The 72,089-nt window shown below is 35.0% G+C and overlaps 1 protein-coding gene and 1 pseudogene across 6 annotated transcripts; both read left to right on the plus strand.

Annotated features, from left to right (window-relative positions):
• The first annotated feature begins 5,566 nt into the window (after positions 1–5,566).
• On the plus strand, positions 5,567–23,137 carry LOC125661069 (uncharacterized; annotated as a pseudogene).
• Positions 23,138–27,865: 4,728 nt separating this feature from the next.
• On the plus strand, positions 27,866–60,529 carry LOC125661060 (uncharacterized). Of its 6 annotated transcripts, XR_008798263.1 has the most exons (4): positions 28,367–28,416; positions 30,239–30,388; positions 40,661–40,770; positions 41,136–41,676. XR_008798263.1 is itself a non-coding variant. In XM_056148152.1 (3 exons), exon 3 carries the CDS (start codon positions 57,659–57,661, stop codon positions 59,480–59,482), a length of 1,824 nt encoding a protein of 607 aa, XP_056004127.1. In that variant the 5' UTR covers positions 27,866–27,884; positions 28,381–28,416; the 3' UTR covers positions 59,483–59,667. The 6 variants fall into 6 exon arrangements, 2 of the variants coding, with proteins under 2 accessions (XP_056004127.1, XP_056004126.1); XM_056148152.1 differs by lacking the exons at positions 30,239–30,388; positions 40,661–40,770; positions 41,136–41,676 and adding exons at positions 27,866–27,884; positions 57,659–59,667 and having other exon boundaries at positions 28,381–28,416; XM_056148151.1 differs by lacking the exons at positions 40,661–40,770; positions 41,136–41,676 and adding an exon at positions 57,659–60,529 and having other exon boundaries at positions 28,359–28,416.
• Positions 60,530–72,089: the final 11,560 nt, after the last annotated feature.

The following is a 72,089-nucleotide window of genomic DNA, read 5'->3' on the forward strand; positions in this document are numbered from 1 at the left end:
TTTACACAACTTCTAGTATATGTTGTCGCACAATACGTTTGAAGTTTCTTCTAAACAGCAGTTTTATATAATGTTATAATGTTAGTTAATTAATTTTTTGTATTGCTTATAGGAGTTATGAGATTGATCACTGTTCGTTATCTTCACCTTGCATATAAAAAAACATAAACATGTACCCACCTTTTTTGAAAATATTTTTTCATTGTGTACCCCCCCTTTCTATTTACTATAAATCAATATGCAATTTGATTAATCTTTTTATTGAGTTTAAACATACATCTTTTCCCCTTTTTGTCCCATTTCAAAATTACCTTAGAGACCCAGTAAATCGGGATGAAGAAATGTTCAGCACCCCTTTCATTATTGTCCATACCTACGTAAAAAGATGGAGATTCAATCTGAATGTACGGCACACAAGAAACAAGATGATTATGTTACTTGTGATATGTTTATTGGTGTATATGTAATCATATGTATCTTCTTAATATCTCTATTATACGTTGATAATTACAGCCTACTGTATCTATGGTATGTCAAACGTAGCAATAGTTTATCTTTTTCTTTTGTATTCTGTAATTTTTCCTTTGTATTTTCCATTAGCTGTTTCATATGTGTTATGATATGTACATGTAACGCTTTTAAAGAAGGATTAAGTAGGCTGCCTAATCCTACTGTCATATACATAATGAAATGTGTTTAAATTAAAATCGCAGCATTTAATAATTACGTAAAGAGTGAAAATAGGAACATGAAAGAACATTTACTGGATCCAGCAATATATCTATATTTGGAATGGATTTGGTGAAGTTTTTCGAATCTAGTATAGGTGCGGTAACTCATATTTATCCATCCCATTGACGGGGGTAAACTGAAGCATGATTTGAGGAAGTTCTTGTTTTGAAAGGAAACTAGGAGAATGAATACATTGTAGGATTATCAAGTGTGGAATTAAGTAAGATGATCAAATGCCTAATTAATGTCAAGTTCCTTTACAATGCGGTTGTAATAATGAGCCTTACAAAACATAGGTATTGTTTTTACAAGCAACTTTTCTCATGTAACATGTCTACATTTTTCATATTTTCTGGTTTACTAAACACAGAAGGAGAGCTGGTATGTACCTTTGTTTTTAGATATATCTAATACGGTATCTTGATATTCCTTTCATACTTTAAATCCATTCTGACAGGGTATCAAGTTCTTCTTTTTCACATTTAGACATCGTCTGGCATACTCGTCGGCATTAATTTGTGATATATATAGACAAATTATTTGTGGACTACTGTGTATGTGTTATTGTGTTATCCGAGTGGTATCTGATATCCCTATGTTACTGTTGTTATGATTTCATCTGTATAGTTCTAGTAAAACGGTGAAATTAATAATGATCATTCACTATTTAGCAATACAGTGCAAACAGGTTAGCATTCTATCTTAAAACGTGAAAGATTTGAGAATATTTAACAGGCCAAAAATGCCACACATTCAGAATTATGTCAGGACTTTTATACATTCATCATATCAAAATTTAAATGTCTTATGATAAGAATAAGAATGTGATTTGAAGATGTACTCTTTTTTCCAGTATTTTACGGATTGCGTTGCTGAACGATGCTTTAGAGAAAAGAAAGTGAACTGTATGCAAATGATAAAATCTTTGTTTACTTAATATAATTCTCACTTCATCATTTCGCAAATTTTGTGATCGTTATAATGATCTAATATATGAATTCAAAGTATCACTGGGTCGAATACTGTCTGACATGTTTCATACCAATTGTTAAACCGTTCTTTACATATTGATTTTGACTACGGTTAACTCCGTTTACATGATCAGGATATAGGGCTCACGGCGGATGTAACCTTTCAAAATGGAATATTTACTCCTCTTAGGCACCTGACCCACCTCTGGTATATCCAGGGATCCGTCTTTGCCCTAATGTTAATTGCGTGGAGGTTAACACAGAAAATATGTACTTACCTAGTCCCCTTCGTGCTGGTTTGCACATAAGGCCATCGCCAGAGCTCCCCACTGCTGCCTGTCTTGGAACCAACGTTGGATCTGTCCCTATTCCATTCCAGTTCCTTCATTTCTCTTTCTGTTGTACAAAGCCATGTTACTCTTGGTCTTTCCCTCTGTTGCATCTCATTGCAACCCTGTTCGACGCTTCTTAAAGCATGACATATGCATCTCCTTTCCTTTACCACAAGGGAAATAGGCTGTGTGTTGGTTTGTCTATACACGTAGAGCTCTTCATTGCTGATGGTTCTTGGCCAGAAGATACACAAGATTTTTCTCAGTCATCTGGTCTGGAAAACGTGTATTCTGTTGGTAATGGTAGTGGTAAGCTTCCAAGATTCTCCACCATGAGATATCCCTCATGCATAGCTCTGATCTTTGGACGAAATTTGCTCCAATTTTAGCACTCTATTTTTCTTTTTAACTCTTACAAGTTTTTCGTCATTTCGAATTTCCAAAATTTCGGCTTGAACATCACTGAAGAGACATTAATTGTCAAAATGCGCATCTGGTGCATCAGAATTGGTACCGTATAAGTTTTACACATAGAGGGACTCCTATGCCGTTACTCTTGAAACAGAAAATGCGAGGCTAAACCGGGGAGAAAGCCAGCTTGCACATTTGTTTGTGTAAGTTCTCAGCGGAACCATTAGCCTTTTCCAATTGTTTTTTTTCTCGACTTGACGGAAAAGACCGATGTACCAATTGCACTGAAGATTGATGACACGATCTTTATCTATAGATTGGGTCATAACAAGGTAACGCGTCATTCTACTCATAGAAAAAAGGTTCAGCTTGAGCATTTACAAATATATGTTTATCAGTCAGTTTTGCTTCATAAAAATTGATAAGATAATGATTTTCTTTATGGTAGGTGAAAAACAGTTCCTTGTCGGATTTATATTATTGAATTAAGGTATGAAATTTGTGTGTTATTTCATAGACCAGGTTATGTCCATTATTGAAATTGAAGTTTAATGTCTAGCTCAATTACAAGTATGACGCTTAATTCTGAGGTTAAAGGTCAAACCTATATATCTTTCATACCCAGCAAGCCAACACAGCATTAGACCGTTAGCAATGAAACTAATAATGAAATATTGGTATGGTTTAAGATTAAGATATCAAACTGAAATCTGTAACGAGAAATCAGGTTTTTACTTAAATAAAAAAATATTTACAGCATGATTTAGATTACATATCATACAGTTATTGCAGAACAAAGGGTTCTCCATCAGCGTTTTTACTGTGCGGCTCCACCTAAACAGAGAACTGCAGTCTGGATGTATATCTTATAACTGTCCATTAACTATGCATCACATTCTTTTAGAACACAGTGAACTTACGCCATGCAGAATATACTTTTTGCTAATGTGCAATCAATGCAAGGAGTGTTTACTTATATTGAGAATCACTATATTATACATATTTACAAGAATGTGCTTTTGACAGAACAATGAATATACAACTGTTGACATACACGAAATGATGTGTTTTTATCTGTTTATATATTTTTGACGTTTATGTCCGTCGCATTGGCCCTTAAAGTGTGTCTCATGCCAAAGACAACAACCGCCTTGGCAAGCAAAAGACCTTTTCACTAATTCAAAGAAAGAGTAGGCTCACTGGGGGCTGTCAAGGACCTCAAACACTCACAACCCAACATATTTCAATTAGTTAACTGCCGTCAAATGGCTAAAATATTGCCAAAAAACGGGGTAAAACCGCAATCAATCAATCAATCAATCAACCGACTCAGTATAATTGTCCCCCGACACAGTAAACAGTAACAATGTGTGAGTCAGAACACGCGATACTGTAAAAAAAACTAAATGATAACGACACAGTGAGGTCCTTGTCGATCGTAATCTAGGACAACGAGAAAGAAGACAGAATTATTATTGTTTACTACACCAAAGTGTACTTGAGTACGATTGTGCTTAGATTAGGTACAATGGTTCATGTCTCAGAGTGGTGATATTACGTAACTGAGTACGCCTCACCCGATACTATACAAGGTGATTAAGTAGGTGTGAATGTGAAATATGGAAATAGATTGTCAATATTCACTTGGTATTATAATAATACAGTAAAGACCATGTTACTGATCGTCGAAAGAATCAAATGTAACCGTGTATTTCTTTTCAAAAATGAGTATGAAAATGATTATCATAGGCTAAGGAAAGACGTATAGGCCTGCGTTGATGGAAAACAATATGCCTCCATTTCAAGCCCTAAGAATTCGTTCACCGTTTGAATTTCACGAGGGCTGGTTAATGAAATACAAATGGCTATAACATGTGTCAGATAAAGAAACTTAATATATCAGAGAGTGAGCTCTGAGGAGGCATAAGAGGAGCTATTTTCATCTCGTGGCAGGCAATTTGTTCTGACATTTGTACAAATTACATTAAAATCAGTACAAGTATTACAAAGAGGACTTAGTGTTCTCGAGAAAATAAAGAACCAGTCGAGAAACAGATCGTCCTAAGCGAAGAAATTTTAAACTGTCCACAGAAGTACCAGATCCTGATACGAGTTCCCTTTTGAGGAAAAACATTTTTGTGGATAAACCCAAGACCAAGATACATTAATGTTTAATATTTGCACTTATTGAAATTTTTAATCTTTGTGTGGGTGTTTTATTTTTTCTGTAATAGTATATATTATATGTTAATGGTATAGTAAGTTTTTAAATCGAGGCAAGCTACTGACAAACAAGTTGATGGTACAGGGGTTTCAACAATCTCGATTGATGTCAGCATTTCGCAAATTCTATGGTCGTTATAACGATCTAGTTCTTCAATACAACCTATCATTGGGTCAAATGCTGTCTGACGTGTTTCATACCGATTGTTAGGCCGTTCTTGGCACACTGATTTTGACTACGGATAACTCCCTTTACCTGATCAGGATATAGGACTCACGGCGGGTGTGACCGGTCGACAGGGGAGGGGGAGGGGGTAATAAAAGTCCCAGATCTGTTCATGTGTATATGTGACTGAGCTCACCCTGGTGGAACAAACGTGGAACCATTCCTTCCTCCAATTATTTATGGAATATGCACGTATCAACCCAAAATCAGATTAAACTGTGTATCAGAAAGTTGTAATTCCGTCCCACGCGTAAGCAAATTTCATTTGCATCGTATGAAGATATATCACGAAGAATGAAACTTCACCTCGATGTATTGAAATTTGCTTGTTATCTCTATTTCTACATTCACCTTTCATGTAATGACAAATGATGGAACCTAGGGAATGTTGTTTTTAACTATGGGTTATATAGAATACCTCTAATTTTTCATTATTTGCTATTTAGAATATCTATATTTTTCACTATGAGTTATATAGAATATATTTGATTTGACCGAAGTATTCCTTACACTGATAAACACCGTGTTAGCTTACTGCAGATGAACTTGTTAATGCAATGGGTAAACAGGTCCCCATCCCTTCTGACTCCCCTTTCCTCTTTTGTTATTTCCTATATATTTTCCTCTTTTGCTTCTTTAATCTCACAAGAATTTGTAGTCTTTAGTAATAACGAACAGTGAAAAATCTCATATATGAAATGCAAAATTAACAGTTGCTCCGTACATACATCTGATCCCACCTCTGTTGTTTCTAGTGATCTGTAATTGTGTTTTCCATTCTTCATAGAATTCATGAGAGTAATTACTATTCATTATTTCCCCCTGATGCAAGTTTTATATAGGCAGGAACAAGTGCGCAATTCTTCCTCGTTGTGGTTAATGCTTTATGATACAGATGCATATGTTATCAGGGCTTCTCTAAATATACATTCCTTAATCTATTTCAGATGGCCCATTCCAAACTCATCACACCAAACATGGGTACACTCAAACACTTTCTAGAGTGCGACATTAAATTCTGCGAAAGGAATTGCCAATTTCACTGCAATCCTTGCCATCAGCAGATGTGTGAACAATGCAGAGACGAACATCTGAAGAATCCAGAATACAAGAGCCATGAAGTTGTCCCTTACCAACAACGCAAATGGCCTCTCCCTGTGAAAAAATGTAAGATACATCCCGCTAAAGATATAGACATGCTTTGTGAGGAATGTCGTCTTCCACTATGTTCAAAGTGTGCAACACAGAGAAATCACAAGGGGCATACCTTTATTGATTTGGAGACCGTCTATGAAGAAAACATGGCACTTTACCATAAGGAAGTCTTCATAATCCTTAAGGATTTCCTTCCCGTGTCACTAAAAATTAAGAAGGAAATAGAAAATGATGCCATACAAATAAAAATGACAATGGACAGCTTAAGAACAGAGATGAAGGCTGATGGAGAGTCTCTCAAAAGCATGGTGGACAAAGTGGTGTCAGAAAATATACAACAAGTGGACAACATAGAACTGTCATTGCGGGAAGAAGTAAACAGCCAAGGTACAACATTTCAGAAATATATTTCCTATCTCAATGACCTTGTCAAAGACTTTCATGGTCGTCTAGTCTCCTCAAAGCTCACAAACCTAATTCCCGAACTTTCTGAGAAGATCCAAGAAATTCAACCCATACCAGAAAGACAGAAATGTGTTACATCTGTTTACAAGTTTATTGCCGGTCAATACTGTAGAAATGATGTTGTGAAATTACTCGGAAAAATGGATGTACAAGAAACAAAGGCAGAAACACAACCAGAAAGAACACAATATGTTACACCCGTGTTCAATGCCGGTCGAAACTGTAAAAATGATGATGTGGAATTACCCAGGAGAAACAATGTACAAGGAACAAAGGCAGAGGCACTATCAGAAAGAATAAGATATGTCACCCCCATGATTGCTACCGGTCACTGCTGTAAAAATGATGTCGGGGAATTACGCGGAAAAATGAATGTACAAGAAACAAGGCCAGTGAAAGCAAAGTTCACAAGAGGACAACAGGAACCCTCACGTACGCAGAAGAAAGAGGATATACAAAAGAAATCTGATTTGAAACAAACATTGACTCTATCTTCCCCTGACAACAAACTTCTTAAGTTCAAAGCACCAGTTGATGGGCCAGTTTGCCATATATCGCTAAATAAACCAGTGACACTCTGGGTAAGTGATTATAAAGGTAACATTGTCGAAATAGATCTACAGGGAAATTCCTTACAGAAGACAAAAACCAGTGGTAGGTCGGGCTGCCACACAGTCACACATGATGGGAATCTAATCTTTACAAACGACAAAACTAGAGTCATCAGTATGATACTGGATAATAAAATCACAAAATTCATCAAAATTGGAGTCTGGGAACCAATAAGCATACACGCCTCGCGTATCAACGGGGAGATACTGGTGGGTATGGTGAAAAATGGAGAGGCTAAAGTCACGCGATACAGCAAGACAGGAGAAAAACTACAAAACATACAGATGGATAACAAAGGCCAGAAGCTGTATGATTGTCCATGGTATATCACAGAAAACGGCAATGGTGATGTCTGTACATCAGACATTGAAAAACAAGCAGTAGTGGTGGTGAATAAATCAGGAGAATACAACTTCTCCTACACAGGTCAGAGGTCTGGTTTTCTTCCCTATGGAATCTGTACTGATGCCCTTCGTCATATCCTGGTGTGTGATAACAACAGTAATACTGTTGATCTTCTTGATAAAGACGGCCAGTTTTTGTATTTCGTACTTACACAACAACAAGGAGTATACAGCCCCCGTAGTGTGTGTGTTGATGAGGAGAACAATCTTTATGTAGGACAATTCAACAACACGGTGACAGTGTACAGGAATCTCTAGTGATTCTTTGTTAGCAATACACCAACATTGTGAGAGTGTGTACGTAGCTCCAGTGATTTTTACTTAGTGAACATCATGGATATCTATATTATAGGAATAACAACACACCAACACAGTGACAATGTACAAATATCTCCAGTGATTTTTACTTAGTGAACATCATGGATATCTATATTATAGGAAAAACAACACACCAACACAGTGACAATGTACAAGTATCTCCAGTGATTTTTACTTAGTGAACATCATGGATATCTATATTAAAGGAACAACGACACAGTGACAGTGTACAAGTATCTCCAATGATTCTTACCTTGTGAACATCATGGGTATCTATACTATAGGAATAACAACACACCCACACAGTGACAGTGTACAAGTATCTCCAGTGATTCTTACTTTGTGAACATCATGGATATCTATATTATAGGAATACCAACACATCATCACAGTAGCAGTGTACAAGTATCTCCAGTGATTCTAACCTTGTGAACATCATGGATATCTATATTATATGAGTAACAACACACCCACACAGTGACAGTGTGCAATTATCTCCAGTGATTCTTACTTTGTGAACATCATGGATACCTATATTATAGGAAAAACAACACACCAACACAGTAACAGTGTACAAGTATCTCCAGTGATTCTTACTTTGGGAACATCATGTATCTTCAAAGATTATCACTTTATCACTTTATCTAGATATCTAATCTACCATTAAAACCTATCATCGAGTCAAATGTTGTCTGACATGTTTCATACGAATTATTAGACCATTTTATACACACTGATTTTGACTGCGAATTAATCCACTTACCTGCAATACTGACGATGAAGCTTCCTCCTCCTGGTCACATGATCCAGCCACTGGTGTTTCCAGCGGTCCGAGTTTGCCCTACTTTTCATTTTTCACTGTTTATTATCTTCACCTTTTGTTTATCAGAATAACAGCACGCCAATCCACCCTTGGGCAATATAAACTTTTCACAAGTGATTCTAATTTGATTTACAAACAATTGAAACAGAATGAAATTGAATCAACAGATTTATGTGATCATTTATAGAATATAATATTGCCCAACTATCTATGTTGTATTGCTTGTAGGAGTTATGAGATTTATCACTGTTCGTTATCTTCGGTTTTCATTATATAGAATTACAATGACCAAAAATGTAAACAATAATTGAGACAGTCAGTGTAAGTGTTGAAAGAAAGTATGAATAGTGTTTTAATGGCGATAGTGCCGGAAGAGGTGGCCATAACGGCACAAAGAATTACGTTTTATAAAGTTAGTATATCTTCAAACAGTAGATTAGGACCTTCAACAAACCGAGTAACCCTCAAACGTCACCAGGTATTGGTCTCCCATGCTATTTCTTCTTTTATTGTATATTTTTCTTTGACGTATTTAAGGAGATTCCAAGCTTTTTTGTCAAAAGTTGAAGTCTTTTGGGTCGAGGTAGAAATATTTGAGTGCATGACGTTCTTATATTTATACACATTTGCTCATCAAACAACTTCGGCCTATCCAATGTTTTGTTTGATTATAATACAATTATATGATTTTACATTAAAATACTGAAATGAAATTTATGAAGTTTGTAAGTCATCATTTACAACAAGGACGTAGATCGTACACGTCTGTGATGTTCATATGTCCGTGTTCACTTTATGTTAACAAGTGCGTCTTAAATGACCTATGATATTACAATGAAAATAGAATATCTCGCTGGAAAACGATTATGAATAACTCGGATCCAGTGTGCACTGTGGTGCTTATTATGCTCATAATTACGATTATAATGAAGTATCACCTATACTGAAGTCACGCTTACTGCAAGGTGATATTTATTCAATATGAGAGGAAAATAACGAATTGTTTAATTGGATATAATGGCGTTTTGCTAAAACGAACTCCTTTAACTGGGTCTGGGGATTTACTATACTCCCATTTTCATAATTGAAGATTCCTTGGTATTTTGTGACCCAGTGCACCAACTGGTCGCGGTAGCGCAGTAGTAGATCATTTGCTTTGCAATCGGAAGATCTTGAGTTCAAGCAACAGTCATATATGGTGCACTGCTGTGTATCCTACAGGAAGGGATCTCAAAGGAGACATGAGAAGAACCATTTTCATAATTGTCATCATTTTCATCAGATGACTGTCGATTTTCTGCTGACAGTTGTAGAATTACATTGAGGACTGTGAAGAAGACTTGGAGATCTCAAGAGAATAAAAAAACGTGTTAAGAAACAGATCGTCCTAAACAAAAAGAATTTCAACAGATGACCGAAGGGCCATATCATGATAAGAGTTCCCTTAGAAAAACTCAGCTAATTCAAAACATTTACATCAAACACCAACTAACCTAAAACAATTAACACAGTAGTAAGGGTCCTTTAACAAGCACCAAAATCGAAAGTTAACGGCTTTGATCTAATAACAAAGGTTCCGTACTACGATATGCATATTTACAAAAGGAACTCTGGTCATCACGACACTAATCACCACAGGTAGATGAAAATGTGAGGTTTTTCATTCAATGCAAGAGCTTCTTCTGTATGGTCATATTCAAATCGAGGCAGGCTACTGACAAATAATTTAATGGTGCAAGGGTTCCAACAGTATCGTTCAAAGTCAGCGTGTCGCAAATCCATGGTCGTTATAACGATCTAGTTTGCCAATTCAACCTATCATTGGGTCAAATATTGTCCGACGTGTCTCGTGCCGATTGTTATGCCGTTCTTGGCTTACTGATTTTGACTACGAATAACTCCGTTTACGTGATTAAGATATAGGGTTCATGGCGGGTGTGACCAGTGGACAAGGATTTTTATTCCTTCTAGACACCTGGTCCCACCTCTGGTATATCCAGGAGTTCGTGTCTGCCCATTTCTCTATTTTTTATTGCTTATAAGACTTAGGTGATTGATAAATGTTCGTTATCTTCACCTTACATATACAATGAAAATAGAATGCCTCGATCACATAAAACTATCACAATTATGAATAACTCATATCCTGCGATATGATTTTGCTTACTTGCTTATAACGATCACGTTTATAATGTAGTCACGCTTATAATGAAGTCACGATTATAAAGTAATCACGATTATAATAAAATCAAGCTGATAATGATTTCACACTTCTATTGAATTCCGGTTGACTGGCCACTAGCCAGGGTAGGGCCACAATAGAGGATACAAATTTTATAAATATATTGGGAGATCTTTAAAAATCTCCCCGCGGGTAGGTTAAGGATTCCTTTATAGAATATCACAGTGCACTTTATGCCTTTACTTCTCTGAACTACCAATATATGACATCATAATGGAAAATGACGTCAAATCACTGAAAAATTGAGCTATTATGACGGGGAGAGTGTCAAAATCTCTAGGCCTTATTTCAAACTGCCTATAAGTTGCCAGAACGCTATTGCAAAATTCACGTGTCTGAATTGTATTGTAATATCTTATATGTCCGAATATTTTAAAATAGTTTGTTTAATTACCCTTGATTGAAATTCAGCGTGTTTACACTGCTTTCGAAAAATATGCTTTTGAAATGTACTTCGTTTTATACCAGTGATAAGAGGTAGAATTTATGATGTGTTTATTAAAGAGTCTAGCGCAGGTAATTAATGAGGATTCATTTGAGATCTATTACGGAAATCGTAAGCGGAGTTTGTCTTCTACCCGAATATTGCTTGGTTAAAAGTGTGATGGCTTTGTTTGAATACAGATTACCCTCAAATGTGTAGGCAAATGTGTCGGTAAGTTGAACTCTTCATGAAATACGTGTATTTTGTACGCAAGTAATACTACCATTTTTCCCAAGCACATTTCAGATACACAAGGATACGGTGAGTTCATTTATCAAACAAAAAGTTTAAAATAATTTTTAAATTAGCTGAGCTGAAGCGATTTATGTGAAACACTTCAAAAATTATAAATGACCGTCACCTGATCAACGAAGTCATGTGATATCATAACAAATATGCTAATATATAGCCGAGAGAACCTTCTATATAAATTGTCTGTACTTAAGTATATAAATTACAAGTGAAAACCAAAATCCGACCTCGCAATCCAATGTATGTTTTGAACGCATTTCGAACTCCGGGAAGCCTTAACATAGCTGCACCTATCAAAAATCAATGGGCATGGAAAGTACAAATTTAAATGAAAGCTTCCTAACATAGTGTCAACTCAAATTTGTTACCATCATGGTTCCTGGGGTAGTATGGGACCAAAATAGGGGACCAAAATTTTACATACAAATATTTAGGGAAAATCTTTAAAAATCTTCCTCTATAGGGGATCCAAGTATTGCATACAGGTATATAGGGAAATTCTTTTAAAATCCTTTTGTCAAGAACCATTGGGCCAAATAATTTTACATTTACATGCAAATTTCCTGGCATACTGCAGAATCAAGTGTGTAAAAACCATGAGCCCCGGGGGTAGGTTTGGGCCATACTAGAGATCAAAGTTTTACATGCAAATATATAAGGAAAACTGTTAATGTGTCAAGGTAACTCAATTGAGCAATGTGGCCCATGGGCCTCTTGTTAACATATGCACGAATTTTTCTAAAATCCCCAAATTTGACCTTGTTTGGATCAAAGGTCATATGATGAGGAAGCAATATGACCCTTAACTGGAATCAGAGATTAAAGTCTCAAGAGAAAACAAACTTAATCTACACTCTTGAAGGAAGCAGATTCATTCAACAAATTGAATTATAGTTGCTTTTGCGAGAAAAAAATTTAACAAAATGTTACTATGGGTATAATTTCCGTTACAAACCTCTAAATTGCCATTATATAAATTGCCTCATTTAAAATCTACAATCAATTGATAAAAGGTTTAACAAAATAAAACCTGCACAGTAATTATTATAACAGTTTGACAGAAATTGTTCTTCTGTCTTGTGGGCTTTGATGACTTTGCTCCAATGTTTATAACATATACAACTTAATACTACAAAAGGACATGAACCATTATTACTTGAATTTACGCTACAAAAGAATATTCAATTATTACTTTAACGCTCTGTATCCCTGTGGTTTTAAAAATTGTCAATCCCTGAAACATTTCTATGTAAAATTTTCAACACGTATTCTAATTATACATGGTCATGTACAGAGTTATCTCATGTGCCTCCAACAGAAAAAAAAAATCCCAACACAGCAACAATATGTGTAAAACAGCAACACAGTATGTTCCGCACCGAACATGAACGAAACTAGGGTAACCATCGAAAAAGAATTCGTATTGTTTACTACATCAACGTTTACATGAATATGCTTGTGATTTGATAGCAAGAGACAGTGATATATGTTCAGAGTGGTGATATTACATAATTGAATACACCCCCCGATAATATACACGGTAATTAAGTAGATGTGAATGGAACTGTATTTGTCACTTAATCTTGAATTGCTGAAATAGATCGTCGATATTCACTCAGTAATATATTTATATATTACATGTCACTTTGTTCAAAACCATCGTCGGAAAAATCACATTTTACCGCGAGATTTCGTTTCAAAGATGAGAATGAAAATTATGATCTCTTGGGAGGGACTCATATCACCGCCTGAATTTTACGAGGGCTGGTTACGTTCAATCATGTTTTCCATTTATCATTATTGTGGTATCTATTTGTATTGACCTAACTTTTCCCATTATCTCAAACGAAAACCCCTTTTCTAAACAAAGAAAAAAATGAAATATATGTAACTAGAACATATACTCCTTTTAGGCACCTGATCTCACCTCTGATATATCCAGGGGTCCGTGTTTGCCTAATTCTCTATTTTGTATTGCTTATAAGAGTTATGAGATTGATCACTGTTCGTTATCTTCACCTTTCATCGATATATGAAATATCGCATGCCTATGACTGATCAAATGTCAACAGACGTGAGATTTTCTGCTTTGGTGGTTGTATAAGATTCAGTATAATAAAACAAAATTGTAGTTCTATGTCGCTCACTTAAAAACATGCATAGCACCTGATTTGAAGTGTGGATACCTGGTATAGATCTTATGTACACTCCCTACTCAATGACAAAACAAATACAGACGCAATGATTGACCCAAAACATGTGGTTCCCCGGTGATTCAAGAGGTATAAAATCTTTACTGAAGTCGGCGAATATCCCGTCAGATTAACGCATTTCTATTTGTGTCTTTTATCGAAATCCCATACCATCTGACATTTAGCCTAGTCTGACGGTTTATTTCACCCGACCTGGACTTTTACTTCCATTGACAGCCTTTGAAATTACTGGTCACGACATCACTTTTTATGTCACGTTATCTAACCCCAAAGGAAATATTTGTTCACAAACATTTAAACCTTAAAAGAATGTTCATCAATGCCACTATTAGGTATGTTTCTAAGCTGTTATGCGCACTGAATTTCCGGAAGCCAGGTTGACTTTCTTATCAGAGAATGTGATATTTCTTCCGCGAGATCAGACCTTTATGTAAAAGCGTTTTACAAAGATGTCGAGTGTCTAGTTCCTGAGGAGGAATGAATGTACATGAATTTCATCAGACAAAGCTGAATTATTTGTATTTTTGATTTACATCATTATAACATAATGATAAAATTAAGTAACATACCATGTTACAAAAAATCATGACGTCACAATTGAATGTAAAATATCGGTGTGATTTTAAAGTAACCTTGTAAAGGCGCCATTTTCAAACTTCAATATCTTTTCTATTATTACAGATATTTAGGTGCGTTTTTTTATTTTTTATCCCTATGTCATGTACCATCTAAATTGATAAAAACATGAAATTGTGAAAATTTTGCCACACAGTCGATTTCTATCTGACGAGGCTCAAATGTTGCATGTAGTTGAGGGAAACATTGACATATTTCACCCCTCGAGAAACCATTGTCATCCGAGGCGTAACTACATGCAATATTTATATAATATTATTGACATAAGTATTTGTCATACCCGGGCCATCATAAACACTGTCTGTCTTTTCTACTCTAGTCTTAATGAAGTCCCCAAGTACTACATATCTTGAACACATTAGCTAGGACTCTGAACTTCAATATGTCAGGAGAATCGACTGGACTGTTGACTGCCTGACGTTTGGAGGTATTGTAACATAACTCATGTGAATTCGAGAAAATCCAAAACTGTATTGAATTTCGAAACTTTCTTCTCATTTATATTTAACATACCGTAGTTAGCAAAATTTCACATTTTCCTACAATACTGTTATCATCATTCTTTACACATCATTCATTATTCATGCCTGTGTGTATTTGTTTGCCATTTAAATCTATATTTATCTAACGGACAAGGAAGTAAGTAAAACATCTCGGAAAGTCTCGTACTGCATTCCAAAATCTTCCAACAGAAAAAGAACATCAAATGTAGGCCAACCAAAGATAACGTATGTACCAATCATGTGTTGTTATTTGAATTCACACGCATTAATAATGAAAAGTGAATATTCCTTTAATTGAATATTTTCCTCATAATGTACAGATTTCAATTGCATTCAGTTGTGCTATGCAAATTCTGAAATGTTTTTAGTTTTATGTGCATCTTTTTATTGCTTAGATACACCAATGTTGCCTTCTTGTGTTGATCCCTATAAGATCGTTCTGCTTCTATATTCATTTTATGCTGGTATAAATGAGAGAGAAAAAATCATTTGTTAAAAAAGAAAGGTTTGAACTGCGATGACCATAGATAATCAGCTATTTATAGTTAAAAAATACTGTCATTTTAACAAGTTTTTATTTGTTTTCGCTATTGTTTTTTTCTACTATGTGTGATTTTCTGATGTTGATTTATACGTTTGTTTTTTGTATGTCTGATATATTTAAAACGTGGCAACATGCACATTTCCCCCACAGGGGCTAAGCCCGTTTTGGGCCCGAACTCTGTGATACCATAAATATAGAAAGGGGTCTAACTCTGACACAGATAAAAAACTAACCACTCGCTTCAAATGCCTAAAAAATCTTAAACTAGCTAAGCTATGCGTAGTTTGTCGTTTTCCTTGCATAGATTAATGTTTTAACTACTTGCATGCCAAATCTCAAGTCACTGGTTCTTAAAATAACAAAGATATACGTCATCGTTCTCTCGATTTCACTTGTTTATTTTCACTAGGACATTTACCGGTCCAGGTCACGGAGTCGTTTCTCGCCTATGACAGTAGCGAAATTCAGACTAGTATGGAAGATTTCGGACCTGTCAATTCAAATTTCACATCAATTATATGCTACTTACTTCCTCATATGTTAATAATGTTCTTCGTGTACACGTTACACGACTTATTTTTCCTCAGCAACATCAACTGTTGACAAGATCTGCCATTTTAATGAATACACTAAATACCCGAAATGTCTGCAACTTTAAAGAAGGGGAAAATGGGTGATAATAATCTAAATGAAATAGAATAAACAAAAACAAAAAATTAAAAAAGCCAAGAAATAATGTTCAATTTTCTTCTCTAAGTGCAATATCACAAGAATAATGTTTTGATCAGTTTTAAGGTATTTGAGATTTTAAGTCTATCGGGTATTTAGTGCGTTTATTAAAACGGCAGCTCTTGTCAACAGTTGATGCGGCTGAGGAAAAATGAGTCGTGTAACGTCTACACGAAGAACATTATTAAAATAAGAGGAAGTAAGTAGCATATAATTGATGTGAAATTTGAATTGACAGGTCCGAAATCTTCCATACTAGTCTGAATTTCGCTACTGTCATAGGCGAGAAACGACTCCGTGACCTGGACCGGTAAATGTCCTAGTGAAAATAAACAAGTGAAATCGAGAGAACGATGACGTATATCTTTGTTAGTTTAAGAACCAGTGACTTGAGATTTGGCATGCAAGTAGTTAAAAAATTAATCTATGCAGGGAAAACGACAAACTACGCATAGCTTAGCTAGTTTAAGATTTTTTAGGCATTTGAAGCGAGTGGTTAGTTTTTTATCTGTGTCAGAGTTAGACCCCTTTCTATATTTATGGTATCACAGAGTTCGGGCCCAAAACGGGCTTAGCCCCTGTGATTTCCCCCTATTAAGTTGATTAATTTTGATTAAATTTAAGCGGAAATTAATACAGTTTTTTTTTCACTTTGAACCATTAGCTTTGATAAGTCACACGGTGGAGCTAACTTAAACAACCTTCACGCAGTAAAGATCCATATCATTGGAGCATGTACAATGGTAAAATTGTTGAATCCCATGTAGGAATTTAATGGTTGGGAGTTTGAAAACCTAGCCGTGGGAACTGTCTAAAACTTCTCGTCTAACAAGATTTTATATCAACCGCATATGATGTAGGTATGCTGATTATGTTTTGATATGCATATATAACTATGGATATTGACTCGTGATGAATAACAAGGTTCAACGTTTATTTACCCGACACCGTGTACAGGTAATCATTTTGAGATCCAATTTCTGTAGCATTTTTTCATTTGTGTTTGTCATTCCTTTTACTGCAGATTATTTACAATACAAGCATATATCGTATAGCCATTCAGAATTGAGGATTGCATCCATCGTTGTTTAACTTGAAAGATCACTAAAATCCAACAGCCGTGAATGTGTATTAATATCTTTATTAATTGTTGATGGGTTGAACATATAAGTTTATCTGTGAGATCATTCGTGAAATTTACGTTTCGTTAAAATGTTTTCTCTCTGGAAAGAAAAAAGCATAATCAAGCGAAATTGGCTTTTAATTGAGACCAACTTGTATATTTTCCTAATGATATACATATATCAAGTCCATTTAGTCATTACATGCTCCAGCTTTAGATGGATTTCTTTATTGCTTAGATATACCAGCATTGCCTTCTGTTCTTGGTCCTTATAAAATCATCATGCTTCTATATACATTTGATGATGGTATAATTAAGAGAGAGAGAAATTCAGCTTTGAAAAATGAGACCATGAACTGCGATCCTTTATGGCGGCATATTACATAAAGCACAATAGCATTGAAAAGCATGTAGTCATGAAATGTTGCAGTTAAAATTCTCATGACTTTGACGTCTTTCACACCAATTGCTTGACTGTTCTTTACATATCATTATTATTATTATTATTTACAGTATTTATATAGCGCATTATATATATATATATAAAAAAAGATTACTCTAAGCGCTTTACATTAAAACAACAATAAACTACAATTAGAAATTGAACATATCTAAAACAGTGTAAAAAAAAAATATTCGTTTCATTAAAAGAATATGAATTCTAGCACTGGCTTACACAAAATTGTGATTAAACTACAGAAAATACATACAAAAAGGTTTCATAAAAAAGAATATTAATACTGTCACTGGAAATGGCTTACATAAAATCGTGATTAAACTACAGAAAATACATACAAAAAGGTTTCATAAAAAAGAATAATAATACTGTCACTGGAAATGGTTTACATAAAATCGTGATTAAACTACAGAAAATATATACAAAAAGGTTTCATAAAAAAGAATATTAATACTGTCACTGGAAATGGCTTACATAAAATCGTGATTAAACTACAGAAAATACATACAAAAAGGTTTCATAAAAAAATATATTAATACTGTCACTGGAAATGGCTTACATAAAATCGTGACAAGCTGATAACATACTGATGTTGTCTACGAAGAACTCCATTCACGTGATCAAGATAGAGAGCTCACGGGATGCTTACTCCCCTCGACACCTAATCCCACCTGTGGTATATCCAGGAGTCCGCAGATATATGATTGATTGTATCTTGCTTAACGTCTCGCTCGATAATTTTTCACTCATATGGAGACGTCACTAAGACCGGTCAAGGGCTTCAAATTTTGGCCTATGCTCAGAGCTTACGGCCATTGAGCAGTGAGAGTTCTTTAGCGTGCCACACCTACTGTGACACGTTTTAAGGTCATCTCCGAGGACCCGTGACATTCACACCTGATTCCGAGCGTTTGGTGATGGAACTCTCACTACCTATTTTAACGACTTAGGTTTCGAACACCGGCCTTCCGCATGCGGGGCGAACGCTCTAACAACCCGGCCACCGCGGCGGTGAGAGAAAATATATACGCAAGGTTAAAAAGGATGATGTGGGAAAAATAAGCTTCCATGAGATTGATCACTGTTTGTTATCTTCACCTTTCATGCACAAGTGCAAATGCAAGTTCTCATCGGTGTCAATCGAAATATTACTCGGCCTTTCCTGTCAAGTCGACCTTTCGTTATAGATCTGGATCTAATAGGGTAGCACGTGACCGTACTCTCGGAGAACATTTCAGCAGACACATGCAAAAGAACATGGAAACAACCATATTTCATAAACAATTGTCAAGAGAATTAAGATAATGTTATCTATGATTTGTGAACATAGAATGTAGTGTTCTTGATAGGAAGCATCAATTCCACGGAGTCTAATTTATATAAGATCTACTTTGGTTTGTGGTTTGATATTATTTATATTTAACGAGTTGTGCGTTCTCTATTCTTGAGCCATGGGAGATTCTTTATGTCACATGTTAACACCCCAGGTTATTCATTTACACAGCTATATCGTTGTGAATTTTGCTTCCTACCATTTTGGAAACAAATAACGTAAAATTTCCCTTTGTTTGTGACGTCACAAACGGCTTAGGAAAACATAGTGTGATAATTAGAATTTATGTAATAGGTAATATCCACTGCATAAAGGAGTAAACATATAATAAATGCATTTATACATAGCAACATAACGAAATATTCATCTCAGTAACTTTCGTTAAAGGAAAAGATATTCTGTTGTTCATATATTAAAATGGTCGTTATAACACTCTGGCTTTCCAATAAAACCTATCATTAGGTCAAATGCTGTCTGACGTGTTTCATACCGATTGTTAGGCCGTTCGTGGCACTCTGATTTTGATTACGGTTAACTCCTTTTACCTGATCAAGATATAGGGCTCACGGTGGATGTGACTGGTTGACAGGGGATGCTTACACCTCATAGGCACCTGATCCCACCTCTGGTGTGTCCAGGGATCCGTGTTTGCCAAACTATCTATTTTGTATTGCGTATGGAATTCATGAGATTGATCACTGTTCGTTATCTTCACCTTTCATACATTAATCTATTTCAGATGGCACATTCCAAACCCATGACACCAAACTTGGGAACACTCCAACATTTATTAGAGTGCGAAATTAGAGACTGTGAGAAAAAATGTCAATTTTATTGTAACGTTTGCCACCAGAAAATGTGTGAACAATGCAGAGACAGACATCTGAGAAGTCCAGAAAACACAAGCCATGATGTGGTCCTTTATGAGCAACGAAAATGGCATCTTCCTGTGGAGAAATGCAAGATCCACCCGACTAAAGATTTAGACATGCTTTGTGAGGAATGCCATCTTCCACTATGTTCTAAGTGTGCAACACAAAAAAACCATAGGGGCCATAACTTCAATGATCTGGAGATCGTCTATAAAGAAACCATGACACTTTACCATGAGGAGGTTTGCAAAATCCTTAATGATTCCCTTCCCAAATCACAAAAAGTACACAGAGAAATAAAAGGTGATGTCATACAAATAAAGATTTTCATGGACAGCTTAAGAACAGAAATGAAAGCTGGTGAAGAGTTCCTCAAAAACATGGTGGACTCAGTGGTGTCAGAAAATATACAACAAACGGACACTATAGAACAGTTATTGCTGGAGAAATTACAGAGTCAAGACAGAAGATTTAATGATTACATTGCATATCTATATAACCTTGCCAGAGTGTTTCTTGGTCATCTATCCTCCTCAAAGCTCACAAACTTAATTCCCGAACTCACCGAAAAAATCCAGGAAACCCAACCAGTACCGGAAAGATCAAGACCTGTTACACCTGTGTTTGCTGTCGGTCAATACTGTAACAATGATGTTGCGAAATTACTCGGGAAAATAAATATACAAGAAGCAAAAACAGAGACAAGAAAAACGAAGCCCAAAGAAACAAGACAGGAATCTACAAATAAACAGAAAACAGAGGACAGACGAAAGGAATCTGATTGGAAACAAACGGAGCCTCCATCTTCCCCATACACAAAAATCATGACATTCAATGTACCAGATGCTGGAACAGCATGTCATATATCATTAGATAAACCAGGCAGACTCTGGGTCAGTGACACAAAAGGTAACATTATCCAAACAGATCTACAGGGAAATCAGTTGAAGAAAATAACAACCAGTGGTAGATCGGGCTGTCACACAGTCACACGTAACGGGAATCTAATCTTTACAAACGACAAAACTAGAGTTATCAATACGATACTGGATAATAACATCACAGAATTAATCAAAACACGATTTTGGGAACCAATCAGCATACATTCCTCACACATCAACGGGGACATACTGGTGGGGATGAGGAAGACTGCAGAGGCTAAAGTGACGCGGTACGACAAGACAGGAATAGAATTACAAAACATACAGAGGGATAGCAAAGGACATAAACTGTATGACTGTCCATGGTATATCACAGAAAACGGCAATGGTGATGTATGTGCATCAGACATTGAAAAACAGACAGTGGTGGTGGTGAATAAATCAGGAAAACACAGTTTCTCATACACAGGTCAGAAGTCAGGATTTCTTCCCTATGGAATATGTACTGATGCCCTCCGTCATATCCTGGTGTGTGATAACGAGAATAACACTGTTGATCTTCTTGATAAAGACGGCCAGTTCTTGTCTCTAGTACTATCACAACAAGAAGGAGTATATCGTCCTCGTGGTCTTTGTGTGGATGATAAACTTTATGTGGGGAATCTAAAAGTGACAGTGTACAAGTATCTCCAATGATTCTTTGTGAACATAATGGATATATGTATTATAAGAATAACAACACACCCACACAGTGACAGTGTACACGTATCTCCAGTGATTCTTACTTTGTGAACATCATGGATATATATATATATATATATATATATATATATATATATACAGTGGAGCCTCGGTAATCTGGACGCCATTAATCCGGACGCTTCACCTTCCGGACGATTTTTCTAGGGAACGGAATTTTTATACATTATTTTGCATCATTAATCCGGAAATTCGCGTTCCGGATCCGGACGGTCACTTTTTACTACAAAACGTTATAATGCATTGAAAATTGTAATTTTGTTTAGGGAAGGTCTGTTGTCAGACAATTTTAACAAGGGGTAAATTATAAAGAAAAGAAGCCAAACTGTCTAATTGGAGCGATTACCTGTACCTTGTCAACACCTCCCTATAATTAGGTGGTGTGTGGTGATATGTCAATTAGATTGCACGTGCCGATCGAGACATTGCATTGCCAATTTTCGTACATATTCTTTATCGAGTGTAGTGTTGAATTTTGTATATAAATCTGTAGCATATTATTTTATAGTCTTGATAAATTTCCTAACAGTATTAATAAATTAAACATGATGCCGTGATGATGATTTTTTTAACTGCTACACATATCAATTGTACTGATTCGTAAATTGATTATCGGCTTATGTAAATCTAAAGAGTGCATGTAGATTATACTTCTAGATTCTGGATTTTATACTGTTGATTGGCGTGAAATATACATGTATGTTACGATGTTGTAGAGCTTTATTGCTTTCAAATTTTTAAACTCTGGGTAGAAGTGAGAAAATTACCATTTTAAGGAAAATTACAATTAAATTTTGTATGTACCCGTAATGTTAGTTTCACCCGAGTTTTGTTCCGTTATTATCGCATCATGAAAATAATAGGTGCGCGTGGCTAGATCAAAGCAGTAGTAGGTCTTGATATTACGAGCTTAAATGATTTTTGTTCTCCCGATATTGTCTTGGATAATTATAGAATAAGAAATATAAACTCTGGCAGATTGAATTCTGGTTAAAGAATGTTGTCAACTGACATGATAATCACGAAATTTTTATATCAACTTTGGACGATGAAGATTGTTTTAACAGACCGCCGAACCCGCGAATCATGACAGATGGAAATTACCGGCCTCTTTAAGAAGTTAAAGTGTGATGAAATGTTTGAAGTGTAAATTATTATGTTAGTTACTAATTATCCATTTACTTATAGTTACATAAAGTGCTTCATTATTTGTTTTAGTGCATACGGTGCACAGTTTTGTATATTTATTTGTAGGGCTCATGTATATGTACAATGTTAGCACAGGGAAATACACTGAACACGTACATTAAATTTTAGTGCTATGATATACATGTAAATGTTAACATCATCATAATTTATTTACTAATGCAAATGGTCAAATCCAATGATGGAATGTGTTTAATTCACTATGCATCAATAAAGTAGGCATATAATGGTTACTTATGTAAAGCTAGAAAATATGCGATTCAATTATCCGGACGCTTCATTTATCCGGACGATTTTGCTGGGGACCAAAGTGTCCGGATTAACGAGGCTCCACTGTATATTATAGGTATAACAACACACCCACACGGTGTACAATTATCTAAAGTTATTCTTACTTTGTGAACATCGTGGATATCTATATTATAGGAATAACAACACACCCACACAGTGACAGTGTACAAGTATCTCCAGTGATTCTTACTTTGTCCGTGAACACCATGGATATCAATAGATAGATAGATATCTTATCTGTCATTGCAACCTATCATTGAGTCAAATGCTCTCCGGTGTGTTTCATACCACTTTTATACGCACTGTTTTTGACTGTGAATTAATCCTTTTACTCACAGTGATGCTTCCTCCTTTTGGTGATTCTAGGAATCCGTGTTTGCCCTACTCTTTATTTTGCATTCCTTATAGAAGTTATGAGATTGATCACTGTTCTTTATTTTCACCGTTTGATTATATGAATAAAAACACACCAGCTCACTCCAGAACAATGTAAATGGATCATCAGCGATTTTAATTTGATTTGTAAACAATTGAAACACAATGAAATTGATTCAAAAGATTTCTGTGGTGATGTATTAAATACGGTATACAGAATTACAATGACCAAAATGTAAATAATATCTGAGACACCCAATATAAATATTGAAAGAAAGTATGAAAAGTGTTTTGATGACGCATCATGACGTCAGAAAGGATTACGTTTTATAAAGTTAGTCTAGCTTTAAACAGTATATTTATAGAGTAACACAATAAACACAAAAGTCAAACATCTCCAGGAATTGGTCTCCCATTATTCATTTACCAATGAATGCATCCTATTTCGTCTTTTATTGTATATATTTCTTTGGCGTATTTAATGACATTCGAAGCTTTTTGTGAAAGGTTAAATCTTTTGGTTCGAGATAGAAATATATGACTGCATGACGTTATTATATATACACATTTGCTCATCAAATAACTTCAGTCTTTCCAATGTTTTCGGGTAATTATTATACAATTATTTGATTTTACATAAAAATACTGAAAATGAAATGAAGTTTGTAAGTCATCATTTACAACAAGGGCGTAGATCGTGTACGTCTGTGATGTTCATATGTCCGTGTTCACTTTAAGCAAGAGCTTGTTCTGGGTATAGTCAGTTTTTAAATCGAGGTAAGCTACTGACAAGCAAGTTGATGGTACAGGGATTTCAACAGTCTCGATTGAAGTCAGCATTTCGCAAATTCTATGGTCGTTATAACGATCTAGTTCGTAAATACAACCTCGCATTGGGTCAAATGCTGTCTGACGTGTTTCATACCGATTGTTAAGCCGTTCTTGGCACATTTATTTTGACTGCAGATAACTCCGTTTACCTGATCAGGATATGGGGCTCACGGCGGGTGTGACCGGTCAACAGGGGATGCTTACTCCTCCTAGGCACCTGATCCCACCTCTGGTGTGTCCAGGGGTCCGTGTTTGCCCAACTATCTATTTTGTATTGCTTGTAGGAGTTATGAGATTGATCACTGTTCGTTATCTTCACATTGCATGTTAACAAGTGCGTCTTAAATGACCTATGGTATTACAATGAAAATAGAATGTCTCGTTGGAAAACTAAACTTAACTTCACAATTATGAATAACTTGGATCCTGTTTGTACTTTGGTGCTTATATATTACGATTATAATGAAATGAGATTGAGTTATGAGATTGATGACTGTTCGTTATCTTCATCTTTCATGAAGGCACAGTTATACTGAAGTCGTAATATTTATTCAGTAGCCGGGGAAAATAGCGAATTCCTTTATTGGATACTGTTTTAACTGGGTCTGGAGATTTACTATATTTCTAGTGTAATGGAAAGTGAATCACTATGTGATAGGACTCCAGATTTATTATTTCACAATGCGAAACAGGAATTTATTATTTATATCATCGGTCATTGATACTGTCTTGTGCCTCTTTGTAAGCTACACGATCCCACCTCTGGTGTGTCCAGGGGTCCGTGTTTGCCCAACTATCTATTTTGTATTGATTATAGGAGTTATGAGATTGATTACTGTTCGTTATCTTCACCTTTCATGTTGCAGTTTTGATTTTCCAAACTTCAAGCCCGATCCCTAAACCTTACGGTAATTAATGAAAGTAGTTTTTATTTCTTCAAAGTTTCAATGTTTTAAACTGTGTTTCAAAAACCACCCTGAAATATTTTTTAAATGGTAATTTAGTAATGTAAATGGTGAATTAAACATGTTTGCGGGGATATGTATTTTAAACACCGTTTTCCGATATGCGTGTTTTCAAGGTTTTTAACATACAGGTGGTCATTCGGCTCTCAAAATGGGCGCTGTCCTATCTACTTATTATGTTAAATGATTGCTGGAGTGTAAAGGTAAAGTATATTAAAATGTTTCAAAAATATGTAGATTTTCGACGTCACAATTTTTCGGATATGACAGGCTATGAAGTGAAACTTTGGACTACCCTACGTACATTTTCATCACTTGAAAACCTACAGCATGGTTCAGTAGATACAAAATATTAAAAACAGTCAAATTGTATCCATTTTCTTCCATTCATATAAAAAGAAACATATTTTCACTGTTTAAATAAAGACAATCGCCTCAAAACCCGTGCATATTGACACTTCGTGTTTTTAAGTGAAGTGTTCTATTTTTTAGAAGCAGCTGTACTCTGGGAAAATCTGCTATACACATTTTTTCATGAATTTCATCAATGTACATCCTCAACAAGATACATGCAAATTTTGATAGAAATCTGTTGGGTTTTCAATGTTAAGATGTGGTTTTGGGGACTTACCTTAAGTAGTGAAAAGAAGTGAAAAATTATTCTTTCAAAACGAAACCCTTTTTGTATTCATTTGGAGGGTGGGTAGGGACTATCAAAGGCCAGTGTTATTGGCATTATCTATGAACTCAATAATAACTTTTTTTCATACCAGGATTGTTATCACTTCTGTCTCCAAATATTCCCCTGTATACTACAAATTATGGACATATTTAACGAGATGTATGTGGTTGACGACAGAAAGAGATTTGACTGGACTGTCGAAAATATCAACCGCAGAATGAATTAGATCGGGTCTGAGGACTGTCAAGTAGCTCGTAGGAAGTCCAGAAAATTGTCTGATTTACTGAATTTCGTAACTTTTACTTTTCAATCATATTCAACCTGTCATATCTAGCAAATCCCAGAGTATTTAACAATTTATCACGAAACTCTATACGTTATTGTAATGCTATCTACATGTACCTCATTGATTATTTTTACCTGTCATTTAAATCTTTATGTAAAGGAGTAAATAACAGATATAGCAGAGTCTGGTATGGATTCCAAAGTTTTCCGACATTGAAGGAATGTCATTTCAAGATCAATAATCAAAGATACATTGAACAGTATCTTTATGAGGTTGGATCAATGTGTCTACCGGGAGCATTCCTGAGAATCAAGATGTTTATGCTGATAACTTCCAACAGTCTTCGTTGAATTTTTTGTTTACTGCTTCGTACAAGTATTTGAACTTTAAAATACTTTATTGATTGATTGCTTGTATCTTGTTTAACGTCTATATCAATTTTTTTTCAATCATACGGATACGTCACTAAGACCAGTGCTTCAAATGTAAGCCTCTGCTCGGCTCTTACGACCAATGAGCAGTGAGGGTTCTTTAGCGTGCCACACCTACTGTGGCACTGGGCATCCTTTTTTAAGGTCATCTCCGAGGACCCGTGCCATTCACACCTCATGCCGAGCGTTTGGTGATGGAGCTGTCAATACCTGTTTTAACGACTTAAGTGAAAGGTGAAGATAACGAACAGTGATCAATTTCATAATTCCTATAAGCAATACAAAATAGATAGTTGGGCAAACACGGACCCCTGGACACACCAGAGGTGGGATCAGGTGCCTAGGAGAAGTAAGCATCCCTTGTCAACCGGTCACACCCGCCTACTGATCAGGTAAACAGAGTTATCCGTAGTCAAAATCAGTGTGCAAAGAACGGCCTGACAATCGGTATGACGCATGTTAGACAGCATTTGACACAATTTGACCCAAGTCTGTTGCGGCCGGGATTCGGACCCATTCCTTGCGCATGCGGGGCAAACCCTCTAACCTCTAGACCACCTTGGCGGTTTAAAATGCTTTAACTTCAAAGATGTTGGTGCTGGTTGTACATTGTTTAACATCCCCTTCGAGAATATTTCACTCAAACGGAGACGTCATATTTGCTGATGAAGGGCTGCAAAATTTAAGCCATTGCTTGACGCTTACGGCCATTGAGCAGGGAGGAATTTTTGTCGTGCCACACCTGCTGTGACACCGGAGCTCTGTTTTTGCGTTATCGGCCTCTTACGGCAAGCAAGGGTACTTCAGACATATTCTTAACAAGATCCCCACTAGATCAAATATGTTGGAAAAGAGCATCTCTCATCAGCAGGGTAACACAAGCATAAAAGATACACAAAAATTAAAGACTTATCAATTCACTAGTCAATTACAAGTTTCATATCAACACCAGATATTACAGATCAACAGGTAAATTAGCTGGTGCCACAGTTGAACAGACACACAAATACGCTGTTCATTTTCCAGATGTTACAGGTCAACAAACACCCAAATACGCCGGCCAATTCATGGGAACCAGCGGACCATGACCGTGTTTGCTATCTGCATTTTGTTACTGGTATGTACAATATATGCATTTAGAAAATGATAGATGCTTGGTATTTAACATATAAATGCACATTTTACATGTCAGATTTGTATTTATAGGATAACAAGTAAACAGAGAGAAAGGCGTTTACCCGATCATTATAATTTTGAATTGTGAGAAGGGATAGGGTGGATATTTTATTAAATAAATCTGCCCCAATATAATTGAAGTATGCAGGGGAAATCCATTCGGATTCGTTGTATAAATGACTATTAACTGATTTTGATTTTTTAACTTTCAAAACTTTAAGCTTGCACTTCTTTTCAACTTACACTATAATATTAAGATAGCAATGATATTGAACACACTTCAGAACTGTTATCTTCTGGATCTTATTGACTCTTTCTACTTGTGTGTGTTATATGCGTCCTTTAAATCTATTTATGTATGGGACAAAGGAAATAAATATCAGATCTCACAAAGTTCCGTTTAAATCTCATACCTGAATTACAAAGTCTTCCATCAGGGAAGGAGTATCACATCTAGGCCCGCCACAGATAATGTAAGTATTAATCACATATTAATTATAATTAAGGTATTATTATTATTTGAATTCACATGAAATAACATTGTGTGTAGAGGGGTCCGTGTTTGCCCAACTATCTATTTTGTATTGCTTATAGGAGTTAAGACATTGATCACTGTTCGTTATCTTCAACTTTCATTGAAAAGTAAATATTGCTTAACATTTGTTTTTCCACGCATTGTACAGCGAGTTATACAATGCAGATTCTGAAAAGTTCCTGCTTTACATGTATGTCTCCATTGCTTACATACATCAGTATTGCCTTCCGTCCTTTGTCCCTATAGGATCATTATATTTTATATGCATTTGATGCTGGTATTATTCAGATTTTAAAAAAATCAGTTCTGAAAAAAATGAGAGTATGAACTGTGACTCTTTACACCGGCATATTTCATGAAGCGCATTGCCATTGAAAAATGTGAAGGATCCTATAAATTGAAACATGATTATAAGACAGTGGAGAAATGTGAATATGTACAGTGGAGCCTCGTTAAGCCTCGTTAATCCGGACACTTTGGTTGCCGGCAAAATTGTCGGGATAAATGAAGCGTCCGGATAACTGAATCACGCATATTTTATATTTAGATAAGTAACCAATATGCTTACTTTATTGATGCGTAGTAAATTAAACACATTCTATCATTGGATTTAACCATTTGCATTAGTAAATAAATCATGATAATGTTAACATTTACATGCATTTCAAAGCTCTAAAATTGAAATATACCTGTGCAGTGTATTTGCCTATTTTTACATTGTACATTGTACATGTACATGTATTTTAGCACTGCAAATAAATATACAAAACTGTGTACTGTATGCACTAAAACAAATAATGAAGCACTATATGTAACTATAAATACATAAATCATTAGTAACTAACATAATCATTTGCACTTCCAACATTTCATCACACTTTTACCTCTTAAAGAGACCGGCCATTTCCATCTGTCACGATTCACGGGTTCAGCGGTCTGTCTAAACAATATTCATCGTCCACAGTTGATTTAAGAATCCCGTGTTTGTCATGCGGTTAACAATATTCTTTAACCAAAAGTCCATCAGAAATTATATTTCTTATCCATGCCAGTATCGGGAGAACAAAATCATTTAAGCTCGTAATATTAAGATCTACTACTGCTTTGATATATCCACGCGCACCTATTATTTTCATGATGTAATAACGGAACAAAACTCGGGTGAAACCAACATTACGGGTACATTAAAAATTTAGTTGTCATTTCCTTAAAATGGTAATTTTCTCACTTCTACCCAGAGTTTAAAAAATTGAAAGCAATAAAACTCTACAACATCGTAACAAGAAACAATCGTACATAGGTACATTCTAAATGCGTGACATTCTAAACATTAAAAACTTACTACATATACAGGTGCATAAACATTCATGTATATTTCACGCCTATCAGCAGTATAAAATCCAGAATCTAGAAATATAATCTACACTTTTTTTAGATTTGAATAATTTACGAATCAGTACAACTGATAGTAGTTCAACAAAAAATATCACTACTGTATGATGTTTAATTTATTTAAAACTACTATTAGGCTATTGATCAAGAGTATAAAATAATATGCTACAGATTTATTTACAAGATTCAACACTACACTTATGTGCAAAAATTGGCAATAGAATGTCTCGATCGGCACGTGCTATCTAACTGACATATCATCACACACCACCTAATTAAAGGGAAGTGTTCACGGGGCACAGGTAATCGATTCAGTTAGACAGTTTGGCTTAAAGGTACAATTTTCAATGCATTTTAACGTTTTGTAGTAAAAAATTACCACCCAGATCCGGAACGCAAATTTCCGGATTCATGATCGTATAAAAATTCCGTTCCCTAGAAAAGTCGTCCGGAAGGTGAAGTGTCTGGATTAATGGCGTCCGGATTACCGAGGCATTTTCAAACAAGCACATCAAAAGGTCAGTTAAGACAAAGCTGTTTTAAAATGTCTTTCTTCGCTATAGTACACACATTCCTGTGCAGGTTAATTAACACATGCCTTCTAAAAGTCATAGGTGGTTGTGGATAGGAATACCCCCCCCCCCTTAATACTTTTCAATATTGAATGTCTTGGGTAGTTAGTGATATATTTTCACTGAATATTTAACTTATATAGTTTTGATAGTAAGAAACAAACCCCACGTACAACAGTTTTTTATAACATCAAAGCACTGATCATAATTGCTACATTTCTCCCCATTAATGTTATTATACTTTCATGTAAAATACTGGAATCTGATTGGTCGGGAAGCATTTGAAAAAAATAAACAGATTGTTACCCTCTGAGAACAGAAAGTGCGCACTCCAGGGTGATAGTATCTAGCAACGGGTAATATCCTATCCAAAATCGTCTATGCTGAAAATCAATTTGATTTCGAAGTACGCAGCAGAGTTAAGGCTATCCGAGAGAAACTCACAGTGCTGTTCTAAATGTACCACTGTGCAGTTCGCACCATATGACGGCACAATGAAAAAGTACGTCACGGCGTACATGTTCTGATAGATGTATCGCGGAAAAGTGTCATATTTTGTAGTTATTTACTACTATTATCAAGTGATAAGCTGTATACGTGACAACATTTCTTGTCAAATGATTATATATATTATTCCTTTATGATATCAAATCATTCTCCATTTTTGATATATAGTGTACACGAAGGTGATATTCATATTATATTGTGACCTTAAAATCGTCCCTAATCTGAATGACTAACACGTTTAAAAATTCCCTCATGTGCAGAAATAATCTCATACTAAAGAAACAGTGGCAAAATTCAGGTTCATCTGCTATAAAAATAAAACAACATGCACTTTCCTTAAATATAATCTAAATATTTTTATGCATTTGAAAAGTGCGGGGAACAATTTCTGTCTTGTATATTAACGGTATGATATACATAGGAATGTGGACAACCCCGGTAACTCACTGATGACTGTTGATATGTTGATAACTTATAGCATGTTTAGTTTGAGTATACATTTGCTCCCAACACTTTTCATGTTAAGGATTTTTATTTCTTTCTGTGTATATTACTAAAAATTCAGCTGGTTGTACGCATGAACCTGAACTTTTGTTCACAAGTAGGGCCTCTTGCTGTTTTCCAAAAATAAAGTGGTACGTGATATTCAACTGACGTCACGGAAAATTACCATGAGGGGAATTTAGGGTAGCTCAGTTACAGTCAACATATTGATAGTATCGTTTCGGTGTTTAACCGTAAAAAGTGTAATGATACCTGTGAATTTGAGGTGTAATTTCACCCGATGATTTATTTACCTTTTACTATGGAAGCCCTTAATGTAGTTGCGTAACGAAAGTATTTTCCTGAGCACGTATCAGTAAATATTAGAACCCATAGTACCCATAGTACAAACCACAGTAAATATCAGCAATTCTCAGTATCAACAGTAGAAATATCAGAGCTTATCAACACCAACAGCACGATAACAGTAATGATAAACAAATATTAAATTCAGCAAAAATGGCACTCTCTGCACATTTTCCGTCCAGTAGTGTGCAAGGACGACTCCTAATTCTGAGGATAAAGATCAAACCTACACATAGTTTATATCCATTAGGCCTATATCTCAATGCAGTTCTAGTAAGATCTATAATTACATTATGACCCCAGGGTTGAGGCCTCTGCTGGTGGACTGTTAGTCTCCGAGGGTCTCTACAGCTCAGTAGCTAAGTACTTTGTTACTAGCCTGAAAATACGGATGTATATTTAATTGCTGTTATAAAATTTAGAAATTCATTTCAAAATTAAGGATTATTTCCCTCACGCTTAGCTCTTATCCTGAGACAAATTTGACTCCACTTTTTTGCACATTGTTTTCCCTTATAATAGCTTTAAAACTTCATTGTTATTTCGGATTTCAAACATTTAGATTGAGCATCACTGAAGATACATTATTTGTCGAAATGTGTATCTGGTGCATCAAAATTGGTACCGTATAAGTTTTACATTATGACCCCAGGGTCGAGGCCTCTGCTGGTGGTCTGTTAGTCCCCGAGGGTGTCTACAGCCCAGTAGCTAAGTACTTCGTTACTAGCTTGAAAATACGGATGTATATTTAATTGCTGTTATAAAATTTAGAAATTCATTTCAAAATTAAGGATTATCTCCCTCACGCATAGCTTTTATCCTTAGACGAATTTGACTCCACTTTTTTGGAACACTGTTTTCCCCTATAATAGCTCTAAAACTTCATTGTTATTTTGGATTTCAAACATTTCGGTTGGTCATCACTGAAGAGACATTATTTGCTGAAATGCGCATCTGGTGCATCAAATTGGTACCGTATAAGTTTTACATAATGCAATATTTGTATATTTCAACATTTGAAAAAAATCAATAGGTCGCTAACAAGTAAGACCCTTGGAATCAGCTTTTGATTAATTGGTTAGTTAAAAAAAGAATTACTGCTTGATTAAGATTACTTGTGTTTCATGATTGTGAGGTAGATATGGAGATGTATTCACCCCCAACCCCCCAAATCATTCCCCACAATCGCAGTCACATGCAATACATTGTTTATTTTACAGAAAAAGTAGGGTTAATAAAATGTAATTAAAATGGAAGGAAAAATCATGGATATGCACATGTATCTGTAACTGAGCTCATCCTTAACATAGCAATGTAAACAGTGTAGAAGAAATGAACAACGAAGCAACGTGGTTTAATATGCATTTCTAATTTTTCCTTCCTCCATGAGTACCAATTACTGATATGGTCTGTGTATCAAACAAAATTAGAAAGTTAAGTTGTGCATCAGAATCGTATAATCCCACCCCACGCATAAATGAATTCTAATAAAAGTTCACTTACGAAACATTGTTTATAAACCTCGTATATTTTGATATGGAGTTGATGGAAAATGCATGAGACTCCCAAATGGAGCAGAATATAAATAGGGAAATGTGATCTGGTAATTCTCCCGTGTTCTTGGCTGTGTAAACCAATCAGACAACGAGTTGCATAGGATTATTATAATACATTAAAACCACTGTGATATATTTGTAAACCTTATCAAGATATAGGGCTCACAGCAGGTGACTTCAGATATGTGTAGGGGTTCGTCTTTGCCTTTCTTTTGACTGATCAAATTTTGTTATATTCACGTATTGATTTACCTGTTCAATAAAATATATAGACATTAAAAACCTGCTATTGTCATTACTACGTACACATGTACCAAAATGTGACATAATCATAAAAACACAATGCACATTAGAATATGTATGTGATACAATTTCTGTAGTTTCCCGAAGTACTCCATCTGTTACACTTCAGAATTGACTAAAGTTGCAAGGCGGCTGTATATTTCAACTAAGAAGAGTACTAATTTGTTTGTTTGTTTATCTATTATCAAAGGCAAAGATATCTTGTTGATAGACACTAATGGTTTTAAAGCTCATATATTAGACATTATACATGTACAATATAAACCTAGAAATTCCCTTTCTGTTTGTACAGAACAAATATTTAATTTAGCAGCAATGGTGTACTGTATGGTTTATGATTGTTCTATGTCTTGAAATGAAAACAAAAGTATGTCTTTTTGTGGTTTGCCAAAAACACAATGCTCGTTAAAACTATGGATTGATATTGTCAAAGAAAATATTTTGATGTCACAAAGCATGGTACAATGTAAGATTTATAGTACGCACTTTTCCCCGAGTCGATATCTAAGACATCCATGCAGATTAGCTGATCATTGGCACCACAATGCCCGTGCTCAGCTAAACAAGATGATGTGTCTTATGTACCATGGGTAACCAACAGTGAAAGTACAAGAACTAATAAGAAAAGAAAAACTATCGTCATGTGGATCATATAGAAAAAAGACGAAATTAACGGTAAGTATTAAATAAGTATTAAATATATCATTTCGATTTAAGAACAACATATTCAGAGATTATCCAAAATATATGCTAGAGCTTTCGAATAATCCAATGGTAAATTGTCAAGTGTTAGAAGAATTGATGAAAGGGGAAAATACATGTAATGCTGATAAAGATGATGCTTTAGAATCCAACACTTCATCTAATGACCTGCAAGTTGACTTTATGCATATGCCTTTTTATCTATAAACAGATGAATATTGAATCTTACTTGATGTGATTCTCCAGGATACAGTGCTAACTCTCAATCATGGATCTTGAGTCAAACTAAATAGTTGATGTACAAGTGGTTCCGTTAAGCCTTTCTCTATTTTAGAGGTTTTTAAAATCTAAATGACAATATCTTTACATCGATTTAAATCTGCCTGTATCATGATTTGGGGTAGGCATATGATATAATTTTGTTAGGAATTGGACCGGGAAAAAGTTTGTCAAGGTATCTCAAGATTTTAAAGCGGTCTGCGGGGTCAAAGGTCATATAAGTGCACATTTTTGCAATCTTTTTTTCTTTGAAATAATTATATTGCGACCCCTCTCACTAGATTAGAGTCAAAAATATGAAATTCTAAATGTATCAGCTGATGTGCCTTTTAAAATACTACAAAAGCATTACAATCAAATTAATCAATTTATTGACAAACAAATATTTTTTGTTGCTACGTAACAACACTCATATTACAATTTTGACCATAATTTGCCTTTCTGCATCCATTCAACACAATTTAAACATAATCATATTACATGATGATTAGTAAATGTCACATTATTTCAAAAATATAATCTTTAAACAGATCTTAATCATTTTAAAAGGTTTTAACAAAAACTATGATGAAGAGAATTAAGGTCAACGGTCATAAAATGAAAACTTCGTACTTTATCTACATATCCATCATTTTCTAAAAATATGGCGTTTTGTTATTATGTTCCACTAATAGAATAAATATTGCAACATTAAGACACAGATCTTTATTGTTAGCCTAAAATAATTAAATGTTTTGTATTCAAATATATGTGTTTGCTAAGCAACAACACCTTATAAAATGTTACCAAAAAGTACAACCCGTTTTTCCTGCCCAAGTTCAACGTATACGAATGTTCAAGTACTTACTTTCAATCACTAAATTTAAATGTCGTGCATCATATTTAACAAAAATGTTCTTATAGTCAACTTCTTGAAACCTATTTCTAGACATAATTCTTGATACTGTGTTCTTCCGATAGGGGCATGCGTTGACCAATATCTGTCTATCGACTGGAATTTCACAGCATACATGTATAAGATACTGCGAAAAAATCTGGGGGGAAAAGTATAAATTTCTTAATACTTATCCCTAAATACTAATGCATTGTCAGAGCTTTTGAATACTCAATTGGCTCTGTAAATGTTTTCTATAGTCAAGACCCTCTGAAAATTATGCGTTTAATTACTTATGAAATTTTATCAGAGGTGATTGTACACATTTAATAAATGTTTTAGATGCACAGCCAGATTAACTTTGGTAAAGTTAATCTTTTTATTATGCATTTTATATATTTTAAATTGGAAATCACTGTCACAATAAATAAAGTTTTTTAAAACTCGTAATACCTGTACAGTTCCTCTTCAGTGAGAGGCTACGAACTTCCTTGGAAAGCATAATGACAATCCTCCCCCTAGGTATGACCATCTCAGCATAATGCTTGGTGGCAACACAGATGGAGAAAACCAAATTTTCTGTCCAAAACAGCTGCATAAAATCTTAAGTTCTCTGGATAATCGGGTTCCATATCTGAAAGGAAATTGCAAATGAAATCAGTATTGGCCACCATACCTTATTTGTCAGCATTAAAAAACTTGTCATACCTTATAATTAGAAACAGAATAATGATTTTTCGTGTTTTGTGTCTTTTTGTATATATGTGATACCTAGTAATGCAGTAAACAGTACAATGGTACACGCATATCAGTGAACCATAACGCCATGGTTCCATTTGTGAATGTATTATCTGGATTTCTTTGAATGTTAACCAAATATATACCAATTTAACCCTATATTCAACCCCAAAGAGTCATACGAACTGAATGCCAGGTTGTCAGTCTGAATGAAATACAACAGTTCTTGGATCAGATGTCCCTGTGTCCTCCACATCAGCATCCTTCCAATGCATGTCTGGATTTGCCAGTAGACTGTCACTAGCGGATGATACCTGCGAACTTCCCACTATATATCGGGATGTCTATACCCTTTTTAAAGATGAAAAGAAATTACAATTAAGAATTAGTGTATGTTTGAAAGCAAACTATAAGTTTCACGGTAGCAAGGAACAGTTTCACACTTAAATACAGCTCAAATTTATTTAATGATATAGATATCCTGTATTTGAAGTGACATTTGGTAAGGGATTACATACATGTGTATATATTATACATTGCGAGTGTAGCAGAGTGCGTAATGAAAAAAAAAATGCATCAAGTAGATGTCAGCATTATGCCTAGCATATACATGGGGGGCAAATACTGAAGAATTTCAGGTTAAAACCTACAGGGATACTGCAACTCTGAGGAAAAGTGAATGACACCAGATATAAAAGTAGAATTAAATTGGTTCTTCGTGGTACACAGTGTCTAAATCCACTTGCATGGTACTCTGATGGGGGTGTAGATTTAGTCGAAATTAGAGAAAATCTAGGCAAGAAGGGGACACATGCCCATCAGCTCATAACATACAAGTACCAGCATGTATGGATCACATGGAATTTATGGTCATAAGCTATTAAGTGTATATGAAATATATGCATTTGGGTAAAAGAGAAATTAATATGATATTTCATTAACCTGTCATAATAAAATTTTGATTGATGTTACCCCCCCCCTCATTTTGGCGTAAACACACATTTTTTTTTTATTTCTGTTACAATATGAAGAAAATAATTCAAATTATGATAATAAATTATATCATTACTATAATGTAATATGTGTTTTTTTTAACAGATTGTGTTTTCTTTTCATAGAAAGATAACTTTGTTTACAAACATGGAAAAATCTTGGAAAATAGCCTTCTCACCAGCGGCCAGGAATGCCTAATCTGATTAAAACCACCCCATCCCCTTCAGGTAGTCAGACTGATTAATGCCGGACCTCGGCATATTAAATGGTGTCGGCTCTTAATAAACAATTGGGTGTTATTCACTTGGTTTACTTACTTACTTAGCCCTTTGCTCCTTTAGGGAGCATAGGCCATTGACGAACTCTGTTCGTCAATGTTTCTGTAACTGCTTGCCACTTGGTTTAGATATCATAAAATATAAATATTTTCTTTCATGAAACGACAAATTATGACATCAAACAGTGTTTAATTAATCGTGGATTTTTCATAACATGACAAAACTGCAAACGTTTGTTTTCTAGTCGGCCTATGTGGCTACATCAACTTACATGTTTATACTGAATGAATGATCGTTTGGGTCATCGTGCAACAGGAGATCCAGGACATCTTCTTCTGACATCAGGTCGTTTTAAAGATTAAAATACAAGCGTTCGCTGTGACACAGTGAAGCTGTATTGTTTTCGTTTAAACAAAAACACGTTTTGTCCCCGTGCACACTTTTAGAAAACTCCGCGGGTTCTGCGATCCGGATCACGGAAAAATAAAAGTATATATAGTTTATATGCGAACTTCTTTTTCGTTTTCTTTGTTTGGCAGGGGAAAAATATTACTATTCCGAACAAATATAACGTTTATATCTGAATTTGAAGTATTTTATTTATCTTTTTTAAAATTTACTCTGCCGATGTAACATTTTCAATAGGTGTTTTATGAAGTTACAAGTAGTTTGTGTAACTGTTATATGTCAATAATGTTTTATGCTTTTTTGAGAAGACAGAGAATACCAGGCTGATTTTTTCATACACATGTGAATATTGTTTTAGTGTATTAAAAGGTACTGGATTTACTAATAGAGGACAATACAAATAGTTTTCACCACTTTATTGTGCGACACGCGTCGATTGATTTTAGCATCGACGTTTCGTCCCTAATTTTAAAAGAAAACCGCGCAGCATGTCCCAATTTCATTTGATCATAATATAAAAACTACCCAGAATTATAACACGAATAAGGGCCCATCAAAAAGGAAATTTCCTCTACTTTTACCGGCTGTATTTATTTTTCCCTATTGCCACATATAAATATAATTCAAACGTCGATCTGTTTAAACATTGAGAAATAAAATCGCAAGAAAACGTACACGTGCAAAAAATTGCTATTTTCTTATAACTTTGCCAGGCATTAAAAATTATTTTTATATCTTCTGAAAGTAAGAAATATATGATTTTCAAATCATACAAAAAATATTGAATTCATAAGGAAAATTAAAAAAATTATATCGAGGGGGGAAATTACCTTGCGACAAAGCGTTGCGTCATATGTAGACGAAACCATCCTTCTCTTTAAATGGTTTTCCTAATCTAATGGCTTCATTTACTTAATTTGTTTTTACATAGTTAAAAATAAAGAAAAAATCCAAAAATATGATATATAGATCATGTATCTTATGACCGTAGTTTCACAGATTTAGAGGTACTCCCATTTGCATAGTCCTGTTTTTGCACACCACCTGTCAAATTGACCGGTACAGTAGAGAAGGGGTTAATATGCCACTTAGAATATACTACTCAAAATTTGATAAGGATCACTAGGTTAGATGTGTGTAATTTACCACTAACATAACAGAAGACATAAATTTGACCCAGAAACGTGTTTACTCAGGTTATGAATGAAAATTCATGAACGGCATGAACTTTAATCAATACGGAATGCTTGAAATCTGATAACAACATCAAAAGGCATTTCATTACAAAAAGTTAACAGCAAACCAGAGAAAGAATTACACAGTTTTTGGGGATAGTCCATCATTACACTTAGTTGATGAAGTGTTAATACCGGGTATGGCCTCCCCTTGCATCAATGACGGCTTGACAACGTCGAGCCATGCTGTCAATAAGCACCCGGATGTTTCCAATGGGAAGGTTGTTCCACTCTTCCACGAGAGCGTTTCCGAGCTCTGCCAAAGTCGTGGGTTGTGCTCTACGGCGTGAAAGGGCAACCTGCAGCATGTTCCATACATGCTCAATCGGGTTCAAGTCCGGCGAGCGCGCTGGCCAGTCCATACGGACAATTGTCTCCTGCTGAAGGTACTGCTCCACCACCCTGGCGCGATGAGGACGGGCGTTATCATCCATCAGGATGAACTCAGGGCCAACAGCACCAGCGTAGGGTCTGACGTAAACATCGAGGATCTCATCCCGGCACCGCACCCCCGTCTTTGTTCCTCTGTCAGGACATGAAGATCTGTTCTTCCATCCCTGCTGATTCCACCCCAGACCATGATGGAACAACCACCATAACGGTCATGTTCACTGATGTTGGCATAATGGAAACGTTTACGTTGTCGTCGCCACACTCGGTGCCTCCTGTCTGTAAATTCCAAACAATACCTGGACTCATCGGTGAACAGAACTTGAACCCAATCGTTCTGTGTCCAAGTGATATGATCTTCAGCCCAGTCCAATCGCTCCCACCGGTGTCGAACAGTCAGAGGGACCCGAACACATGCCCTTCTCGAGTTGAGACCTGCATTGTGAAGCCGATTCCGTATTGTCTGAGTGGACACATTCACCCCCGAGGCGTTCAGGAGGTCGTTACGTAAGCTTGTTGCTGTCCAGAAGGGATGGCGTCGTGCCTGAAGAGCCACAAAATGGTCTTGGCGTTCGGTTGTCGACCTCTGACGACCACCCCCATGTCGGTGTGCTGCTGTACCAAAAGTTTGCTGTCGGATCCAGGCCCTGTTTACAACGCTCTGGCTGACGTTTAGTGCATTTGCAACGTCAGGTTGTGAATAGCCAGCGTCAAGCATTCCAATACATCTGCCCAGTTGTTCTGTCGTCAGGCGACGCCTTACACATTGAGAGGGCATTGTGTTGATAAACGTAGTGTAAACACTCAAGTGAGTTTGAAATTTTAGAAAGAATCAGACACCGATGCCTGAGTGAAATTCGTGCAACGGTAGCAAAAGCATAAACTGTGATGAGAAACGCATTTCCCGTGGCATGAAATGCACGTGCAAGTTTGTTGAAGACGTTTTTGATTTCACTTGGACACAATATTGCCAGTTATGCAGTTATTATTTTTTTAAACATAAAAATATCTATGATCCTTATCAAATTTTAAGTAGTATAGTAGTGAGATTAACGATTTTATACAACATATATTTGTATGACATAAAGTATTTCATCAAATTTCAGAGCAACGAAGAAAATGTTCAACACATATGGAGTTGCTTGGTCTCAAACGTTGGTTAAGAGTTTTGGAATTTAACAGCATTTAAGTGCATGGCCTTGTCACTTACCGTCATGTAAGGATGTCAAAGAAGAAGTATATAATAATTTTGATGTCCTACATATTGCAAAAGGATATGGAAAGCTTTTGTTTAGTACTTGTACATGTTTAACCTTATTTAACCATTGTTCATATAATTATTTTATTCTTTACAATAAGAAAAATGAAAGCTGCAGCAAAATACAAAACAAAACAAAACCAAATAAAAACAAGGTATAATATGCAATCACACTTATGGTTTGAAAGTTTCCCATTTTACAATTTCACCCCAAAGAGCACCACTAATGTCAGTAAGGTACAAAACATGTACATACTGTATATTATAGCATTTTCAGTTAACAAAATATCTAATTAAAAGCAGATGTTTTTCTTTGTCTACAGACTTTGTGTCACTGTTCTTCATTACACGGAAGGTGCATGGCACATGCTACCCGAAGACAAAATTGTAGGAAGATTGGTTATGAAACTTCTCCAAGGCCCTACAACATTTGTTATCCAATTCAAGAATGTTTCACTGATATGGAGAGTGTTTGTTATGTATATATATGTGCAAATGTCAGTATTTTGATTTTACTTGTATCACACAATTTGATGGGGGAGGGCAATATAGAAAAATAGTGTATATTGTATAATGTGTGGGGAAACGTCCCCTTGACAATCCAAGACAGCAATACTATTTCTAAATTTACATTGCAGCATTTGTCGAAATGCGCATCTGGTGCATGAAAATTGGTACCGTATAAGTTTTACCTTATGACCCCTGGGTCGAGGCCTCTGCTGGTGGACTGCTAGTCACTGAGGTTCTCTACAGCCCAGTAGCTAAGTACTTCGTTACTAGCTTGAAAATACGGATGTATATTTAATTGCTGTTATAAAATCAATGTTTGGTGTTTCAGTTTTTAATATATTGTCACTTAATCCGTTTATCGACTTTTTGGGTGCCCAAGGAAGCGAAAGATCCCGTCGTTGTATACAACATTTTGTTAGTCTTGGAGGGAAATGAATTTACGCCATCAGACTCCTCATCAAGAGTTCGATGTCCTTCTCCATAAAATGATAAATGAAGGATATCCCCTATGACGCATAAGAAATTATAAGTTTATGCAATGTAATTGTCGAAGTTTTAGAGTAAATTTCAATGAACTATCGTTACTCATTCAGAGCCATAACGTTTAAAAGAAACCCGTTTAAAAGACGCAGATAAGATAAATATGAAAAGCATATTATGCATACTATGTATAACCATTAAGCTCAAACCGATAGAGCCTCTGGTGGTTCTTCAATAGCAGTCCATAACAACTATATTCATAGCTAAATTAACTTGAAAACAAATCATCAATAACAATACATCTATCCTCTGTTAAAACAATTATCCTTTGTTCGGTAAATACCCCTCGGATTATCAACTACAACCTCAGGAACTGATAGATTGATTTAAAAGTCCAGCTCCGTTCTTACTTATGGGCAGTTTTAATGCTTATAACCCGCTATGGGGTAGAGATAAATTGACAGATACAGGTTAAACAATTCGAAGGTATAATGTTTCACCACAATGTCTGTACTTTAAACGACGGTTCAAACACTTATCTTCATTCACGCAATGATTCACATTCCTGTATTGGTAATAGTACAGTGGATACCTCTTTAACTTTAGAATTAGATTGGTATTTACATGCTGATTTGTGCAAAAGCGATCATTTCCCTATCATTGTTAAAGTGGACAATCCTCCAGAAAACATTTTTCTTAAAAACTGAAAACTCCACAAAGCATATTTCCAAGCTTTGTGTCTGCAAGATATCTCAATTGAAAAGCTTAAAACCCTCCCAGACTTCAGTCAAAATTTACAGAAAATTTATTACAAATAGCAAATAAATGTATATCGAGGTAAGCTACTGACAAACAAGTTGATGGTACAGGGATTTCAACAGTCTCGATTGAAGTAAGCATTTCGCAAATTCTATGGTCGTTATAACGATCTCGATCGTCAATACAACATCGCATTGGGTCAAATGCTGTCTGACGTGTTTCATACCGATTGTTAAGCCGTTCTTGGCACACTGATTTTGACTGCGGATAACTCCGTTTACCTGATCAGTATATGGGGCTCACGGCGGGTGTGACCGGTCAACAGGGGATGCTTACTCCTCCTAGGCACCTGATCCCACCTCTGGTGTGTCCAGGGGTCCGTGTTTGCCCAACTATCTATTTTGTATTGCTTGTAGGAGTTATGAGATTGATCACTGTTCGTTATCTTCACCTTGCACCTAAAACCTCGACAAATTATACTGAAATAAAAAGAATAGTTTATTGAAGAATTCAATAAACCAGTAAGAGTTTGGAAAAAAGCAGAAATAATATTCAATACATCACCTTCATCTTTAAATCTGAGTAATTTTCGTATACATCGAACAAAGGCTTGTAGATTCATAAACACAATGAAACCTAAATCGTGTAAAACATTTATTTCGAATCTAAATTGGAATGCAGTGAAGAACATAAAAAGAAAATGGTTCGGTAAAAATATCAACATCTGAAGATAGGGAATTAAATACTCACAAAAAAAGAAAGATGTATCTAACAATTTAGCTGATACGATTTCTAAAAACTCAACAAAGACAACATCAGCCCAAATTTTATCTTAATGAAAATACACAAGAACAATAACAACCCTTGAATAAATATTATGACAAACGTATGATGAGTTGCTAAGATATCTAGAGAAGCTCATTATACAGCTGTAGGTCCGGGCCAGGTCCATTATCAAATCATAAAGCACATTCCTAGATCTCCAAAGGACATCTTCTGGAATTTTTAAACACGATCTGGTAGTGACAATTTCCCATCTTCCTGGTCGCGGGCTACAATAATTCGTATTCTTATTATTCCTCTTACTCGAAACAAATTGTTAGACTGTTCTTTATACACTGACTTTTCTAGGGAGTATTCCGATTATCTGATCAAAACACTGGACTCACGGCGGATGTGACCGGTCGACAGGGATGACTATTCCTCCCAGGCACCTGATCCCACCTCTGGTATACCCAGGAGTTTGTGTTCGCCCAACTCGTAGTTTGTATTCCTTGTAGGAGTTACAAGATTGATCACTGTTCGTTATCCTCAACTCCTCATCCAAAAAGATGGAGAAGATAATTCAGATCATAATAATTATCGACCAATAGCCTTAACAAACTGTATGTAAAACCATGGAATGGAAGATTAATGAACGTTTGGCATGGTTTCTTGAAACTTTTATGGGATATACAGTGTAGTTTCAGGAAAATTCGAAGCACAATCAACCAGTTAGTTAAAACCTATATTCGAGATGCCTTTACTAACGAAAACCATGTTGCCTCTATATTTCACATACGATACCACATGTAAATACTGTATCTTAAAATATCTTTCAATGGCTGCTTAGGTTCTACATTTCGATCAAAAATGGGCATTCCACAAGTACTTCAACCCTCACATTATTTGATATAAAAATGAACACTCCAGCTAAAGTACTTGAAAGACTTTCATTGAAGTATATTTGTCGATGACGTTGTTCTTTTTTATAAATCCAAATTATGAATTCCATTCAGCGAAACAAACAGTTATGTCTAAAAAAATCCGAAATTGGCCTGATGTAAATACAAGGTGTAGATAACGAACAAGTGATCAATCTCATAAATCCAATAAGCAATACAAAATAGATAGTTGGGCAAACACGGACACCTGAACACACCAGAGGTGGGATCAGGTGCCTAGGGGGAGTAAATATCCCTTGTGGTTTTAAATTTTCCCGATGTAAAACTGCATACATACATTTTTATATACGGAAACGCCATGATAATCCGCAATTGAAATTTTATGGTACTCCAATTAAAGTAATTTTTGCAAAAGAAGTTAAACTCATAGACGCCATTTTCTATTACAAATACAAACAAGCTCTTTGGTTTCGCATATAGACATTATTTGTCGAAATGCGCATCTGGTGCATCAAAATTGGTACCGTATAAGTTTTACATTATGACCCCTGGGTCAAGGCCTCTTTCGGTGGACTGTTAGTCCCCGAGGGTCTCTACAGCCCAGTAGCTAAGTACTTCGTTACTAGTTTGAAAATATGGATGTATATTTAATTGCTGTTATAAAATTTAGAAATTCATTTCAAAATTAAGGATTATCTCCCTCACGCATAGCTCTTATCCTTAGACGAATTTGACTCCACTTTTTGGTACTCTGTTTTCCCCAAAAATAGCTCTAAAACTTCATTGTTATTTTGGATCTCGAACATTTCGATTGAGCATCGCTGAAGAGACATTATTTGTCGAAATGCGCATCTGGTGCATCAAAATTGGTACCGCGTAAGTTTTACATTATGACCCCTGGGTCAAGGCCTCTGTCGGTGGACTGTTAGTCCCCGAGGGTCTCTACAGCCCAGTAGCTAAGTACTTCGTTACTAGTTTGAAAATATGGATGTATATTTAATTGCTGTTATAAAATTTAGAAATTCATTTGAAAATTAAGGATTATCTCCCTCACGCATAGCTCTTATCCTTAGACGAATTTGACTCCACTTTTTGGTACTCTGTTTTTCCCTAAAATAGCTCTAAAACTTCATTGTTATTTTGGATCTCGAACATTTCGATTGAGCATTGCTGAAGAGACATTATTTGTCGAAATGCGCATCTGGTGCGTCAAAATTGGTACCGCGTAAGTTTTACATTATGACCCCTGGGTCAAGGCCTCTGTCGGTGGACTGTTAGTCCCCAAGGGTCTCTACAGCCCAGTAGCTAAGTATTTCGTTACTAGTTTGAAAATATGGATGTATATTTAATTGCTGTTATAAAATTTAGAAATTCATTTCAAAATTAAGGATTATCTCCCTCACGCATAGCTCTTATCCTTAGACGAATTTGACTCCACTTCTTTGGTGCTCTGTTTTTCCCTAAAATAGCTCTAAAACTTCATTGTTATTTTGGATCTCGAACATTTCGATTGAGCATCAATGAAGATACATTATATGTCGAAATGCGCATCTGGTGCATCAAAATTGGTACCGTATAAGTTTTACATAGCAACGCTCAAAAGGAAATGCACAAAACTTCTAGATTTAATAAAAGTTTGTTGCGAACACAAGATGGGGAGCAGATAAAAACGTTCTTCTACATATGTACGGCTTTCTAATCCAGTCTAAACAACACTACAGCTAAATATTATATGGAGGGACGAGAACATCTTATATTGAAGATATCAGTGCAGTCCGTCATTTATGATTTCAACTGCATAGGGGCTTCTTGAACCTCTCCTGTAGATAGTTTCTTTATTGATACAAGTGAATCAGTTCTCGATCTACGTAGAATAAAACTTATCCAGCAAAATATTGTTAAATTAAAAGTTAATACTGACAATCCTGCAATTGACTGTATTTTCCATCTGCAGTTTGAAGATTTATATGACAACAACACGATATGTATGGAATAAATATTGGTCTACGGGTTAACGAGATATACGTGATTCTAACTTACCTTATGACATTAGAAAACCATCAACACAATATGATACAAAAAACTGAAACAAACCCCTTTATTTTCATGCAAAAACTATCCGAAATGACAGTCCAAACATTCTACAATTGATAGCTATACATATGGTTCTAAAGACGAAATTGAAGTAGCTGCTGCCAAAATAAAGGTACTGCTGCAACAGTAATCACAAACGACGTTTTCTTTACACGACTTCCTAATGCCGCAACAATTTATACCACCGAGGCAAGGAATATTCAACATGCTTTTGGAATTTGATTTTAATATAATATGCAGACTCCCTATCATGTCTACAGTCATCCATATATTTCAAATATTCTAAACCAACAATATCCTTTATTCAAACGCAAGGTACAATAGTGAGGTTTTGCTGGTTCGAAGTCATATTGGTATCCATTACAACACCAAAGAAGACAAAGTGGCAAATGATGCACTTTAAGATTCCCTACACTGATTAAAAATATTTCATAAAACTATATGTAAATTCTCCTTGGCAAATCTATTGGAATTTCTGTGACACATGTAAACTGAGCAAACAAACCTTATAAAGTCGTACTGAAACGCAGTGACGAAGCGATTATTTCAAGAATACGTGTAGGGTATTCGAAATTGACACTTTCTTACTTGTTTATCAGAAAACGTCAGCCTGAATGTATATTTTTGTGAATGCTCATTAAGTATACATCACATTCTTTTAGAATGTAATGATTTTTTGTCCATACGAGATATGCCTTTTGAAATGGGCAACTTTGAGGTTGATTAGACTTGAATTGCGTATTTATTGCTAATATGACTGTAGGAAATTTAAGATTTTATTTCGATGTTTCACATGTTTACCTTTCACTGTTCTAAGTAATTCATTATACCTGCCATTTTGCCAGTTTTCTCGAACGCTATTTGTTTTCTGCAATTTCATTGGCTAAAGGACTTAACGCTGGCTAATCAGATTGAGTGTTTGTTAGTACTTTATTCGTTCATCAGTCTTATATAAAGCGTGTCACTCAAGAGATTCATTCTCTTTCTGCTAGAATCAAGAACCTAGGTTCTATTTTTTACAAAAACTGTGTGTTTGTTTTAATTACGCAGAGTAGGTATTTTCAACATGCAGTAAGTAAAACTATGGTGGCTAGGACACAGTTTTATGAGTAAGATTTTTCTTGACAAAATGTAGATACTCCAACAGAGTTGAGGTTTATCTTGGTTCATGGTAGAATTAGATTTCCTTTACTTGAATATTTTCATACTTAGTGGTTATGTATTTGGGCTAACTCAGCCTTTATATTTAGCCATGAACTGTAATACTTTGAGGTGTGGGAGAGGAGGTACGCTGGTGTATGTAAAACTGTATGTTTTTGTATGGAAGCACGTTAGTGTCTTAACTTTATATTTTCCTTATTATTACGGTACACAATTTTTGTAATTGTTGTGTGTTATTTTGGGTAAATTTTACATTCCTCTCTGGTTATATTCATATTCATGGGGAATCTTATTATTTGTTATCTCCTTTACCTCGCTTTCATACATGTATATCTACGCCCAAAGATAATGGTCCTAGGTCCAGAACTCGTGTCCATGGTGTTGTTTGATGTTGTAGATCGTGTTTCTCGTAAGCCAGCCGGTTATTGTCAATTCTGTGGTTGTGTATTTCGTCATTTTAAGAGTTAAAGTTGTATGGAGCAACAAGAATTTTTTTCAGAGTCTGAGGGGTACAGGGGCTTCTAACGGACTTTGCATAATTTCATTTGCAAAGTTGTTTTCGATACGTTTTCAGACTCTTTTCGTGTTTAGTAAGCATTATGGTTGCACATTTGGTTTTACGAGACATGAGGAAATATACATAACATTGTTTAAACAGTAGGCTGAACCATTAGACCTAGAGGTATCTATACCCCAGAGAGAATTTCTAAAAACATCTTTTTGTGTATTTTCAGCAGTGAATTTGGTGCAAGTGTAGTTGAACATTTTACAAATATTGACAATGATATCGTTATACAATATTTACAATATTGTGAGTTTTACAGAAAAAAAAACCCACTTCTATAATACAACTAATTATATACACAAAATGATGTGTATATTTTAAATTCTGTTTACATATGTTTATATTTTTATGTCCGTCGTATGATATGCACGGCACTCAAACATCGTTTTCCTGATATTCGAAAAGCGGTCGACTAACTGGGGGCCGTCAAGGAAACTCCAACACTCACTCCCGAATACATTTCAGTTAATTAATCGTCATAAAATGACTGAAATATTGCCAAAACCGCGTAAATCATAAAGAATAATGCAAAAATCAGGATGGTTCCTTCATGGTCGACAGTTCTTCAATATGGTGCTATGCGAATTATTGTGCAGTGCAAGTAATTTCTTTTTATTAGCATTTGTTTTATGAGTTTTAAAGCGTAAACTGAACCAAGTATGCTATAGTATAGGTCAAAATAGCTATATTCCTTAACTGGAACTCGCCGTCAATTGATTCAATCTTATTATCTATTTAGATTACATTGGAGATGTATTGAGATGTCAAAAGTATTGAGATGTCAAAAATATCCATTACTGAAATCCGCATACTGTTAACAGATAAACCAGAGTCATTGATCCTGAGTTGTGACCAGTTTGACAAAACTGAACTTGTAAACAAAAGAGCATCTAGATAGAACCTTTAGATTCATTCAATTACCTCATGAATGGACGTGAGTATTTGAATCCGACATCAGATTTATTATACATCAGATGAAAAACCGTCATGGATCGTAGTAGCTGCACATGCTGGAATCATTTTTTTCTATCTTTTCCATGTATACTCCAGACGCATCGTGTGAACTTTCTATAGACAGAATGACTGTACAGTCTATAAAATAAATTCATATTTTATCTGGTCATCATGATTTATCCTAAAAATAAGAGATGAAAATGAGCAGTATGTGTGTTTTGTTTTGTTGAATTAAACAATGAAATATTTGACTCATGTATATGTTCATTATCATTTATGGAACCATCTCTTGTTAAATGTCGAATTCAAGGCCACAGCAAGATATTTTTTCTTCTCAAGTAGGAACATTTGAATGAATTCATTAGAATTAAATACAAACAGATCAACGAACAAAGGAACCCAATTCCTGCCCATGGGAATTCGATTATACTGTTAAAAGATCTGATCACAAAAGCCTACGAATATATTGTCAATGAGGAACCCCAGCATAAGTTTTGTTTCAAACTCGGAGATGTTGTTCGTAGAATCAGAGTGGGTTTAACAAAATATTTTATTATATGATTGAATAATTTCTAGCTCTCTCACTGGCTGACATCCAACAATGTAGAAATCATACTACGTTATGTTTACCTGCACGTGACCTTCCAGGTGAACATAAGGAATTATTTTTTCCACATAGGACCAAAAATAGACCTTCCAGGTGAACATAAGGAATTATTTTTTCCACATAGGACCAAAATAGGTCGTTGAAACTTACAATTAAAGTAAAGAACAATCTTGAAGGTTTTTTTTAATCATTTAATCATATAATAATTCGAACTACAATATTCACCTCGCCTTTCGGGCTCGGTGAATATTGTACTCCTCAGGTGTCTAATTCATCGTATTGACCTCAAAAACAACAACAATTGTATATTGATGACTGTTCTGTAGATATGAATATTACCTTTTTATATTTTGGTTACAGAAGCAACGGTCTATGATGTCAAAAATTCTAGTTCTTAATCTAAAGTGAGTAATGGTGGTATAAAGTTTTGAAAACTCACACGTTTTTTATGTTTTTGATTTGAGAAATGTTTTTTTATTTCAAATTCAAGAAATCCTTTACATATTATTAGAATCCACCATTGATATATACCACGTCTGATATATTTTGTCACAATACTTTGGAGTTTCTCTTTTACAGCAGCTAATATTTTCCTGAGGAGCAAAGATAGGGGCTTTGTAGAACATTTATGTGATCCACCTTTATTAACTTTAAGAATCCGGTATAGGTATTATAAATCATATTAACCCGTCACATTGACAAGGATATTAAATGTGTTTAAGTGCTTGTCTCAAAGAGAAACGGACAAAATTAGAAAAATATTCCAGAACTTTTCAACAATGATAATATTTTTTTGATACACGGTCTAAAGTGAGTCAATCGTGAGACCAAAATATAGGTCAAGTTCATTCTATTTATAGTAACACGAGCAAACTGCATTTCGGTCAACCCCTAGCTTCCCTACATAGAAAATGGTCTAAAATTACCCATTTTTGTGCTAAATTGAATTAGTTAATATTAATTTTATGAATTAAAACTTATTGATATGGTGAAATATAAAGTCTAATGTATTATTTGCGACTGTTGGATGATATATCATGTTTGACGCATTTAAAGAGGATGCAACAAACATGGCTTACTATTAAAGATGTTCATTTTTAGTAAACTTTGAGCACCTGTTTCGTGTAAAGTACACAATTATTTTACTTGGTTGTATTTCCATAGTTTTTAAACACTTAGGATATATAAGAATTTTATTATGGAGCTTGGCAAATAATGATAAGTAGCTGAAAATTGCTATAAATAGTAGCTATATTCCGACTTATTTGAAGAAAATTAATTTGGTTGTAAAACCGTTTCTCTTTTTCTTTTTAATGATTTCTAAACAATTTTTGTTATAATATTCATGACAAAACATTTATCATTTCTAAACTCGGAAATAGTAAAAAAAAAGGTGGAAAAACATAATACATACACTTCTTCCGTATTGAAATCAAAATGGGGATACCCCGTGTAACTCTTCAAAACAGGAGTCTCAAAAGGTATACAATAAATGCTGGCATCGTCTGACTTGTCATGTTTGCAAAAGTTTTGGAGATCATAGCTTTATTTGTGGAAATTTTGGTCATAATATCGAAGATTCTGACACTTCATTTTTCATTGATTGTAAGAAAGATAATTCTGCACACCTATGTTCATCAAAGTGTTCGAAATATCCTTACTGACTCTGTACCGGACCAGGGTTTTATGCGTTACCGGACAGTTAAATGTGTCAAAACAACGAAACCATTATGGCATATACTGGACAAAGACACGGACAAATGCAGTGTACTAGACAATTCCTCTTCCAGAAAGGCGAAGGCAGATTGAGGTGTATCACCTGTTTTGGTATCGATCAAGGGAAGAAATTCAGGTTGAAGCTGGTAAGGAAGCTTTACATAAATTTGTTTAATGTCCCACTCCCGTCTCCAGATCCCCGAGAAATATTAGCTGGGTTTCTTAATGCTTTTTATAAAGTGTGATGATAAATATGTGGGCTTGCTAGCAGTAATTAGGTGGTGGAAAATGAATATGTATATCTATACTGAGGAAATGTTCATGTACCTTCCATAGACCTGTTGTAATGAATTCTTTTTGGATTTTGTCAGATTGAGCGAAGACTAACGATAAGTTGTATAATAAACAATAGCACATTTATTGTTTAAATAGATAAATAATATCAAAAATACATGCAAACTCACTCCTTTCACTCTCAACACAAATTTACATGAATAAGCAATTGGCAATATTGATATCTGATACGTTGTAAACAGTTCTTTTGGAAAGTTCGATAGTACGTATCAGATGTAAAGCAAATGTACAGGTACTAACTTTTCAAGTTAAAACAATATTCAAAAATAGTATAATTTAGAAAAAGTTCCAAATATTCAATTCCCCTTTTCTGTAATATAATATTCTTTAGTTTTGTTTTTAAATTTCGGGTTACTTTAACTCTATAATGTAACTGATCTGCACTCTGAAGACACTCTATCGGTTTCCCGCCAACTTGTGATAAGCACGCCCAGAACGGAAAACAATCCACCACCATGTAAGCCTTGCACGAGCTATCGTCAATTCATGACAATACACCAGAGTTCCGATGCCTCCCAAGTCTCGGGTTATTCTCTACGTAGCTACACCACGCACAATATCCGCATGAACCTCCGTATATCTGAATCCCGCAACTCTCTGCCTGCCTTCGGGTTGAAACTGGTTTTGTTAAACACCCATGTACGCACTGAAATTAATTTCATAAAAACTACCAACTTGCAACTAAAAACAAGAAACCGAGAACTTACAAATAACAAGACCGTGCTAGACTAGTCATAATACTCACGAACTATCAGAATACAAACAAAACACGCTTACCGGTTAGGAAAAAGATGTGCCATCCAAACAAACTCCTATTTCAGTAGTTATATTTCTTCAAATGTCCTACATAGAATCTGACAGGAAAATAAGTGTCCCCTGAACGTCTAGGACCTGTCAACGTGGCACCCGGCTGATGTCCCTACCGTGTCCTATCTAACTTACAGCCAGCCAAACCGGTCTCTTTTATACTAGCAACTAAAAATAACTCACACCCGACTCACTCTTACGATAACCCATTCGTATCAAAATCAAAACAAACGAAAATCACAAAACGCTAAATCAGCAAAACTGAATCAACTTCATTACACTTGTACTATAAAATCTTCAGAGCCAGGAACGTTTTTTGTCTAACACTCAGATAGTAAGAAAAGGAGATTAAAGATTGGTAATGTATTCCAAATTTTGAAAGCCAGTCACATTCTATTATTCCAGTAGTGATCAGGGGTGGGGTGGAGGTAATTGCGAAAGAATAGAGGCAAAAAACCCAACTCCCGAAGAAAGTGGGGAAAAAAAATCTGAACAGGAGATATGAATAATTCGCTTTCGGTCATTGAAAAACACATTCATTCAAGGACAAGTGTATTGTAAACCTTTTTAATGCACTGCTTTTGTTTGAACAATTAATCTACCATAAAACATGATGCGGAAAATAGGTAAATTCCCTAACTGATAATATGTCAGGATCAAGGAACAGTACCAGTATATCATCTGATCTGAACACCTGATATCAAATTCATATTGCTCCTGCACACTACTGTCTGAGGTATAAAATCATTCAAGTGTATGTAGTCAAATTTAAAGGCATGAATTATACTAACATTGACCTACATACATATATAGCTATGTCATATATCAAATTTGCTACAACCTACCATTCATCACAGTACTGTATCTCTTTTTGTAAGACAATTCTTAAGGATTTTTTTTTTTAACTTTATTACAGGGTATAAAGCAATGCAGCATTATGCTCAAACAAATTGAGGAATGCTTTAGCATGTTTGAATGTACCTACCAGTATTAAGGATGATATACAAGTAGTTAAAATAAATCTAAATGCATATCCTGTACTAATTCTACATTTATAAAATTGATTTTTAATCTGACGCCCAACTGATTAAATAAACCTGAACTAGCATATATGCATGTATGGTCTGAAAATGATAATTTACTTTGCCTTTGTCTGTTGCTTATTAATGAACCTGTTTTCAAATGCTTCTTGTATATATATATATATATATATATATATATATATATATATATATATATATTTACATTCAGAATGTTTTAAAAAATGAATCACATGTGATTTCTAATTATGAATCCTAATTCCCACTGTCTTTTTGTCCTTATTCTGACAATGAAATTCTTACAAAGTGTTTTGCATGGGATATATCATTAAATGTATGAATATTACTTATAGTGTTGTATTTGGTGCTGAAACAGAGAAAAGAGAATGAACCAAACAAAACAAAGAAACTGTGAATGGGTGTCCAAGGTGTCACGTTGGAAGCAATGGAAAATCTGCACATAGATGAACATTATCTGAAGTACAAATAGTTATGGATCTGATAGCAAAGCTCAGTATTAGAAGATACCTTGTCAACAATGTACATGTATAATGATGTGTACATCAATATTTCCTAATTCTACAATTGTTATAGATTATGGTATAATACATGATGGGGTTACATTATATGTGTCTATTATATACACATTGCATGCATTTAATGCTATGAATCAGACTAAAAATATACGCAGCTATGTTTAGGCTTCCCGGAGTTTGAAATGCGTTCAAAACATACATTGGATTGCGAGGTCGGTTTTTGGTTTTCACTTGTAATTTATATACTTAAGTAAAGACAATTTATATAGAAGGTTCTCTCGGCTATATATTAGCATATCTGTTAAGATATCACATGACTTCGTTGATCACGTGACGGTCATTTATAATTGCTTGAAGTGTTTCACATAAATCGCTTCAGCGCAGCTAATTTAACAATTATTTTTAACTTTTTGTTTGATAAATGAACTCACCGTATCCTTGTGTACCAGAAATGTGCTTGGGAAAAACGGCAGTATTACTTGCGTACAAAATACACGTATTTCATTAAGAGTTCAACACATTTGAGGATAATCTGTATTCAAACAAAGCCATCACACATTTACCCAAGCAATATTCGGGTAGAGAACAAACTCCTCTTACGATTTGCGTAAAAGATCTCAAATGAATCCTCATAAATTGCCTGCGCTAGATTCTTTTATAAACACATCATAAATTCTAAACAGAGCACATTTCAAAAGTATATTTTTCGAAAGCAGTTTAAACACGCTGAATTTCAATCAAGGGTAATGAAACAAAATATTTTAAAATATTCGGACATATAAGATATTAAAATACAATTCGGACACATGGATTTTGCAATAGCGTTCTGGCATCTTATAGACAATTTGAAATAAGGTCTGAAGTTTTTGACACTCTCCCCGTCATAACAGCTCAATTTTGCAGTCACTTGACGTCATTTTCCATTATGACATCATGTATTGGTAGTTCGGAGAAGTAAAGACATAAAGTGCACTCTGATATTCTATAAAGGAATCATTAACCTACCCGCGATAATTTTTTGTGTTTCTGCTAACATCTAAGTCAAAACTGAGGTAGGCTGGTAGAATATACATTATAATATTTTCTCAAACTTTTATTTTCAAAAGAACACAAAGAGACAATTTGATCACAATCTATATTTTTAAAGTTACAGGTACATTAACATGTTTGATTTTAGGGGCTCAGTTTTCACAATTAATGGCACTTTTAAAGATGCTTGATATTAATTACTTTGAAATGAGTACAAGTGTGAACTTCAAAACGATGTTTATTGAGAAATCTCTTTAACATTTTTTTTAAATTTCTTGGGTAGGTGGTATGATTTAAAAACAGTTAGTGGAAACACACCAATTTTCATTTTAGGCCCCATTGTCATTAAACATATAATGCAAGGATTTTGTAAAGAACTGAGTTTTTCTCTCAAAATGCTTCATATAGATAGTTTGAAGGTTGTTAAAACTTAGTGGATAAAAATTTGGGCTTTTTTATTTGACATCATAGTTTTATTTTTTACCTTCAAAACAAAACTTGTAGTGAAGGACTGAAGCTTAATCAATATAAATAAAATTTAATGACAGTACAGGCCATATTCAAGATCACTTCTTTTTTACAAATAGATAGAAACCCAGTGAATGAAAATCATCTCTAAGGTCGCATTTACATGTAAGGTTAAATACATTTCATGGAAATGATGTTTTTATTATGTTACGCATGTTAAATCTTGCAAAAAAGTCAATCTCATGAAATAATCATTATGTCCATGTTCAGGGATGAGGTCAAATTTATATATTACTATACTGTATCTATTTCTACTTCAGAAATTTTAAAAGATCCCTCAAACATTTAGACAGCTTTAATTTTTAAATCTTATGTACAGAAATCTTATGTAAAAAGGTGTAGATTGTTTCATTTACAAGATATCTAAAGTAGCTCAATACACCAAGTTAGCAATTTGAATGTTTTGTGAAATTGTTTTTATAAATTGATTTGGTTGTATATCATCATTGCGCAGTGAATAAAGCATTGGGCTGGTGAACCTTAGATCCTGAGTTCAAACACGCCATAGGCTGTTTTTCATATTTAATGAAATTAATTTTAAAATCATGTTATTTTTATCCAAACTTGCATATTGTCTGCCTTTTTGACATATATACTTATGATGTATCACATCCTTCATGATGAAATCATTTTTGTGCTGATTTGAAAAACTCTTTCAAGTTGTAGTAAGCCAACTTAACTTTCCTTGAAAGAAGATTGGTGTATTGCTTTGCACATATTGGTCTATCTTTAAGTTGGTTCATAGACAGACATGGCATTAGAAAAGACTTTTCTGTATAGGTTTCCTAAGGAAGGTTGATGTATCTTAGAACATAACTCCTTTTCAATTTTACGTCACTTGTTGAAAGGAGTTGGAGTAACATAAATATCTTTTACAAACCTTTTTTTTTTGTTTTCTTATCAGATACTTCTAGTCAGAAACTTGTGATAATAAGTACTTATTGTTTCTTAGTAAATGCATATATGGAATTGTAATTTCCCAATTGTCAATCCCCAAAATCATTGATTATGGACTGTATAATATTTTTTAGATACACATTTTTATCTACTATATGATTTAACGATCAGGGGATTAGATTCATGTGGTCAAATATGTGCATTATTTTGAAATTGTGCATTTTAGTACAGTTTTGGTGTATGGTTATTATGCTTTGTATAAAATACTTTCAATTACCAATTTCAAAATTAGTATTTATTAAAATTTTCTGAAATTGAGATTTTTTTCCGTTGGTATTGATATAATTGTTGGTATGGTATGTGAAATTCATTGTGTTGCGGATTTTATCGACTTTGTCAGATCTCCTAATGGTAGTCTCTCCACACTCCTTGTCGAAATGGACAATATTATTTGCCGAGCTCAATATCTTTATGAGTTAGTCATATATGACAGGGCTTTTACCAAACGAACACAAAACCCTCAAACCTTGGAAGACTGATGGATCTAAACATAGCGAAAAATGCTGAATCAGCTATTTTCTGGGGGCATCCATAATAAAGGCATCGGTACTCGATTATGATCAAAGATCTTCACCTCATTTTTAGTTTCATTTATAGTATAGAGGAGGTACTTTTTTTAAGCCTGTCCAGAATTAGACTGCCTATCCCAGTTATCTATATTTCAGGTATCGAAAATAGCTGAAAAAGCTGTATGTTGGCTTGATAATCGAGACCAATATGCCTGGGGAATAGGTGGCGCTGTATAGAAAGAACATGCATGGATATTTCATTGAGATATTTTGTAAATGGAGATAGAACCCACAGGTGATTCTCCATGTAAAATATCACAAGGATTGGTAACATGTGTTTCTGGACTTTTTACATGGTTTTATCCGAGACAAGAACGTAAAAATGAAGCATAATTTTTAAGGAATTTCAACTGAAAAGGACAGTTGGAATATAAGTTCGGTTACCAAATGAGGAATCAATGTCAACTTCGTTTAAAATACTAATGAACCTTATACACAAAGATAATATTGTTACAATCATGCAGATTCAGATCTTACCATGGCTTCTCTAGATTAATATGTATTACTCTATTTCAGATGGCACATTCCAAGTTCACTGCACCAAGATTGGGAACACACAACCGTTTTTTAGAGTGCGACATTAACGAATGCGAGAGAAATTGTCAATTTTACTGCGAGTCTTGCCACCAGCAAATGTGTGAACAATGCAGAAACGAACATCTGAAGAGTCCAGAGTACAAAAATCATGAAGTGGTTTTTTATCAACAACGCAAATGGCTTCTCCCTGTAGAAAAATGTAAGACCCACCCCACTAAAGATATAGACATGCTTTGTGAGGAATGTAAAGTTCCATTATGTTCTAAGTGTGCAACACAGAAAAATCATAAGGGGCATAACTTCAGTGATCTGGAGGCAGTCTTTGCAGAAAATATGGTACTATACCATAGGGAAATTTCTAAAATCCTTAAAGATCTCCTTCCCATTTCACAAAAGCTACAGAAAGAAATAAAAGGCGATGCCATACATATAAAGAGGACCATGGACATATTGAAAACAGAGATGAAGGCCAATGGAGAGTCCCTCAAAAGAATGGTAGACACGGTAGTGTCAGAAAATATCCAAGAAATGGACAACACAGAAGAGTCATTGCTGGAGAAATTACAGAATGAAGACACAGCATTTAATGATTACATTTCCTATCTCCATGACCTTGTCAAAGAGTTTCATGACAAGCTATCCTCTCCAACGCTCATGAACTTAATCCCCGACCCTTCTGAGAAGATGCAGAATATTCAACCCATTCCAGAAAGAACAACGTCTTTAACACCCGTTTTAATTGCAGGTCAATACTGTAAAAATGATGTTTCGGAATTACTTGGAAAAATAAATGTACACGGAACAAAGGCAGAGAAACCTCCAGAAAGAACACAATCTGCTACACCCGTGTTTACTGCCGGTCAATACTGTAAACAGAATGCTGCGGAATTACTCAGGAAAAGCAATATACAAAGAACAAAGGCAGAAACAAGAGAAATAAAGTCCAAGGAAAAACCGAAGGCACCTAAAAGTAAACCGAAGAAAGAGAACAGACGAAAGATATCTGATTTGAACCAAACATTGCCACTACCTTACTCTGACACCAAAATAAGGTCATTTAATGTACCACTTGCAGGTACTACATGTCATATATCACTAGATCAATTAGGAATGCTCTGGGTCAGTGATTATAAAGGTAACATTGTCCAAACAGACCGAGAGGGAAACCACTTACAGAAGATAAAAACCAGTGGTAGATCGGGCTGCCACACAGTCACATGTGGCGGGAATCTAATTTTTGCAAACGAGAAAAATAAAGTCATCAATATAATGCTGGATAATATCACAGAATTCATTAAAACAGGAAACTGGGAACCAATCAGTGTACACTCTTCCCAAATCAACGATGACATACTGGTAGGCATGGTGAGGAATGGAGAGGGTAAAGTCACCCGGTACAACAAGACAGGAAAAGAATTACAGAAAATACAGAGGGATAGCAAAGGACAGAGACTGTTTACTTGCCCATGGTATATCACAGAAAACAGCAATGGTGATGTCTGTGCATCAGACATTGAAAAACAAGCAGTAGTGGTGGTGAATAAATCAGGAGAATACAACTTCTCCTACACAGGTCAGAGGTTTGGGTTTCTTCCTTATGGAATCTGTACTGATGCTCTCCGTCACATCCTGGTGTGTGATAACGACAGTAACACTGTTGATATCCTCGATCAAGACGGTCAGTTCTTGCTTGTATTACTTACTCAACAACAAGGTGTATATGGTCCCCGTTGTCTTTGTGTGGATAATACCACACTTTTTGTTGGAAATCTCAAAGTTACAGTGTACAAGTATCTGAAGTGATTTTTGTGAACATCATGGATATCTATATTATATGAATAACAACACACCCACACAGTGATAGTGTACAAGTATCTCAAGTGATTCTTACTTGCTGAACATCATGGATATTTATAGTATATTGTTTCTTCCTTACCGTCTTAACAATCTTTATGTGGGGCAACTCACCGACTCAGTGACAGTGTACAAGTATCTCACGTGATTCTTACTTTGTGAACATCGTGGATATCTATATATATTATAGGAATAACAACACACCAACAGGGTGACAGTGTACACATATCTCCAGTGATTTTTAATTTGCGAACATCATGGATATCTATATTATAGGAATAACAACACACCCACACAGTGACAGTGTACAAATATCTCCAGTGATTTTTACTTTGCGAACATCATGGATATTTTTATTATATATACGTCTTTACAGGCTCTATAAACCAGCACGGACCATGGATGCTATTCCTTCCAAATCATGCCGCCAGTTCCTTAAGCTCAAAGTTACAAACAAAAGAATATATGCCGTCAACAAAAGCAAAATTCTTCGTCATAAAAGGGTTCAGTCGTGTATTCCAACTTATTTCAAATTCAAGTCTACACCCTGTATTCCCTACGGCTATACTTCTACATTTGCATCAGAACTTTTTAATTATAAACAAACTTTGCAGTGCCTAGATATAGACCATCTTATACGTTATCCACCAACATGTTCTTGTTCTTCATCTTCTTTCAACTATAGTCCAGCTGGACATGTCATTACTGGTGATGTTGATACAGTTGAAAATGAGGACCTCAAATCACTTATTCTGACAGGTCCTAAATACAGAGAACCTCGGTCTTTTAATTGGCGACAGAACGTCATCTCTATTATGAATTATGTCGAAGATTATGCCAGACGATGGGCTAAATATGAAAAAGAAGAACTTGATACATTGTCAGAATGTGTTAAAAGCATAAAATGGAATAATGGCAATTTTGATTGATTTAATAAATTTTCATACGTGCTTTTGTAATCATCATAAATAAATCTTTCCTGTTTTTTTTTTTCAATTTTGCGGGTTTTTTGCTCAGCACAGAAGTGCTATGTCAATGAACAATAACTAATATTTGGCATAATAAAAGAATGGTATGTTATTAATTTGCCTAATTTGCTTAAATGCCTATCCGTTTAAGAACATTTAATTGCCTTGCTGCCTTCTTGCAAATATTGTTGATATATGTGTTGAAAGAAAGATCAAATACAATGTTATCCTTTTGTGTTTTGTTGCCAACAGAGATGGCTTGAAACTGTTTTGGTTTTGCCTGCATTTTGTTTGTGGAGAACCATTTAATCAGAGATCTACTCCCACCTTGAAGTGCTGCTATAACATGGTCTAAAGATTTATCTGACATTGATAAAGTATTATCATCTGAATAATAGTAGATATTGTATTTGTTTACAAAGAAAAAGAGGTCATTGATGAAGATATTAAAGAGTAGGGGGACTAGAACTTATCCTTGTGGTACACCTTTAATTATAGTTCACATGCCGCTGATGTGCTCTCCTACTTTTACACATTGTTTTCGTTGTGAGAGATAGCTACTTAACTTAACATTTCATGAGCTGACTTGAAGAGGTTATATGCCTTAGTTTTAGAGGAAGTAATTCGTGAGGAATGCAATCAGAGGCTTTAGAGAGATCCATTAAAATTGCTGATGTGTACTCATTCTTATCCAATGCCTGTTTCCAATCTTCAATTTCTATTATAAAAGTTGACTGACATCCAAAACCTGATCGAAAAGCTGCCAAAAAAGGATTGAGGACATTATCAAAAAATGTTGTTAACTGACTTTCAATTGCTCTTTCAAAGATTTTAGAGATTGCAGGAAGGACACTCACGGGTATATAATTGCCTTTCTCTAATGAACTATTCTTCTTGTGTATCGGGGTCACTTGTGCAATTTTAAACGTATTTGTAAATGTTGATGTTGATAGTGACAAGTTGACTGATTGACATAAAGATTTGCTGATAATTGGCATGGCAGTGTGCAAACGTTTTGGAGAAATTCCATCAATGCCAGTGGCTTTTTGTGTTTATGTTTAGATACTTTATTCAATACTATATTTATTGTTATGTATATATCTCATTACAACCATTTGCAATATTTTGAAATTTAAACTGCATCAATAATTCTCTCATTCACTCTAAAAAGTATGAAAAACCATTATTGTCATAAACTTTATATAAATAAAAGTACGGTTTTAACAATTTTCTATGGAAAGCCATTTGTTTTATAAATACATATTTTGGGCTTATATTTTCACTTTTTTCATAGTTCTTTAGCCTTTATTATTGTAATTACCAATTTGTCATATGTTTCATTGTATTCAATACATGTAGCTATTTTATATATTCTGCGAATTATTTAGTAATTATAACACGTTTCTTTGTTTCAGTCTTTTACCACACACACACGTACACATCGTTTAGAACTTTGAAAGGTGTAATGTCTACTGAATTCCACTGACATCTTTGTGAAGTTTTAGACACGTACAGTATCATGGTTATACTATCTGCGAACGAATGGGCAGAAAACATGTATATAACCTTTGCGTTTGTGTCTGTTTGTGTCTGTTTGTGTGGAAGTGTGCAAGGTTGATAGTATGTGTACAAAATCCCATAAAATACTAGTAGATTGGAAATAAATAGGGACATTTTTGCAATTGATGCATGCAAAAATTATGAAAAAGAATAACAGAGTTTAAAAGAACATATTAAGAGTAAAATGTTTTTTTCTATATTCAAGAAAATTCCTCATGGATATTGCAAAGTCTTGTCTTAAAATTTGAAATGGGACTTAGAAATGTTGGGTTTTTATATGTAGCGCTAATGTTTTAATTATTGGCCAGAATACTATATTTTTATACAACGTTTCGAGTAAATTGATTTAGACGTTTCTAAAAGTAGATATTCTGTTTGGGAAATTATATCAACCAAATTAAAGAATTATAACATTTGAATTAGTTCTTGTATCATAGATTATAAAACTGAAATACAAGTATAGGGGTATAAAGATCCACGATACTCGTATTTTGGATAATATAGAAACTGAAAAAATCATGCAGATCTAGAACTTTTTGATTAATCAATCCTTCCACCACACAATGTACTCCCTGTCTGACATACCATTTTAAAAGTTCAATGACCACAATATCATTCAATTGGATAGAGTTAAGTAATACCTATTCAATATGTTTGGATCAAGGTGATCAATATTGAACCAGTATATATATAGCATCTAGCTTAGGTGCTTATGATACTGCAAAAGAGAAGTTAGTGGCCTAGACCTAAATAGTTAATTTTGTTTGGTTGAAAATTAAATATTTCAAATTCGTAATGATAATTTTCAATTGTAGTGAAAAAAATGTTGTGTTACATATTATTAAAATTATTTGTTTAGTTGATCAAATTTGTCAGAACATATCTCAAAATCGTCCCGTGATTTCATCACAGACTTGTCGAAAAAGAAACTGTTTCACTGAAAACACACAGAGATTGTGTAGTTACAGGTAACTCCAAAACAAACAAAAAAGATTGCAGTTGTACACACACGTATACGTACGATTGTTTGAAATCATGTTGTAAAATATATTGCTATCAGAGACGATTTTAATATTCTAACAAAATAGAATGCATTATGTCAGGAAGCTTTCATGTAAATTCTAACTATCCTGGCCTAGTGGTTCTTGAGAAGAAGATTGTATTGAGCCCATCCTATTTTGCATTTTTGTAATGATCTCCCCTTGGAGAAAAACGTTGTCATTAATTTGAACCAACCTGAGTCCCCTTCACTTAAGGATGTATTTTACCAAGTTTGGTTAAAATTTGTCCAGTGGTTCTAGAGAAGAAATCGAAAATGCGAGAAGTTTACAGACATACGACAGAAAACGAGTGATTAGAAAAGTTCACTTGAGGTTTCAGCTCAGGCGACCTAAAAAAAGGGGGGGGGGGGATCGTAGCACTTTTTATTCTTAATTTGACCTTTTTGCATTTAAGTTTTATTCAAGATTTGTATCTCTTAGTGTCAATACATTATAATGAAAGGTGAAGATAACGAGCAGTGATCAATCATAACTCCTATAAACAATGCAAAATAGAGAACTGGGCAAACAAGGACCCCTGGATATACCAGTGTTTGTGCAACTCTTTATTTTGAATTGCTTATAGGAGTTATGATGTTAATCACTGCTCGTTATCTTCGCCTTTCATGATAAATATAAAAAACGCTGAAATTTCTTTACAACTCGGACATCTTGCAGTTTTCTGAATGAGAGCAGTATGATATTGCATAGGTGATGAGATTTGCATAATTACTTTTATTAATTCATGACCATGCGATGTTTGTTTGATATTGGTAACTGATAAGTAAAGAATTTCCCATTAAGTTAGTGGGAAGTTGTTTTCATGATACGAGCCACAGACAGGGATCCACAAATTCCTCAAAGGAGGTGTGACCTTAGATGTACTGTTTTTGCCCAGAAGAAGGGTGCAGCCAATAAAAGGGCACATGTCCATTTTCGCTACAATGTTTCAATCACATTTCTCTCATGACCTGTTGTAACACAAGAGCTCCACAAAGTATACCCCTCACAGTGAGAGTCTACAATACATAAGGTTCTCCCTTTTTTGATAACAAAGCTACATGTGAAGCATCAAATCAAATACAAAATGTGACATGTAGCGTGTCTCTTCAAACTTTTTCTATCAAGTTTGAAGTATGTCAAGCAAAGTGTTCATTAAGTAGTGAACAGAGAATATCGTTCTGTCTAGATTAAATTGAGTATTGACCTTAGGAGGTAATGGACGTTTTAAGGGAACTAGTATAACAAGTTACTAGATAGTGAGCGGATAGTACTTGGGTCGACAGACTTACCACCGACAGGTGCAAACGAATAAAAATAAAATATTGACAAGATTATTTGTTCAGTAGATCAAATTTATCAGAATATCTTTCACAATCGTCATGTAATTTCCTCATACATTTGCCAAATCAGAAAATACGTTCCACTGAAAACACACAGATATTATGTTACTAAATGTATTTTCAATAAAACAAGATTACAGTAACTACATGTATATTATATGTACAACTGTTTCAAATCATGTAAGATATATAGTTATAATGCGCCCATTTTATCATTGTTAGGGAATTAATTGGAAAAATCCGGTACAGTGTTTTGTAGTCAGTCAGCAAAAAAATCAATTGAAATGCTACTCATAGCACACCTCAACACCAAATGTCCTACAAAATAGATCTTAAGAGACATTATTTGTCGAAATGCGCATCTGGCGCATCAAAATTGATACCGTACAAGTTTCATATCTTTTATTTATCATTGAACCACTCGTGTATTGTTATTTCCTGGTGTTTATCAACCGTCTGCTCTCACTCTCTCCGTCAGAAGAGCCGTCACTGTTACTCTGGTTCGCTGAGTTGGCTGTTATAACAGACGCCCCTGTGTTGATTTCAATTTGAGGTTTTGCAGTATTTCGCTGAAAATCATGAAAAAAAATAATAATCACAAAATAAGACGCATAAAACACAATACCTCAACCATATCCATGCTTATTTATGGCAAAACTGATCTTGAGGAATGACCTTGACCTTTATGTAGCTTTATTTGTGCTTATTTTACTTTGAGGTTTTGTAGTATTTCACAGAAAATTGTGAAAAGACAACACAAAAACACTATACCTCAACTGTGACCATGCTTAATTATGGCAAAAACTGATCTCGAATAATGACCTTGACCTTTATGTAGCTTTAAGGATTATTCTGCCAAGTGTCACCTGCAACCAAGGTTAAATTTGCCAACATTCAACGAAACAGATTAACGACAACTCGGCTGTGCTATTTGATTAGGATGAGGTTGTTCTCTATCGTGCTGTGTTACTATTAACTTGGATGATGAGGATATAGGGCTCACGGCGGATGTGACTGGTCGACAGGGGATGCTTACTCCTCCTAGATACATGATACCACCTCTGGTGTGTCTAGGGGTCCTTGTTTGCCCAAGTACCTATTTTGTATTGCTTAGAGGAATCATGAGATTGATCATTGTTCGTTATCTTCCCGTTTCATGATGATGAAACGATGAGGATGACGATGATGCCACGATGATGATGACACGATAATAGTGACACGATGATGATGCCACGATGATGACATTATGGTGATGACATGATGATGATGACACGATGATAGTCACACAATGATGATGACACAATGATGACATGATGATGATGCCATGATGATGAGATGATGATGGTGGGATAACGATGACATGTAGGTATATTGTGCAAACAGTTCATTACAAGCTCACTGTCATCCTTAGTATTAATAAAAGGTACATGTCCTGAGCGGATTTCATTGATGACGCTAAGCTTTAAACTCTAATTACAAGACATAATAACCTACACATAATATGCTGTAACTAAGAGGAATTTTAGTTTTGACTCTCTGAACGGCTGCAGAACGAACCGATTTGTTTGGGGAACGAAAGCTGAACAGTTTGACGGAATGGTTTTTATCAATAACGAAATTCATTGAGACATGAAATAAAAGGTTTTCATCGAAAACGGAATGATGCTTTTTGCCAAGATAGGAACGAAGGGTTTGGTCCCGATTTTCATGTATGTGTTTCGGACGCTCGGTGCTTTTATTAATACATAAACATTGCGGGAAAGAGATACTTTTTGACCTAAATAAAAGTCGATTCAATGAAAAAATATTTATTCTAAAATTGAACGAAAGGGGGAATGAAAGTAAATTAGTACATAAAAAAATAGTGCCTTAAATTCCACAGGAGAATCTTAACATGTACCTAATGTAGTCAATGAATTGAATAATTGGTTGTATATTGTTGAACGTCTCGCTCAAACATTTGTCATTCATATTGAGACGTCATCATTGCCGGTAAAGGGCCAGAAAATTTAGGCCTATGCTCGGTGCTTATGGCCTTTAAGTAAGGGATTTTTTATCGTACCACACCTGCTATGACACAGGGCCTCCATTTTTGCGGTATCAACCGAAGGACCGAATGTTGAAGATAGTGTCCATAGCCTTGTCAATCTTAAATCGATAGACACGAAATTTTCCATGATATATATTTCAGAAATATTCATAAAATATACGAAATTCGAAAGTAAACAACTTATGTAGCTGATTTATGCCGAATTGTGAAAATGTCTATTGGCGTCGACAGAACACGATATGAACTGGATAATGTATGTATATATTAATTAAATCATATTCTCTTATTCTATATGTTACCTCAACTGTAAACAATCAAACGTTACTAACACGATGCCATAGACAGAGGATGGTTACGATATTCCTAAACGTGTCCAAATTAAGATTTCCGAATTCGGCAACGTGAAATCGCATAGTTGGCGCTATAAAGGGAGCCACGTGTTTATTGCTCAAATCTACGCAATAAAAAGGACACGTGAGTATTACTTCAGCCTACAGTGAAAAAGGCGCAAAAAATGTACTAAATGATAAAAGAAGCAATAATTCCATCCACTCCCGGAGAAATGAATCACAAAACCTTTTGATTTCTTGAATTACTTTATTGGGAGAACTTAATTTTTTCTCCAAAAAAATCGTTAAATTTGCGCGATTTTACTACTTTCACCTTATTAAAAATGATAGAAAATGGTACAAATGACTTAAATAGGAGACATATTTCAAACCCTATAAAATCTGTAAAATCCAGGAGCTTCCAGGGGTTTCGCCACCTGCCTCAATGAGTGTCCACCGTAACCACAATTCCTGGATTCGCCCCTGGTACTTGGTCGTGGTAGCCTAGTTGTTGCAGTGATTGCTATGTAGATAGGAAGACTAAGTTATATCGCGGCGTCACGTCTAACTTCAGACAGTTAAAATAGGAAGGGATGTTCCTTCACCAAGCGTCAAATAATCTAAAACAGTTTATATATGTAGTGATGTTCCTTCATCAAACTACAAATGTTAAAAGTGAAAGTCACTGGTCATTCATTGATGACCTTACAACAGAGGTTCCGTACCATGATATGCATTGTTACAATAGAGAGCTCTGACCATCACGACACTGATCACCATAGGTAGGTGTAGCTCTTCACCTGAAGTTCTTTATGCATCTATATAAGTGAACATCTCTCGAACGGAATTTAAAATAAAAAAGAAACATACTAATAGTTATGGACCAGAGATTGAGTCTAAATGATTTTGACGAATGTAACAAGAGGCAATTTGGCATAAGCAAACTGTGTCAAAAATGAGCTTCAACTGTCTCATACAAATATAGGCAACAGTGTTTTCTACAAGATTTTATCTTTCGGTCAGTGACCTTTACTTTAGTTTTCTACCAGTGCCCTTGACTTTAGTTTTCTACCAATGTCCTTGACTTGAGTTTTCTACTTGTGGCGTTGACTTTAGTTTTCTTCCAGTGACCTTGATTTGAGTTTTCTACTGGTGACCTTGACTTCTGTTTTCTAACAGTGACCTTGACTTTGGGTAACTTGGATAAGTTCATAACACACCATCTAGTGAAACAGATTCTCCTTTCAAAGCATAACCATCTAACATCTATCGATTACAAAGTGACGACATGGACTAAAATAGCGGGAGGATCGACAGACGGACAATGGGATTCCTAATACAGCAGTGCATAGTAAGTAAACATATACTTCCTAAGCATCACAGCTGGTCAGGCTGGTTTGGTTTTGTGATAGATTGGTAATGTTCCTGATGTTAGAACAGGCATTCCAAGGTCGTCCATCACGATGTGATCTGTCTCTGAAAATATTTTCTAAATGTAACCTGTAGATGATTGACAGTGATTTATCGTTTGATTGGAAGACACTTGAAGTACACGTTTTCACGGCTACACCCCTTTAACCATTATCTGTCGTTAATCATGTTCAAATGATGAAGTCGACATCGAGTTCCAGATGTTTTATGATATTATAGTATATTACACATGCACATACATACGTTGTCTGATTTGTGGTGAAAAAGGAGTAAGTACGGTTTTGGTCAAATTCTGCCCGGCGTTTATGGAGAAAATTATTTTGCGTTGAGGATATTTTCCTGTCAAATTCCTAAAAGAGTAATTTATAGTAACTCTCAAAAGCATATAGAAATCAACTCATCTTAGCGCATGTGTAGTACATAATCAAATAAAGTAAGGGCTTTCAGGCTATTTGTGGTGTTTTCATGGTTTTTGTATTGATAAACTTGCGAAATTGAACACCTCTTCCCTCGTCGCCCGGAATAATTTTTATATGGATTAAAAATTTACTAAATAACTTACAATTCTTTTTAGTATCATCCCGGGCGACAATGGAAGAGGGGTTAAAATATCAATTGAAAGATGCTAACAAAATCGCCGTCGTGACGCAATTCGCGTTGATCGTGGCGGTTGAAGAGAAAACGAGAGTCATTTAAGTAGTAAATATATTTTCAAATAATATATGCTCATATGGATATTTATGTAAACACGTTGAGATTTATCAAAATCATCATAATAATAAAAATCTGGATAAATTTAAGCCTACAGACCGGATGCCATTTGTAAACAGAACGGTGTATAAATAGCACCAACCGACGATTTGTGAGAATTCATGTTACATACCATGCAAACTACATTTATATAGTTTATATCTTTTAATAAATAATATATTCCTTGAAGATTCAAGCATTATTTTTTACCATTCACATTCATTTGATTAAATAGGAAACGGCATGTGGTATATTACATGTAACAGCAGACGACAATATCCACCTAGGTACGTATGTACATCAGTGACAAAGAGCAAGGTACATTAAGGCCCAAATTTCGCCACAAAATTAGGATAAATTTAAAATGTGGTTTCACTTGGTTTAATCATTATGATTATGCACTAGGGCATTGGCCCTGATGATACATGTGCAAATTAGTGACGTAATATGTTCTGTGACGTCATTTTCCTTCTCTCCGATTGACATGATTTACCGAAATCGCCGAAATTAACCGTTTTTTATGCCTTTGAAACCATTTTTAAGATAGAGCACATGCAACAACCACAAAGATGTTTTGTGTACAAATTAATCATGTTGAAAGTCAGTAATGAGCAAAATGTCGACTTGGTTGATAAATGTGCAGACTATTAGATTTAACGTTTAACCATTTCCCGCGTTCATCTGTTATTATATATACACGAGTTTAATAAATAAATGATATCCATATGTACGACACATTCAATTTTATATGACGTCACGTAGTTTGAAGAAGATATTATGTACACGGAGATCCGGAATCTTCGATACGGTTATTTCCGATTCCAATTTTACTCGTTGTTTATGTTTGATATGGATACGCAATGAGGTATCAACACAATTACTGTCACACATAAAAAAGGTGAGTTCTATCAACTATTATCAAAGATAGTTTCTGATATGAGTTATTCTTGAGATCTAGCCCTCTAAATTGGTATGCATACTGAGCCCGTTATAATGCATAATTTATCTAAATACATGTACAGTGTACTGATGTAGGCTGTAGATGTATAGGTCGTGTCATGATGGGCCTAGTGTTGCATATACAATTTCAAATGATTGTATTAAGCAATATGTCAGACACATCTAGCCTAATGATTGCCCATCTATTAACCAACCCCCCCCCCCCAAAAAAAAAACAAAAAACAAAAACAACAACAACCCGACATCCGCGATATAGGCTATACATTTAATGCTGTATAGATCTAGGGAGGGGGGGGGAGAGAGAGAGAGACAAGAAATAACTTGTATATTGCAAATGCACGTAGATATAGTTATGACAAGCATTTATGAATGTGTATTTACTGTTTATTAAACTAAATTATAGAATTCATAATAATGTTGGCGTAATGCACGTCTGCTACAGAATGAATCTTTAATTCTAAAATACTGTTAAATATTACATTCCTTAAAATTTGGTGCGTAACAGTTCAGTCGGTAACGCGGAGGTCTCAATAATTCGTAACGTTAAGAAGAGAACGAGTTCAAATCCTGTAGCAGGAAATTTTTTTTTTACCGTAAAAATTCAATGAATAGCAAGTCCAACATAAAGGAAATTCTATAAACTTGAAAATAAATTAGATTTAAGATATATTATTTCCATTCTAAGATATATTATTTTCATTATTTACATGCGGCGGTACATTTATTTTTATGACATGCATGTTTCCCATAAAACGATTCTTATTTCACCAAATTGGCATTTATATTATAAAGTTGAACAATTCATTCATGAGAGGTCTTCATAATATATGCTAATGGAATATTCATATCTACATGTACCCTGCCGTAAAATTGAAAATATTGGTAGTTGATAGATGGATGATGTTGTATCTATTTAAGTATTACTCATTTGTAGGCTAAATTATGTCCACATCCCCCCAAAAAAAAACCAAAAAAAAAAAAAAAAACACGATTGTATTGTGTGTTCGAAGAGAACGAAACCCGGTGAACGCTGATCATTGACAGGGATTGCCAATAAAAAACTTCGAAAATTTCTGAAGAAAACATTTTTGGTAGAACCAAACGACTCTGATTGCATTTGTAATCGATGTCGACAGCTCCATTATGCATTCGTTTAATTTAGAATTACACTGAATTATAACAATCCAGTGTGTTTACGATACATATGATACATGTTACATGTAACTAATCACATCATTTTTCATACATGTAGGTGAGATGGGTGGTCGAGTCTGCTAATGCAAGGCTGAAAAGCTGGCGATACCTTGACAAAGTTTTGCCTAATAGCCAGATTCCAAATATAGGCGACTTTGTCCGAATTGTATGTGCGCTGATAAACAAGTTCAGACCGCCTTTGCGCAAGGACACGATTGAGGATCAAGCCACTGCTGCTAAGATGATTTACTTAGCTAAACAATCGTTCAATGCCGTTCAACAGCGAATTGAAACAGAAGGCCTTGATTCACGCGCGTGCAAGTGGGTTAAAATGAACGAGTCTAACGCAAACTTCCCTACATATATTCAAATAAAAAACAAAAAACGTAATGTACAGTTTGGTTTTCATGTTTGTGTCCTTAGTAATTTTAAAATCTCTCTCTCTCTCTCTCTCTCTCTCTCTCTCTCTCTCGCCGACGTTATAGAAATAAAGTAAAAATATTGAACAATTGTTCAATGTGTTGTAATCGTACACTACCATTATTTGGAGACGGTAGTGAAATTAAGAATTCAAACGTAACTCTCCGAAATTTCGCTGCATTTAGATAGATGAAGTACGTCAGTCGCGTTCATTTACTACAAAAGAAAATCGTATATTCCCAGATCTATGGAAATCGTGCAGCATGCAGAAAGTACCCTGAATAAGTGTAAGACAAAATCAAGTGACGAAGTCCTTGTACACAACGATGGCTTCGAAAAACATGTGCCGGTCATGGTCACGGTTTGATGATATCGTGGCACTTTTGCACGATGATGAATATTTACATGTAATATGAATGTAAGATCGAATGAAACTTAATTGGCTGTTTTATAATAATTTAATTATTTACATATTGTTAAGTATAACATTTTCTACAAGTTTACGTTCTGT

This window comes from Ostrea edulis, chromosome 8 (assembly GCF_947568905.1).
Source record: "Ostrea edulis chromosome 8, xbOstEdul1.1, whole genome shotgun sequence".
Classification (NCBI taxonomy): Eukaryota; Metazoa; Mollusca; class Bivalvia; order Ostreida; family Ostreidae; genus Ostrea; species Ostrea edulis.

What these genes read in the sequence shown, in the direction of transcription:
- LOC125661060 (XM_056148152.1), top strand. Translation starts at nt 57,659, where the DNA reads ATGGCACATTCCAAGTTCACTGCACCAAGATTGGGAACACACAACCGT.